We start from the raw sequence: 68,598 nt of genomic DNA, 5'->3' as shown, positions 1-68,598 counted from the left end.
GGCGCGTCTTGCTTGGGCTTCTCTCATGGAGGCCTCAGTCAGACCCATTGTTGATATGTGGCAAGACGCTCCTCGGGGCGAGTCTTGCTCGGGCCTCTCTCCTGGAGGTGCTCAGTCAGACCCAGTGTTGACATGGTGCAAGACGCTCCTCGGGGCGCGTCTTGCTTGGGCTTCTCTCTTGGAGGCCCTCAGTCAGACCCATTGTTGACATAAGGCAAGACGCTCCTCGGGGCGCGTCTTGCTGGGGCCTCTCTCCTGGAGGTGCTCAGTCAGACCCAGTGCTTACATGTGGCAAGACGCTCCTCGGGGCGCGTCTTGCTTGGGCTTCTCTCCTGGAGGCGTTCAGTCAGACCCATTGTTGATATGTGGCAAGACGCTCCTCGGGGCGCGTCTTGCTTGGGCCTCTCTCCTGGAGGCGCTCAGTCAGACCGAGTGCTGACATGTGGCAAGACGCTCCTCGGGGCGCGTCTTGCTTGGGCTTCTCTCATGGAGGCCCTCAGTCAGACCCATTGTTGATATGTGGCAAGACGCTCCTCGGGGCGAGTCTTGCTTGGGCCTCTCTCCTGGAGGTGCTCAGTCAGACCCAGTGTTGACATGGTGCAAGACGCTCCTCGGGGCGCGTCTTGCTTGGGCTTCTCTCTCGGAGGCCCTCAGTCAGACCCATTGTTGACATGTGGCAAGACGCTCCTCGGGGCGCATCTTGCTTGGGCCTCTCTCCTGGAGGCCCTCTGTCAGCCCCAGTGTTGACATGTGTCAAGATGCTCCTCGGGGTGCGTCTTGCTTGGGCCTCTCTCCTGGAGTCGCTCAGTCAGACCGAGTGCTGAAATGTGGCAAGATGCTCCTCGGGGCGCGTCTTGCTTGGGCTTCTCTCATGGAGGCCCTCAGTCAGACCCATTGTTGATATGTGGCAAGACGCTCCTCGGGGCGAGTCTTGCTTGGGCCTCTCTCCTGGAGGTGCTCAGTCAGACCCAGTGTTGACATGGTGCAAGACGCTCCTCGGGGCGCGTCTTGCTTGGGCTTCTCTCTTGGAGGCCCTCAGTCAGACCCATTGTTTTACATGTGGCAAGACGCTCCTCGGGGCGCATCTTGCTTGGGCCTCTCTCCTGGAGGCCCTCTGTCAGCCCCAGTGTTGACATGTGTCAAGACGCTCCCCGGGGTGCGTCTTGCTTGGGCCTCTCTCCTGGAGTCGCTCAGTCAGACCGAGTGCTGACATGTGGCAAGACGCTCCTCGGGGCGCGTCTTGCTTGGGCTTCTCTCCTGGAGGCCCTCAGTCAGACCCATTGTTGACATGTGGCAAGACGCTCCGCGGGGCGCGTCTTGCTTGGACCTCTCTCCTGGAGGCGCTCAGTCAGACCGAGTGCTGACATAAGGCAAGACGCTCCTCGGGGCGCGTCTTGCTGGGGCCTCTCTCCTGGAGGTGCTCAGTCAGACCCAGTGCTTACATGTGGCAAGACGCTCCTCGGGGCGTGTCTTGCTGGGGCTTCTCTCCTGGAGGCGTTCAGTCAGACCGAGTGCTGACATGTGGCAAGACGCTCCTCGGGGCGCGTCTTGCTTGGGCTTCTCTCCTGGAGGCGTTCAGTCAGACCGAGTGCTGACATGTGGTAAGACGCTCCTCGGGGCGCGTCTTGCTGGGGCTTCTCTCCTGGAGGCGCTCAGTCAGACCCAGTGCTTACATGTGGCAAGACGCTCCTCGGGGCGCGTCTTGCTTGGGCCTCTCTCCTGGAGGCGCTCAGTCAGACCCAGTGGTGACATGTGGCAAGACGCTCCTCGGGGCGCGTCTTGCTTGGGCCTCTCTCCTGGAGGCGCTCAGTCAGACCCATTGTTGACATGTGGCAAGACGCTCCTCAGGGCACGTCTTGCTTGAGGCTTCTCTCCTGGAGGCCCTCAGTCAGACCCATTGTTGACATGTGGCAAGACGCTCCTCGGGGCGCTTCTTGCTTGGGCCTCTCTCCTGGAGGCGCTCAGTCAGACCGAGTGCTGACATAAGGCAAGACGCTCCTCGGGGCGCGTCTTGGTGGGGCCTCTCTCCTGGAGGCGCTCAGTCAGACCCAGTGCTTACATGTGGCAAGACGCTCCTCGGGGCGCGTCTTGCTTGGGCCTCTCTCCTGGAGACGCTCAGTCAGACCCAGTGTTGACATGTGACAAGACGCTCCTCGGGGCGCGTCTTGCTTGGGCTTCTCTCATGGAGGCCCTCAGTCAGACCCATTGTTGATATGTGGCAAGACGCTCCTCGGGGCGCGTCTTGCTTGGGCTTCTCTCCTGGAGGCCCTCAGTCAGACCCATTGTTTACATGTGGCAAGACGCTCCTCGGGGCGCATCTTGCTTGGGCCTCTCTCCTGGAGTTCCTCTGTCAGCCCCAGTGTTGACATGTGTCAAGACGCTCCTCGGGGTGCGTCTTGCTTGGGCCTCTCTCCTGGAGGCGCTCAGTCAGACCGAGTGCTGACATGTGGCAAGACGCTCCTCGGGGCGCGTCTTGCTTGGGCTTCTCTCCTGGAGGCCCTCAGTCAGACTCATTGTTGACATGTGGCAAGACACTCCTCGGGACGCGTCTTGCTTGGGCCTCTCTCCTGGAGGCCCTCAGTCAGACCGAGTGCTGACATAAGGCAAGACGCTCCTCGGGGCGCGTCTTGCTGGGGCCTCTCTCCTGGAGGCGCTCAGTCAGACCCAGTGCTTACATGTGGCAAGACGCTCCTCGGGGCGCGTCTTGCTGGGGCTTCTCTCCTGGAGGCGTTCAGTCAGACCGAGTGCTGACATGTGGCAAGACACTCCTCGGGACGCGTCTTGCTTGGGCTTCTCTCCTGGAGGCGCTCAGTCAGACCCAGTGGTGACATGTGGCAAGACGCTCCTCGGGGCGCGTCTTGCTTGGGCCTCTCTCCTGGAGACGCTCAGTCAGACCCAGTGTTGACACGTGACAAGACGCTCCTCGGGGCGCGTCTTGCTTGGGCTTCTCTCATGGAGGCCCTCAGTCAGACCCATTGTTGATATGTGGCAAGACGCTCCTCGGGGCGCGTCTTGCTTGGGCCTCTCTCCTGGAGGCGGTCAGTCAGACCGAGTGCTGACATGTGGCAAGACGCTCCTCGGGGCGCGTCTTGCTTGGGCTTCTCTCATGGAGGCCCTCAGTCAGACCCATTGTTGATATGTGGCAAGACGCTCCTCGGGGCGAGTCTTGCTTGGGCCTCTCTCCTGGAGGTGCTCAGTCAGACCCAGTGTTGACATGGTGCAAGACGCTCCTCGGGGCGCGTCTTGCTTGGGCTTCTCTCTTGGAGGCCCTCAGTCAGACCCATTGTTGACATGTGGCAAGACGCTCCTCGGGGCGCATCTTGCTTGGGCCTCTCTCCTGGAGGCCCTCTGTCAGCCCCAGTGTTGACATGTGTCAAGACGCTCCTCGGGGTGCGTCTTGCTTGGGCCTCTCTCCTGGAGTCGCTCAGTCAGACCGAGTGCTGACATGTGGCAAGATGCTCCTCGGGGCGCGTCTTGCTTGGGCTTCTCTCATGGAGGCCCTCAGTCAGACCCATTGTTGATATGTGGCAAGACGCTCCTCGGGGCGAGTCTTGCTTGGGCCTCTCTCCTGGAGGTGCTCAGTCAGACCCAGTGTTGACATGGTGCAAGACGCTCCTCGGGGCGCGTCTTGCTTGGGCTTCTCTCTTGGAGGCCCTCAGTCAGACCCATTGTTTACATGTGGCAAGACGCTCCTCGGGGCGCATCTTGCTTGGGCCTCTCTCCTGGAGGCCCTCTGTCAGCCCCAGTGTTGACATGTGTCAAGACTCTCCCCGGGGTGCGTCTTGCTTGGGCCTCTCTCCTGGAGTCGCTCAGTCAGACCGAGTGCTGACATGTGGCAAGACGCTCCTCGGGGCGCGTCTTGCTTGGGCTTCTCTCCTGGAGGCCCTCAGTCAGACCCATTGTTGACATGTGGCAAGACGCTCCTCGGGGCGCGTCTTGCTTGGGCTTCTCTCCTGGAGGCCCTCAGTCAGACCCATTGTTGACATGTGGCAAGACGCTCCTCGGGGCGCGTCATGCTTGGGCCTCTCTCCTGGAGGCGCTCAGTCAGACCGAGTGCTGACATAAGGCATGACGCTCCTCGGGGCGCGTCTTGCTGGGGCCTCTCTCCTGGAGGTGCTCAGTCAGACCCAGTGCTTACATGTGGCAAGACGCTCCTCGGGGCGTGTCTTGCTGGGGCTTCTCTCCTGGAGGCGTTCAGTCAGACCGAGTGCTGACATGTGGCAAGACGCTCCTCGGGGCGCGTCTTGCTTGGGCTTCTCTCCTGGAGGCGTTCAGTCAGACCGAGTGCTGACATGTGGTAAGACGCTCCTCGGGACGTGTCTTGCTGGGGCTTCTCTCATGGAGGCGCTCAGTCAGACCCAGTGCTTACATGTGGCAAGACGCTCCTCGGGGCGCGTCTTGCTGGGGCCTCTCTCCTGGAGGCGCTCAGTCAGACCCAGTGCTTACATGTGGCAAGACGCTCCTCGGGGCGCGTCTTGCTGGGGCTTCTCTCCTGGAGGCGTTCAGTCAGACCGAGTGCTGACATGTGGCAAGACGCTCCTCGGGAGGCGTCTTGCTTGGGCTTCTCTCCTGGAGGCCCTCAGTCAGACCCATTGTTGACATGTGGCAAGACGCTCCTCGGGGCGCGTCTTGCTTGGGCCTCTCTCCTGGAGGCGCTCAGTCAGACCCAGTGGTGACATGTGGCAAGACGCTCCTCGGGGCGCGTCTTGCTTGGGCCTCTCTCCTGGAGGCGCTCAGTCAGACCCATTGTTGACATGTGGCAAGACGCTCCTCAGGGCACGTCTTGCTTGAGGCTTCTCTCCTGGAGGCCCTCAGTCAGACCCATTGTTGACATGTGGCAAGACGCTCCTCGGGGCGCGTCTTGCTTGGGCCTCTCTCCTGGAGGCGCTCAGTCAGACCGAGTGCTGACATAAGGCAAGACGCTCCTCGGGGCGCGTCTTGCTGGGGCCTCTCTCCTGGAGGCGCTCAGTCAGACCCAGTGCTTACATGTGGCAAGACGCTCCTCGGGGCGCGTCTTGCTTGGGCCTCTCTCCTGGAGACTCTCAGTCAGACCCAGTGTTGACACGTGACAAGACGCTCCTCGGGGCGCGTCTTGCTTGGGCTTCTCTCATGGAGGCCCTCAGTCAGACCCATTGTTGATATGTGGCAAGACGCACCTCGGGGCTCGTCTTGCTTGGGCTTCTCTCCTGGAGTTCCTCTGTCAGCCCCAGTGTTGACATGTGTCAAGACGCTCCTCGGGGTGCGTCTTGCTTGGGCCTCTCTCCTGGAGGCGCTCAGTCAGACCGAGTGCTGACATGTGGCAAGACGCTCCTCGGGGCGCGTCTTGCTTGGGCTTCTCTCCTGGAGGCCCTCAGTCAGACCCATTGTTGACATGTGGCAAGACACTCCTCGGGACGCGTCTTGCTTGGGCTTCTCTCCTGGAGGCCCTCAGTCAGACTCATTGTTGACATGTGGCAAGACACTCCTCGGGACGCGTCTTGCTTGGGCCTCTCTCCTGGAGGCGCTCAGTCAGACCGAGTGCTGACATAAGGCAAGACGCTCCTCGGGGCGCGTCTTGCTGGGGCCTCTCTCCTGGAGGCGCTCAGTCAGACCCATTGCTTACATGTGGCAAGACGCTCCTCGGGGCGCGTATTGCTGGGGCTTCTCTCCTGGAGGCGTTCAGTCAGACCGAGTGCTGACATGTGGCAAGACACTCCTCGGGACGCGTCTTGCTTGGGCTTCTCTCCTGGAGGCCCTCAGTCAGACTCATTGTTGACATGTGGCAAGACGCTCCTCGGGGCGCGTCTTGCTTGGGCCTCTCTCCTGGAGGCGCTCAGTCAGACCCAGTGGTGACATGTGGCAAGACGCTCCTCGGGGCGCGTCTTGCTTGGGCAGCTCTCCTGGAGACGCTCAGTCAGACCGAGTGCTGACATGTGGCAAGACGCTCCTCGGGGCGCGTCTTGCTTGGGCTTCTCTCATGGAGGCCCTCAGTCAGACCCATTGTTGATATGTGGCAAGACGCTCCTCGGGGCGAGTCTTGCTTGGGCCTCTCTCCTGGAGGTGCTCAGTCAGACCCAGTGTTGACATGGTGCAAGACGCTCCTCGGGGCGCGTCTTGCTTGGGCTTCTCTCTTGGAGGCCCTCAGTCAGACCCATTGTTGACATGTGGCAAGACGCTCCTCGGGGCGCATCTTGCTTGGGCCTCTCTCCAGGAGGCCCTCTGTCAGCCCCAGTGTTGACATGTGTCAAGACGCTCCTCGGGGTGCGTCTTGCTTGGGCCTCTCTCCTGGAGTCGCTCAGTCAGACCGAGTGCTGACATGTGGCAAGATGCTCCTCGGGGCGCGTCTTGCTTGGGCTTCTCTCATGGAGGCCCTCAGTCAGACCCATTGTTGATATGTGGCAAGACGCTCCTCGGGGCGAGTCTTGCTTGGGCCTCTCTCCTGGAGGCGCTCAGTCAGACCCAGTGGTGACATGTGGCAAGACGTTCCTCGGGGCGCATCTTGCTTGGGCTTCTCTCCTGGAGGCCCTCAGTCAGACCCATTGTTGACATGTGGCAAGACGCTCCGCGGGGCGCGTCTTGCTTGGGCCTCTCTCCTGGAGGCGCTCAGTCAGACCGATTGCTGACATAAGGCAAGACGCTCCTCGGGGCGCGTCTTGCTGGGGCCTCTCTCCTGGAGGCGCTCAGTCAGACCCAGTGCTTACCATGTGGCAAGATGCTCCTCGGGGCGTGTCTTGCTGGGGCTTCTCTCCTGGAGGCGTTCAGTCAGACCGAGTGCTGACATGTGGCAAGACGCTCCTCGGGGCGCGTCTTGCTTGGGCTTCTCTCCTGGAGGCGTTCAGTCAGACCGAGTGCTGACATGTGGCAAGACGCTCCTCGGGGCGCGTCTTGCTTGGGCTTCTCTCCTGGAGGCGTTCAGTCAGACCGAGTGCTGACATGTGGCAAGACGCTCCTCGGGACGCGTCTTGCTTGGGCTTCTCTCCTGGAGGCCCTCAGTCAGACCCATTGTTGACATGTGGCAAGACGCTCCTCGGGGCGCGTCTTGCTTGTGCCTCTCTCCTGGAGGCGCTCAGTCAGACCCAGTGGTGACATGTGGCAAGACGCTCCTCGGGGCGCATCTTGCTTGGGCTTCTCTCCTGGAGGCCCTCAGTCAGACCCATTGTTGACATGTGGCAAGACGCTCCGCGGGGCGCGTTCTTGCTTGGGCCTCTCTCCTGGAGGCGCTCAGTCAGACCGAGTGCTGACATAAGGCAAGACGCTCCTCGGGGCGCGTCTTGCTGGGGCCTCTCTCCTGGAGGCGCTCAGTCAGACCCAGTGCTTACATGTGGCAAGATGCTCCTCGGGGCGTGTCTTGCTGGGGCTTCTCTCCTGGAGGCGTTCAGTCAGACCGAGTGCTGACATGTGGCAAGACGCTCCTCGGGGCGCGTCTTGCTTGGGCTTCTCTCCTGGAGGCGTTCAGTCAGACCGAGTGTTGACATGGTGCAAGACGCTCCTCGGGGTGCGTCTTGCTTGGGCCTCTCTCCTGGAGTCGCTCAGTCAGACCGAGTGCTGACATGTGGCAAGATGCTCCTCGGGGCGCGTCTTGCTTGGGCTTCTCTCATGGAGGCCCTCAGTCAGACCCATTGTTGATATGTGGCAAGACGCTCCTCGGGGCGAGTCTTGCTTGGGCCTCTCTCCTGGAGGTGCTCAGTCAGACCCAGTGTTGACATGGTGCAAGACGCTCCTCGGGGCGCGTCTTGCTTGGGCTTCTCTCTTGGATGCCCTCAGTCAGACCCATTGTTGACATGTGGCAAGACGCTCCTCGGGGCGCATCTTGCTTGGGCCTCTCTCCTGGAGGCCCTCTGTCAGCCCCAGTGTTGACATGTGTCAAGACGCTCCTCGGGGTGCGTCTTGCTTGGGCCTCTCTCCTGGAGTCGCTCAGTCAGACCGAGTGCTGACATGTGGCAAGATGCTCCTCGGGGCGCGTCTTGCTTGGGCTTCTCTCATGGAGGCCCTCAGTCAGACCCATTGTTGATATGTGGCAAGACGCTCCTCGGGGCGAGTCTTGCTTGGAACTCTCTCCTGGAGGTGCTCAGTCAGACCCAGTGTTGACATGGTGCAAGACGCTCCTCGGGGCGCGTCTTGCTTGGGCTTCTCTCTTGGAGGCCCTCAGTCAGACCCATTGTTTACATGTGGCAAGACGCTCCTCGGGGCGCATCTTGCTTGGGCCTCTCTCCTGGAGGACCTCTGTCAGCCCCAGTGTTGACATGTGTCAAGACTCTCCCCGGGGTGCGTCTTGCTTGGGCCTCTCTCCTGGAGTCGCTCAGTCAGACCGAGTGCTGACATGTGGCAAGACGCTCCTCGGGGCGCGTCTTGCTTGGGCTTCTCTCCTGGAGGCCCTCAGTCAGACCCATTGTTGACATGTGGCAAGACGCTCCTCGGGGCGCGTCTTGCTTGGGCTTCTCTCCTGGAGGCCCTCAGTCAGACCCATTGTTGACATGTGGCAAGACGCTCCTCGGGGCGCGTCATGCTTGGGCCTCTCTCCTGGAGGCGCTCAGTCAGACCGAGTGCTGACATAAGGCATGACGCTCCTCGGGGCGCGTCTTGCTGGGGCCTCTCTCCTGGAGGTGCTCAGTCAGACCCAGTGCTTACATGTGGCAAGACGCTCCTCGGGGCGTGTCTTGCTGGGGCTTCTCTCCTGGAGGCGTTCAGTCAGACCGAGTGCTGACATGTGGCAAGACGCTCCTCGGGGCGCGTCTTGCTTGGGCTTCTCTCCTGGAGGCGTTCAGTCAGACCGAGTGCTGACATGTGGTAAGACGCTCCTCGGGGCGTGTCTTGCTGGGGCTTCTCTCATGGAGGCGCTCAGTCAGACCCAGTGCTTACATGTGGCAAGACGCTCCTCGGGGCGCGTCTTGCTGGGGCCTCTCTCCTGGAGGCGCTCAGTCAGACCCAGTGCTTACATGTGGCAAGACGCTCCTCGGGGCGCGTCTTGCTTGGGCTTCTCTCATGGAGGCCCTCAGTCAGACCCATTGTTGATATGTGGCAAGACGCTCCTCGGGGCGCGTCTTGCTTGGGCTTCTCTCCTGGAGTTCCTCTGTCAGCCCCAGTGTTGACATGTGTCAAGACGCTCCTCGGGGTGCGTCTTGCTTGGGCCTCTCTCCTGGAGGCGCTCAGTCAGACCGAGTGCTGACATGTGGCAAGACGCTCCTCGGGGCGCGTCTTGCTTGGGCTTCTCTCCTGGAGGCCCTCAGTCAGACCCATTGTTGACATGTGGCAAGACACTCCTCGGGACGCGTCTTGCTTGGGCTTCTCTCCTGGAGGCCCTCAGTCAGACTCATTGTTGACATGTGGCAAGACACTCCTCGGGACGCGTCTTGCTTGGGCCTCTCTCCTGGAGGCGCTCAGTCAGACCGAGTGCCGACATAAGGCAAGACGCTCCTCGGGGCGCGTCTTGCTGGGGCCTCTCTTCTGGAGGCGCTCAGTCAGACCCAGTGCTTACATGTGGCAAGACGCTCCTCGGGGCGCGTATTGCTGGGGCTTCTCTCCTGGAGGCGTTCAGTCAGACCGAGTGCTGACATGTGGGAAGACACTCCTCGGGACGCGTCTTGCTTGGGCTTCTCTCCTGGAGGCCCTCAGTCAGACTCATTGTTGACATGTGGCAAGACGCTCCTCGGGGCGTGTCTTGCTTGGGCCTCTCTCCTGGAGACGCTCAGTCAGACCGAGTGCTGACATGTGGCAAGACGCTCCTCGGGGCGCGTCTTGCTTGGGCTTCTCTCATGGAGGCCCTCAGTCAGACCCATTGTTGATATGTGGCAAGACGCTCCTCGGGGCGAGTCTTGCTTGGGCCTCTCTCCTGGAGGTGCTCAGTCAGACCCAGTGTTGACATGGTGCAAGACGCTCCTCGGGGCGCGTCTTGCTTGGGCTTCTCTCTTGGAGGCCCTCAGTCAGACCCATTGTTGACATGTGGCAAGACGCTCCTCGGGGCGCATCTTGCTTGGGCCTCTCTCCAGGAGGCCCTCTGTCAGCCCCAGTGTTGACATGTGTCAAGACGCTCCTCGGGGTGCGTCTTGCTTGGGCCTCTCTCCTGGAGTCGCTCAGTCAGACCGAGTGCTGACATGTGGCAAGATGCTCCTCGGGGCGCGTCTTGCTTGGGCTTCTCTCATGGAGGCCCTCAGTCAGACCCATTGTTGATATGTGGCAAGACGCTCCTCGGGGCGAGTCTTGCTTGGGCCTCTCTCCTGGAGGCGCTCAGTCAGACCCAGTGGTGACATGTGGCAAGACGCTCCTCGGGGCGCATCTTGCTTGGGCTTCTCTCCTGGAGGCCCTCAGTCAGACCCATTGTTGACATGTGGCAAGACGCTCCGCGGGGCGCGTCTTGCTTGGGCCTCTCTCCTGGAGGCGCTCAGTCAGACCGATTGCTGACATAAGGCAAGACGCTCCTCGGGGCGCGTCTTGCTGGGGCCTCTCTCCTGGAGGCGCTCAGTCAGACCCAGTGCTTACATGTGGCAAGATGCTCCTCGGGGCGTGTCTTGCTGGGGCTTCTCTCCTGGAGGCGTTCAGTCAGACCGAGTGCTGACATGTGGCAAGACGCTCCTCGGGGCGCGTCTTGCTTGGGCTTCTCTCCTGGAGGCGTTCAGTCAGACCGAGTGCTGACATGTGGCAAGACGCTCCTCGGGGCGCGTCTTGCTTGGGCTTCTCTCCTGGAGGCGTTCAGTCAGACCGAGTGCTGACATGTGGCAAGACGCTCCTCGGGACGCGTCTTGCTTGGGCTTCTCTCCTGGAGGCCCTCAGTCAGACCCATTGTTGACATGTGGCAAGACGCTCCTCGGGGCGCGTCTTGCTTGGGCGAGGAGCGTCTTGCCTGGGCCTCTCTCCTGGAGGCGCTCAGTCAGACCCAGTGGTGACATGTGGCAAGACGCTCCTCGGGGCGCATCTTGCTTGGGCTTCTCTCCTGGAGGCCCTCAGTCAGACCCATTGTTGACATGTGGCAAGACGCTCCGCGGGGCGCGTTCTTGCTTGGGCCTCTCTCCTGGAGGCGCTCAGTCAGACCGAGTGCTGACATAAGGCAAGACGCTCCTCGGGGCGCGTCTTGCTGGGGCCTCTCTCCTGGAGGCGCTCAGTCAGACCCAGTGCTTACATGTGGCAAGACGCTCCTCGGGGCGTGTCTTGCTGGGGCTTCTCTCCTGGAGGCGTTCAGTCAGACCGAGTGCTGACATGTGGAAAGACGCTCCTCGGGGCGCGTCTTGCTTGGGCTTCTCTCCTGGAGGCGTTCAGTCAGACCGAGTGCTGACATGTGGTAAGACGCTCCTCGGGGTGCGTCTTGCTGGGGCTTCTCTCCTGGAGGCGCTCAGTCAGACCCAGTGCTTACATGTGGCAAGACGCTCCTCCGGGCGCGTCTTGCTTGGGCCTCTCTCCTGGAGGCGCTCAGTCAGACCCAGTGCTTACGTGTGGCAAGACGCTCCTCGGGGCGCGTCTTGCTGGGGCTTCTCTCCTGGAGGCGCTCAGTCAGACCCAGTGCTTACATGTGGCAAGACGCTCCTCGGGGCGCGTCTTGCTGGGGCTTCTCTCCTGGAGGCGTTCAGTCAGACCGAGTGCTGACATGTGGCAAGACGCTCCTCGGGACGTGTCTTGCTTGGGCTTCTCTCCTGGAGGCCCTCAGTCAGACCCATTGTTGACATGTGTGCAAGACGCTCCTCGGGGCGCGTCTTGCTTGGGCCTCTCTCCTGGAGGCGCTCAGTCAGACCCAGTGGTGACATGTGGCAAGACGCTCCTCGGGGCGCGTCTTGCTTGGGCCTCTCTCCTGGAGGCGCTCAGTCAGACCGAGTGCTGACATAAGGCAAGACGCTCCTCGGGGCGCGTCTTGCTGGGGCCTCTCTCCTGGAGGCGCTCAGTCAGACCCAGTGCTTACATGTGGCAAGATGCTCCTCGGGGCGTGTCTTGCTGGGGCTTCTCTCCTGGAGGCGTTCAGTCAGACCGAGTGCTGACATGTGGTAAGACGCTCCTCGGGGTGCGTCTTGCTGGGGCTTCTCTCCTGGAGGCGCTCAGTCAGACCCAGTGCTTACATGTGGCAAGACGCTCCTCGGGGCGCGTCTTGCTTGGGCCTCTCTCCTGGATTCGCTCAGTCAGACCCAGTGCTTACATGTGGCAAGACGCTCCTCGGGGCGCGTCTTGCTGGGGCTTCTCTCCTGGATGCGCTCAGTCAGACCCAGTGCTTACATGTGGCAAGACGCTCCTCGGGGCGCGTCTTGCTGGGGCTTCTCTCCTGGAGGCGTTCAGTCAGACCGAGTGCTGACATGTGGCAAGACGCTCCTCGGGGCGCGTCTTGATTGGGCTTCTCTCCTGGAGGCCCTCAGTCAGACCCATTGTTGACATGTGGCAAGACGCTCCGCCGGGCGCGTCTTGCTTGGGCCTCTCTCCTGGAGGCGCTCAGTCAGACCGAGTGCTGACATAAGGCAAGACGCTCCTCGGGGCGCGTCTTGCTGGGGCCTCTCTCCTGGAGGCGCTCAGTCAGACCCAGTGCTTACATGTGGCAAGACGCTCCTCGGGGCGTGTCTTGCTGGGGCTTCTCTCCTGGAGGCGTTCAGTCAGACCGAGTGCTGACATGTGGCAAGACGCTCCTCGGGGCGCGTCTTGCTTGGGCTTCTCTCCTGGAGGCGTTCAGTCAGACCGAGTGCTGACATGTGGTAAGACGCTCCTCGGGGTGCGTCTTGCTGGGGCTTCTCTCCTGGAGGCGCTCAGTCAGACCCAGTGCTTACATGTGGCAAGACGCTCCTCGGGGCGCGTCTTGCTTGGGCCTCTCTCCTGGAGGCGCTCAGTCAGACCCAGTGCTTACGTGTGGCAAGACGCTCCTCGGGGCGCGTCTTGCTGGGGCTTCTCTCCTGGAGGCGCTCAGTCAGACCCAGTGCTTACATGTGGCAAGACGCTCCTCGGGGCGCGTCTTGCTGGGGCTTCTCTCCTGGAGGCGTTCAGTCAGACCGAGTGCTGACATGTGGCAAGACGCTCCTCGGGACATGTCTTGCTTGGGCTTCTCTCCTGGAGGCCCTCAGTCAGACCCATTGTTGACATGTGTGCAAGATGCTCCTCGGGGCGCGTCTTGCTTGGGCCTCTCTCCTGGAGGCGCTCAGTCAGACCCAGTGGTGACATGTGGCAAGACGCTCCTCGGGGCGCGTCTTGCTTGGGCCTCTCTCCTGGAGGCGCTCAGTCAGACCCATTGTTGACATGTGGCAAGACGCTCCTCGGGGCGCGTCTTGCTTGGGCTTCTCTCCTGGAGGCCCTCAGTCAGACCCATTGTTGACATGTGGCAAGACGCTCCTCGGGGCGCGTCTTGCTTGGGCCTCTCTCCTGGAGGTGCTCAGTCAGACCGAGTGCTGACATAAGGCAAGACGCTCCTCGGGGCGCGTCTTGCTGGGGCCTCTCTCCTGGAGGCGCTCAGTCAGACCCAGTGCTTACATGTGGCAAGACGCTCCTCGGGGCGCGTCTTGCTTGGGCCTCTCTCCTGGAGACGCTCAGTCAGACCCAGTGTTGACACGTGACAAGACGCTCCTCGGGGCGCGTCTTGCTTGGGCTTCTCTCATGGAGGCCCTCAGTCAGACCCATTGTTGATATGTGGCAAGACGCTCCTCGGGGCGCGTCTTGCTTGGGCCTCTCTCCTGGAGGCGCTCAGTCAGACCGAGTGCTGACATGTGGCAAGACGCTCCTCGGGGCGCGTCTTGCTTGGGCTTCTCTCCTGGAGGCCCTCAGTCAGACCCATTGTTTACATGTGGCAAGACGCTCCTCGGGGCGCATCTTGCTTGGGCCTCTCTCCTGGAGTTCCTCTGTCAGCCCCAGTGTTGACATGTGTCAAGACGCTCCTCGGGGTGCGTCTTGCTTGGGCCTCTCTCCTGGAGGCGCTCAGTCAGACCGAGTGCTGACATGTGGCAAGACGCTCCTCGGGGCGCGTCTTGCTTGGGCTTCTCTCCTGGAGGCCCTCAGTCAGACCCATTGTTGACATGTGGCAAGACACTCCTCGGGACGCGTCTTGCTTGGGCTTCTCTCCTGGAGGCCCTCAGTCAGACTCATTGTTGACATGTGGCAAGACACTCCTCGGGACGCGTCTTGCTTGGGCCTCTCTCCTGGAGGCGCTCAGTCAGACCGAGTGCTGACATAAGGCAAGACGCTCCTCGGGGCGCGTCTTGCTGGGGCCTCTCTCCTGGAGGTGCTCAGTCAGACCCAGTGCTTACATGTGGCAAGACGCTCCTCGGGGCGCGTCTTGCTGGGGCTTCTCTCCTGGAGGCGTTCAGTCAGACCGAGTGCTGACATGTGGCAAGACACTCCTCGGGACGCGTCTTGCTTGGGCTTCTCTCCTGGAGGCCCTCAGTCAGACTCATTGTTGACATGTGGCAAGACGCTCCTCGGGGCGCGTCTTGCTTGGGCCTCTCTCCTGGAGGCGCTCAGTCAGACCCAGTGGTGACATGTGGCAAGACGCTCCTCGGGGCGCGTCTTGCTTGGGCCTCTCTCCTGGAGGCGCTCAGTCAGACCGAGTGCTGACATGTGGCAAGACGCTCCTCGGGGCGCGTCTTGCTTGGGCTTCTCTCATGGAGGCCCTCAGTCAGACCCATTGTTGATATGTGGCAAGACGCTCCTCGGGGCGAGTCTTGCTTGGGCCTCTCTCCTGGAGGCGCTCAGTCAGACCCAGTGCTTACATGTGGCAAGACGCTCCTCGGGGCGCGTCTTGCTGGGGCTTCTCTCCTGGAGGCGTTCAGTCAGACCGAGTGCTGACATGTGGCAAGACGCTCCTCGGGACGTGTCTTGCTTGGGCTTCTCTCCTGGAGGCCCTCAGTCAGACCCATTGTTGACATGTGTGCAAGACGCTCCTCGGGGCGCGTCTTGCTTGGGCCTCTCTCCTGGAGGCGCTCAGTCAGACCCAGTGGTGACATGTGGCAAGACGCTCCTCGGGGCGCGTCTTGCTTGGGCCTCTCTCCTGGAGGCGCTCAGTCAGACCGAGTGCTGACATAAGGCAAGACGCTCCTCGGGGCGCGTCTTGCTGGGGCCTCTCTCCTGGAGGCGCTCAGTCAGACCCAGTGCTTACATGTGGCAAGATGCTCCTCGGGGCGTGTCTTGCTGGGGCTTCTCTCAAGGAGGCGTTCAGTCGGACCGAGTGCTGACATGTGGCAAGACGCTCCTCGGGGCGCGTCTTGCTGGGGCTTCTCTCCTGGAGGCGTTCAGTCAGACCGAGTGCTGACATGTGGCAAGACGCTCCTCGGGACGCGTCTTGCTTGGGCTTCTCTCCTGGAGGCCCTCAGTCAGACCCATTGTTGACATGTGGCAAGACGCTCCTCGGGGCGCGTCTTGCTTGGGCCTCTCTCCTGGAGGCGCTCAGTCAGACCCAGTGGTGACATGTGGCAAGACGCTCCTCGGGGCGCGTCTTGCTTGGGCTTCTCTCCTGGAGGCCCTCAGTCAGACCCATTGTTGACATGTGGCAAGACGCTCCGCCGGGCGCGTCTTGCTTGGGCCTCTCTCCTGGAGGCGCTCAGTCAGACCGAGTGCTGACATAAGGCAAGACGCTCCTCGGGGCGCGTCTTGCTGGGGCCTCTCTCCTGGAGGCGCTCAGTCAGACCCAGTGCTTACATGTGGCAAGACGCTCCTCGGGGCGTGTCTTGCTGGGGCTTCTCTCCTGGAGGCGTTCAGTCAGACCGAGTGCTGACATGTGGCAAGACGCTCCTCGGGGCGCGTCTTGCTTGGGCTTCTCTCCTGGAGGCGTTCAGTCAGACCGAGTGCTGACATGTGGTAAGACGCTCCTCGGGGTGCGTCTTGCTGGGGCTTCTCTCCTGGAGGCGCTCAGTCAGACCCAGTGCTTACATGTGGCAAGACGCTCCTCGGGGCGCGTCTTGCTTGGGCCTCTCTCCTGGAGGCGCTCAGTCAGACCCAGTGCTTACGTGTGGCAAGACGCTCCTCGGGGCGCGTCTTGCTGGGGCTTCTCTCCTGGAGGCGCTCAGTCAGACCCAGTGCTTACATGTGGCAAGACGCTCCTCGGGGCGCGTCTTGCTGGGGCTTCTCTCCTGGAGGCGTTCAGTCAGACCGAGTGCTGACATGTGGCAAGACGCTCCTCGGGACGTGTCTTGCTTAGGCTTCTCTCCTGGAGGCCCTCAGTCAGACCCATTGTTGACATGTGTGCAAGATGCTCCTCGGGGCGCGTCTTGCTTGGGCCTCTCTCCTGGAGGCGCTCAGTCAGACCCAGTGGTGACAAGTGGCAAGACGCTCCACGGGGCGCGTCTTGCTTGGGCCTCTCTCCTGGAGGCGCTCAGTCAGACCCATTGTTGACATGTGGCAAGACGCTCCTCGGGGCGCGTCTTGCTTGGGCTTCTCTCCTGGAGGCCCTCAGTCAGACCCTTTGTTGACATGTGGCAAGACGCTCCTCGGGGCGCGTCTTGCTTGGGCCTCTCTCCTGGAGGCGCTCAGTCAGACCGAGTGCTGACATAAGGCAAGACGCTCCTCGGGGCGCGTCTTGCTGGGGCCTCTCTACTGGAGGCGCTCAGTCAGACCCAGTGCTTACATGTGGCAAGACGCTCCTCGGGGCGCGTCTTGCTTGGGCCTCTCTCCTGGAGACGCTCAGTCAGACCCAGTGTTGACACGTGACAAGACGCTCCTCGGGGCGCGTCTTGCTTGGGCTTCTCTCATGGAGGCCCTCAGTCAGACCCATTGTTGATATGTGGCAAGACGCTCCTCGGGGCGCGTCTTGCTTGGGCCTCTCTCCTGGAGGCGCTCAGTCAGACCGAGTGCTGACATGTGTCAAGACGCTCCTCGGGGTGCGTCTTGCTTGGGCCTCTCTCCTGGAGGCGCTCAGTCAGACCGAGTGCTGACATGTGGCAAGACGCTCCTCGGGGCGCGTCTTGCTTGGGCTTCTCTCCTGGAGGCCCTCAGTCAGACCCATTGTTGACATGTGGCAAGACGCTCCTCGGGGCGCGTCTTGCTGGGGCTTCTCTCCTGGAGGCGCTCAGTCAGACCCAGTGCTTACATGTGGCAAGACGCTCCTCGGGGCGCGTCTTGCTGGGGCTTCTCTCCTGGAGGCGTTCAGTCAGACCGAGTGCTGACATGTGGCAAGACGCTCCTCGGGACGTGTCTTGCTTGGGCTTCTCTCCTGGAGGCCCTCAGTCAGACCCATTGTTGACATGTGTGCAAGACGCTCCTCGGGGCGCGTCTTGCTTGGGCCTCTCTCCTGGAGGCGCTCAGTCAGACCCAGTGGTGACATGTGGCAAGACGCTCCTCGGGGCGCGTCTTGCTTGGGCCTCTCTCCTGGAGGCGCTCAGTCAGACCGAGTGCTGACATAAGGCAAGACGCTCCTCGGGGCGCGTCTTGCTGGGGCCTCTCTCCTGGAGGCGCTCAGTCAGACCCAGTGCTTACATGTGGCAAGATGCTCCTCGGGGCGTGTCTTGCTGGGGCTTCTCTCCTGGAGGCGTTCAGTCAGACCGAGTGCTGACATGTGGTAAGACGCTCCTCGGGGTGCGTCTTGCTGGGGCTTCTCTCCTGGAGGCGCTCAGTCAGACCCAGTGCTTACATGTGGCAAGACGCTCCTCGGGGCGCGTCTTGCTTGGGCCTCTCTCCTGGATTCGCTCAGTCAGACCCAGTGCTTACATGTGGCAAGATGCTCCTCGGGGCGCGTCTTGCTGGGGCTTCTCTCCTGGATGCGCTCAGTCAGACCCAGTGCTTACATGTGGCAAGATGCTCCTCGGGGCGCGTCTTGCTGGGGCTTCTCTCCTGGAGGCGTTCAGTCAGACCGAGTGCTGACATGTGGCAAGACGCTCCTCGGGACGCGTCTTGCTTGGGCTTCTCTCCTGGAGGCCCTCAGTCAGACCCATTGTTGACATGTGGCAAGACGCTCCTCGGGGCGCGTCTTGCTTGGGCCTCTCTCCTGGAGGCGCTCAGTCAGACCCAGTGGTGACATGTGGCAAGACGCTCCTCGGGGCGCGTCTTGATTGGGCTTCTCTCCTGGAGGCCCTCAGTCAGACCCATTGTTGACATGTGGCAAGACGCTCCGCCGGGCGCGTCTTGCTTGGGCCTCTCTCCTGGAGGCGCTCAGTCAGACCGAGTGCTGACATAAGGCAAGACGCTCCTCGGGGCGCGTCTTGCTGGGGCCTCTCTCCTGGAGGCGCTCAGTCAGACCCAGTGCTTACATGTGGCAAGACGCTCCTCGGGGCGTGTCTTGCTGGGGCTTCTCTCCTGGAGGCGTTCAGTCAGACCGAGTGCTGACATGTGGCAAGACGCTCCTCGGGGCGCGTCTTGCTTGGGCTTCTCTCCTGGAGGCGTTCAGTCAGACCGAGTGCTGACATGTGGTAAGACGCTCCTCGGGGTGCGTCTTGCTGGGGCTTCTCTCCTGGAGGTGCTCAGTCAGACCCAGTGCTTACATGTGGCAAGACGCTCCTCGGGGCGCGTCTTGCTTGGGCCTCTCTCCTGGAGGCGCTCAGTCAGACCCAGTGCTTACGTGTGGCAAGACGCTCCTCGGGGCGCGTCTTGCTGGGGCTTCTCTCCTGGAGGCGCTCAGTCAGACCCAGTGCTTACATGTGGCAAGACGCTCCTCGGGGCGCGTCTTGCTGGGGCTTCTCTCCTGGAGGCGTTCAGTCAGACCGAGTGCTGACATGTGGCAAGACGCTCCTCGGGACATGTCTTGCTTGGGCTTCTCTCCTGGAGGCCCTCAGTCAGACCCATTGTTGACATGTGTGCAAGATGCTCCTCGGGGCGCGTCTTGCTTGGGCCTCTCTCCTGGAGGCGCTCAGTCAGACCCAGTGGTGACATGTGGCAAGACGCTCCTCGGGGCGCGTCTTGCTTGGGCCTCTCTCCTGGAGGCGCTCAGTCAGACCCATTGTTGACATGTGGCAAGACGCTCCTCGGGGCGCGTCTTGCTTGGGCTTCTCTCCTGGAGGCCCTCAGTCAGACCCATTGTTGACATGTGGCAAGACGCTCCTCGGGGCGCGTCTTGCTTGGGCCTCTCTCCTGGAGGTGCTCAGTCAGACCGAGTGCTGACATAAGGCAAGACGCTCCTCGGGGCGCGTCTTGCTGGGGCCTCTCTCCTGGAGGCGCTCAGTCAGACCCAGTGCTTACATGTGGCAAGACGCTCCTCGGGGCGCGTCTTGCTTGGGCCTCTCTCCTGGAGACGCTCAGTCAGACCCAGTGTTGACACGTGACAAGACGCTCCTCGGGGCGCGTCTTGCTTGGGCTTCTCTCATGGAGGCCCTCAGTCAGACCCATTGTTGATATGTGGCAAGACGCTCCTCGGGGCGCGTCTTGCTTGGGCCTCTCTCCTGGAGGCGCTCAGTCAGACCGAGTGCTGACATGTGGCAAGACGCTCCTCGGGGCGCGTCTTGCTTGGGCTTCTCTCCTGGAGGCCCTCAGTCAGACCCATTGTTTACATGTGGCAAGACGCTCCTCGGGGCGCGTCTTGCTGGGGCCTCTCTCCTGGAGGCGCTCAGTCAGACCCAGTGCTTACATGTGGCAAGATGCTCCTCGGGGCGTGTCTTGCTGGGGCTTCTCTCAAGGAGGCGTTCAGTCGGACCGAGTGCTGACATGTGGCAAGACGCTCCTCGGGGCGCGTCTTGCTGGGGCTTCTCTCCTGGAGGCGTTCAGTCAGACCGAGTGCTGACATGTGGCAAGACGCTCCTCGGGACGCGTCTTGCTTGGGCTTCTCTCCTGGAGGCCCTCAGTCAGACCCATTGTTGACATGTGGCAAGACGCTCCTCGGGGCGCGTCTTGCTTGGGCCTCTCTCCTGGAGGCGCTCAGTCAGACCGAGTGGTGACATGTGGAAAGACGCTCCTCGGGGCGCGTCTTGCTTGGGCTTCTCTCCTGGAGGCCCTCAGTCAGACCCATTGTTGACATGTGGCAAGACGCTCCGCCGGGCGCGTCTTGCTTGGGCCTCTCTCCTGGAGGCGCTCAGTCAGACCGAGTGCTGACATAAGGCAAGACGCTCCTCGGGGCGCGTCTTGCTGGGGCCTCTCTCCTGGAGGCGCTCAGTCAGACCCAGTGCTTACATGTGGCAAGACGCTCCTCGGGGCGTGTCTTGCTGGGGCTTCTCTCCTGGAGGCGTTCAGTCAGACCGAGTGCTGACATGTGGCAAGACGCTCCTCGGGGCGCGTCTTGCTTGGGCTTCTCTCCTGGAGGCGTTCAGTCAGACCGAGTGCTGACATGTGGTAAGACGCTCCTCGGGGTGCGTCTTGCTGGGGCTTCTCTCCTGGAGGCGCTCAGTCAGACCCAGTGCTTACATGTGGCAAGACGCTCCTCGGGGCGCGTCTTGCTTGGGCCTCTCTCCTGGAGGCGCTCAGTCAGACCCAGTGCTTACGTGTGGCAAGACGCTCCTCGGGGCGCGTCTTGCTGGGGCTTCTCTCCTGGAGGCGCTCAGTCAGACCCAGTGCTTACATGTGGCAAGACGCTCCTCGGGGCGCGTCTTGCTGGGGCTTCTCTCCTGGAGGCGTTCAGTCAGACCGAGTGCTGACATGTGGCAAGACGCTCCTCGGGACGTGTCTTGCTTAGGCTTCTCTCCTGGAGGCCCTCAGTCAGACCCATTGTTGACATGTGTGCAAGATGCTCCTCGGGGCGCGTCTTGCTTGGGCCTCTCTCCTGGAGGCGCTCAGTCAGACCCAGTGGTGACAAGTGGCAAGACGCTCCACGGGGCGCGTCTTGCTTGGGCCTCTCTCCTGGAGGCGCTCAGTCAGACCCATTGTTGACATGTGGCAAGACGCTCCTCGGGGCGCGTCTTGCTTGGGCTTCTCTCCTGGAGGCACTCAGTCAGACCCTTTGTTGACATGTGGCAAGACGCTCCTCGGGGCGCGTCTTGCTTGGGCCTCTCTCCTGGAGGCGCTCAGTCAGACCGAGTGCTGACATAAGGCAAGACGCTCCTCGGGGCGCGTCTTGCTGGGGCCTCTCTACTGGAGGCGCTCAGTCAGACCCAGTGCTTACATGTGGCAAGACGCTCCTCGGGGCGCGTCTTGCTTGGGCCTCTCTCCTGGAGACGCTCAGTCAGACCCAGTGTTGACACGTGACAAGACGCTCCTCGGGGCGCGTCTTGCTTGGGCTTCTCTCATGGAGGCCCTCAGTCAGACCCATTGTTGATATGTGGCAAGACGCTCCTCGGGGCGCGTCTTGCTTGGGCCTCTCTCCTGGAGGCGCTCAGTCAGACCGAGTGCTGACATGTGTCAAGACGCTCCTCGGGGTGCGTCTTGCTTGGGCCTCTCTCCTGGAGGCGCTCAGTCAGACCGAGTGCTGACATGTGGCAAGACGCTCCTCGGGGCGCGTCTTGCTTGGGCTTCTCTCCTGGAGGCCCTCAGTCAGACCCATTGTTGACATGTGGCAAGACGCTCCTCGGGGCGCGTCTTGCTGGGGCTTCTCTCCTGGAGGCGCTCAGTCAGACCCAGTGCTTACATGTGGCAAGACGCTCCTCGGGGCGCGTCTTGCTGGGGCTTCTCTCCTGGAGGCGTTCAGTCAGACCGAGTGCTGACATGTGGCAAGACGCTCCTCGGGACGTGTCTTGCTTGGGCTTCTCTCCTGGAGGCCCTCAGTCAGACCCATTGTTGACATGTGTGCAAGACGCTCCTCGGGGCGCGTCTTGCTTGGGCCTCTCTCCTGGAGGCGCTCAGTCAGACCCAGTGGTGACATGTGGCAAGACGCTCCTCGGGGCGCGTCTTGCTTGGGCCTCTCTCCTGGAGGCGCTCAGTCAGACCGAGTGCTGACATAAGGCAAGACGCTCCTCGGGGCGCGTCTTGCTGGGGCCTCTCTCCTGGAGGCGCTCAGTCAGACCCAGTGCTTACATGTGGCAAGATGCTCCTCGGGGCGTGTCTTGCTGGGGCTTCTCTCCTGGAGGCGTTCAGTCAGACCGAGTGCTGACATGTGGTAAGACGCTCCTCGGGGTGCGTCTTGCTGGGGCTTCTCTCCTGGAGGCGCTCAGTCAGACCCAGTGCTTACATGTGGCAAGACGCTCCTCGGGGCGCGTCTTGCTTGGGCCTCTCTCCTGGATTCGCTCAGTCAGACCCAGTGCTTACATGTGGCAAGACGCTCCTCGGGGCGCGTCTTGCTGGGGCTTCTCTCCTGGATGCGCTCAGTCAGACCCAGTGCTTACATGTGGCAAGACGCTCCTCGGGGCGCGTCTTGCTGGGGCTTCTCTCCTGGAGGCGTTCAGTCAGACCGAGTGCTGACATGTGGCAAGACGCTCCTCGGGACGCGTCTTGCTTGGGCTTCTCTCCTGGAGGCCCTCAGTCAGACCCATTGTTGACATGTGGCAAGACGCTCCTCGGGGCGCGTCTTGCTTGGGCCTCTCTCCTGGAGGCGCTCAGTCAGACCCAGTGGTGACATGTGGCAAGACGCTCCTCGGGGCGCGTCTTGATTGGGCTTCTCTCCTGGAGGCCCTCAGTCAGACCCATTGTTGACATGTGGCAAGACGCTCCGCCGGGCGCGTCTTGCTTGGGCCTCTCTCCTGGAGGCGCTCAGTCAGACCGAGTGCTGACATAAGGCAAGACGCTCCTCGGGGCGCGTCTTGCTGGGGCCTCTCTCCTGGAGGCGCTCAGTCAGACCCAGTGCTTACATGTGGCAAGACGCTCCTCGGGGCGTGTCTTGCTGGGGCTTCTCTCCTGGAGGCGTTCAGTCAGACCGAGTGCTGACATGTGGCAAGACGCTCCTCGGGGCGCGTCTTGCTTGGGCTTCTCTCCTGGAGGCGTTCAGTCAGACCGAGTGCTGACATGTGGTAAGACGCTCCTCGGGGTGCGTCTTGCTGGGGCTTCTCTCCTGGAGGTGCTCAGTCAGACCCAGTGCTTACATGTGGCAAGACGCTCCTCGGGGCGCGTCTTGCTTGGGCCTCTCTCCTGGAGGCGCTCAGTCAGACCCAGTGCTTACGTGTGGCAAGACGCTCCTCGGGGCGCGTCTTGCTGGGGCTTCTCTCCTGGAGGCGCTCAGTCAGACCCAGTGCTTACATGTGGCAAGACGCTCCTCGGGGCGCGTCTTGCTGGGGCTTCTCTCCTGGAGGCGTTCAGTCAGACCGAGTGCTGACATGTGGCAAGACGCTCCTCGGGACATGTCTTGCTTGGGCTTCTCTCCTGGAGGCCCTCAGTCAGACCCATTGTTGACATGTGTGCAAGATGCTCCTCGGGGCGCGTCTTGCTTGGGCCTCTCTCCTGGAGGCGCTCAGTCAGACCCAGTGGTGACATGTGGCAAGACGCTCCTCGGGGCGCGTCTTGCTTGGGCCTCTCTCCTGGAGGCGCTCAGTCAGACCCATTGTTGACATGTGGCAAGACGCTCCTCGGGGCGCGTCTTGCTTGGGCTTCTCTCCTGGAGGCCCTCAGTCAGACCCATTGTTGACATGTGGCAAGACGCTCCTCGGGGCGCGTCTTGCTTGGGCCTCTCTCCTGGAGGTGCTCAGTCAGACCGAGTGCTGACATAAGGCAAGACGCTCCTCGGGGCGCGTCTTGCTGGGGCCTCTCTCCTGGAGGCGCTCAGTCAGACCCAGTGCTTACATGTGGCAAGACGCTCCTCGGGGCGCGTCTTGCTTGGGCCTCTCTCCTGGAGACGCTCAGTCAGACCCAGTGTTGACACGTGACAAGACGCTCCTCGGGGCGCGTCTTGCTTGGGCTTCTCTCATGGAGGCCCTCAGTCAGACCCATTGTTGATATGTGGCAAGACGCTCCTCGGGGCGCGTCTTGCTTGGGCCTCTCTCCTGGAGGCGCTCAGTCAGACCGAGTGCTGACATGTGGCAAGACGCTCCTCGGGGCGCGTCTTGCTTGGGCTTCTCTCCTGGAGGCCCTCAGTCAGACCCATTGTTTACATGTGGCAAGACGCTCCTCGGGGCGCATCTTGCTTGGGCCTCTCTCCTGGAGTTCCTCTGTCAGCCCCAGTGTTGACATGTGACAAGACGCTCCTCGGGGTGCGTCTTGCTTGGGCCTCTCTCCTGGAGGCGCTCAGTCAGACCGAGTGCTGACATGTGGCAAGACGCTCCTCGGGGCGCGTCTTGCTTGGGCTTCTCTCCTGGAGGCCCTCAGTCAGACCCATTGTTGACATGTGGCAAGACACTCCTCGGGACGCGTCTTGCTTGGGCTTCTCTCCTGGAGGCCCTCAGTCAGACTCATTGTTGACATGTGGCAAGACACTCCTCGGGACGCGTCTTGCTTGGGCCTCTCTCCTGGAGGCGCTCAGTCAGACCGATTGCTGACATAAGGCAAGACGCTCCTCGGGGCGCGTCTTGCTGGGGCCTCTCTCCTGGAGGTGCTCAGTCAGACCCAGTGCTTACATGTGGCAAGACGCTCCTCGGGGCGCGTCTTGCTGGTGCTTCTCTCCTGGAGGCGTTCAGTCAGACCGAGTGCTGACATGTTGCAAGACACTCCTCGGGACGCGTCTTGCTTGGGCTTCTCTCCTGGAGGCCCTCAGTCAGACTCATTGTTGACATGTGGCAAGACGCTCCTCGGGGCGCGTCTTGCTTGGGCCTCTCTCCTGGAGGCGCTCAGTCAGACCCAGTGGTGACATGTGGCAAGACGCTCCTCGGGGCGCGTCTTGCTTGGGCCTCTCTTCTGGAGGCGCTCAGTCAGACCGAGTGCTGACATGTGGCAAGACGCTCCTCGGGGCGCGTCTTGCTTGGGCTTCTCTCATGGAGGCCCTCAGTCAGACCCATTGTTGATATGTGGCAAGACGCTCCTCGGGGCGAGTCTTGCTTGGGCCTCTCTCCTGGAGGCGCTCAGTCAGACCCAGTGCTTACATGTGGCAAGACGCTCCTCGGGGCGCGTCTTGCTGGGGCTTCTCTCCTGGAGGCGTTCAGTCAGACCGAGTGCTGACATGTGGCAAGACGCTCCTCGGGACGTGTCTTGCTTGGGCTTCTCTCCTGGAGGCCCTCAGTCAGACCCATTGTTGACATGTGTGCAAGACGCTCCTCGGGGCGCGTCTTGCTTGGGCCTCTCTCCTGGAGGCGCTCAGTCAGACCCAGTGGTGACATGTGGCAAGACGCTCCTCGGGGCGCGTCTTGCTTGGGCCTCTCTCCTGGAGGCGCTCAGTCAGACCGAGTGCTGACATAAGGCAAGACGCTCCTCGGGGCGCGTCTTGCTGGGGCCTCTCTCCTGGAGGCGCTCAGTCAGACCCAGTGCTTACATGTGGCAAGATGCTCCTCGGGGCGTGTCTTGCTGGGGCTTCTCTCAAGGAGGCGTTCAGTCGGACCGAGTGCTGACATGTGGCAAGACGCTCCTCGGGGCGCGTCTTGCTGGGGCTTCTCTCCTGGAGGCGTTCAGTCAGACCGAGTGCTGACATGTGGCAAGACGCTCCTCGGGACGCGTCTTGCTTGGGCTTCTCTCCTGGAGGCCCTCAGTCAGACCCATATTTGACATGTGGCAAGACGCTCCTCGGGGCGCGTCTTGCTTGGGCCTCTCTCCTGGATGCGCTCAGTCAGACCCAGTGGTGACATGTGGCAAGACGCTCCTCGGGGCGCGTCTTGCTTGGGCTTCTCTCCTGGAGGCCCTCAGTCAGACCCATTGTTGACATGTGGCAAGACGCTCCGCCGGGCGCGTCTTGCTTGGGCCTCTCTCCTGGAGGCGCTCAGTCAGACCGAGTGCTGACATAAGGCAAGACGCTCCTCGGGGCGCGTCTTGCTGGGGCCTCTCTCCTGGAGGCGCTCAGTCAGACCCAGTGCTTACATGTGGCAAGACGCTCCTCGGGGCGTGTCTTGCTGGGGCTTCTCTCCTGGAGGCGTTCAGTCAGACCGAGTGCTGACATGTGGCAAGACGCTCCTCGGGGCGCGTCTTGCTTGGGCTTCTCTCCTGGAGGCGTTCAGTCAGACCGAGTGCTGACATGTGGTAAGACGCTCCTCGGGGTGCGTCTTGCTGGGGCTTCTCTCCTGGAGGCGCTCAGTCAGACCCAGTGCTTACATGTGGCAAGACGCTCCTCGGGGCGCGTCTTGCTTGGGCCTCTCTCCTGGAGGCGCTCAGTCAGACCCAGTGCTTACGTGTGGCAAGACGCTCCTCGGGGCGCGTCTTGCTGGGGCTTCTCTCCTGGAGGCGCTCAGTCAGACCCAGTGCTTACATGTGGCAAGACGCTCCTCGGGGCGCGTCTTGCTGGGGCTTCTCTCCTGGAGGCGTTCAGTCAGACCGAGTGCTGACATGTGGCAAGACGCTCCTCGGGACGTGTCTTGCTTAGGCTTCTCTCCTGGAGGCCCTCAGTCAGACCCATTGTTGACATGTGTGCAAGATGCTCCTCGGGGCGCGTCTTGCTTGGGCCTCTCTCCTGGAGGCGCTCAGTCAGACCCAGTGGTGACAAGTGGCAAGACGCTCCACGGGGCGCGTCTTGCTTGGGCCTCTCTCCTGGAGGCGCTCAGTCAGACCCATTGTTGACATGTGGCAAGACGCTCCTCGGGGCGCGTCTTGCTTGGGCTTCTCTCCTGGAGGCCCTCAGTCAGACCCTTTGTTGACATGTGGCAAGACGCTCCTCGGGGCGCGTCTTGCTTGGGCCTCTCTCCTGGAGGCGCTCAGTCAGACCGAGTGCTGACATAAGGCAAGACGCTCCTCGGGGCGCGTCTTGCTGGGGCCTCTCTACTGGAGGCGCTCAGTCAGACCCAGTGCTTACATGTGGCAAGACGCTCCTCGGGGCGCGTCTTGCTTGGGCCTCTCTCCTGGAGACGCTCAGTCAGACCCAGTGTTGACACGTGACAAGACGCTCCTCGGGGCGCGTCTTGCTTGGGCTTCTCTCATGGAGGCCCTCAGTCAGACCCATTGTTGATATGTGGCAAGACGCTCCTCGGGGCGCGTCTTGCTTGGGCCTCTCTCCTGGAGGCGCTCAGTCAGACCGAGTGCTGACATGTGTCAAGACGCTCCTCGGGGTGCGTCTTGCTTGGGCCTCTCTCCTGGAGGCGCTCAGTCAGACCGAGTGCTGACATGTGGCAAGACGCTCCTCGGGGCGCGTCTTGCTTGGGCTTCTCTCCTGGAGGCCCTCAGTCAGACCCATTGTTGACATGTGGCAAGACACTCCTCGGGACGCGTCTTGCTTGGGCTTCTCTCCTGGAGGCCCTCAGTCAGACTCATTGTTGACATGTGGCAAGACACTCCTCGGGACGCGTCTTGCTTGGGCCTCTCTCCTGGAGGCGCTCAGTCAGACCGAGTGCTGACATAAGGCAAGACGCTCCTCGGGGCGCGTCTTGCTGGGGCCTCTCTCCTGGAGGCGCTCAGTCAGACCCAGTGCTTACATGTGGCAAGACGCTCCTCGGGGCGCGTCTTGCTGGGGCTTCTCTCCTGGAGGCGTTCAGTCAGACCGAGTGCTGACATGTGGCAAGACACTCCTCGGGACGCGTCTTGCTTGGGCTTCTCTCCTGGAGGCCCTCAGTCAGACTCATTGTTGACATGTGGCAAGACGCTCCTCGGGGCGCGTCTTGCTTGGGCCTCTCTCCTGGAGGCGCTCAGTCAGACCCAGTGGTGACATGTGGCAAGACGCTCCTCGGGGCGCGTCTTGCTTGGGCCTCTCTCCTGGAGGCGCTCAGTCAGACCGAGTGCTGACATGTGGCAAGACGCTCCTCGGGGCGCGTCTTGCTTGGGCTTCTCTCATGGAGGCCCTCAGTCAGACCCATTGTTGATATGTGGCAAGACGCTCCTCGGGGCGAGTCTTGCTTGGGCCTCTCTCCTGGAGGCGCTCAGTCAGACCCAGTGCTTACATGTGGCAAGACGCTCCTCGGGGCGCGTCTTGCTGGGGCTTCTCTCCTGGAGGCGTTCAGTCAGACCGAGTGCTGACATGTGGCAAGACGCTCCTCGGGACGTGTCTTGCTTGGGCTTCTCTCCTGGAGGCCCTCAGTCAGACCCATTGTTGACATGTGTGCAAGACGCTCCTCGGGGCGCGTCTTGCTTGGGCCTCTCTCCTGGAGGCGCTCAGTCAGACCCAGTGGTGACATGTGGCAAGACGCTCCTCGGGGCGCGTCTTGCTTGGGCCTCTCTCCTGGAGGCGCTCAGTCAGACCGAGTGCTGACATAAGGCAAGACGCTCCTCGGGGCGCGTCTTGCTGGGGCCTCTCTCCTGGAGGCGCTCAGTCAGACCCAGTGCTTACATGTGGCAAGATGCTCCTCGGGGCGTGTCTTGCTGGGGCTTCTCTCAAGGAGGCGTTCAGTCGGACCGAGTGCTGACATGTGGCAAGACGCTCCTCGGGGCGCGTCTTGCTTGGGCTTCTCTCCTGGAGGCGTTCAGTCAGACCGAGTGCTGACATGTGGTAAGACGCTCCTCGGGGTGTTCTTGCTGGGGCTTCTCTCCTGGAGGCGCTCAGTCAGACCCAGTGCTTACATGTGGCAAGACGCTCCTCGGGGCGCGTCTTGCTTGGGCCTCTCTCCTGGAGGCGCTCAGTCAGACCCAGTGCTTACATGTGGCAAGACGCTCCTCGGGGCGCGTCTTGCTGGGGCTTCTCTCCTGGAGGCGCTCAGTCAGACCCAGTGCTTACATGTGGCAAGACGCTCCTCGGGGCGCGTCTTGCTGGGGCTTCTCTCCTGGAGGCGTTCAGTCAGACCGAGTGCTGACATGTGGCAAGACGCTCCTCGGGACGCGTCTTGCTTGGGCTTCTCTCCTGGAGGCCCTCAGTCAGACCCATTGTTGACATGTGGCAAGACGCTCCTCGGGGCGCGTCTTGCTTGGGCCTCTCTCCTGGAGGCGCTCAGTCAGACCCAGTGGTGACATGTGGCAAGACGCTCCTCGGGGCGCGTCTTGCTTGGGCTTCTCTCCTGGAGGCCCTCAGTCAGACCCATTGTTGACATGTGGCAAGACGCTCCGCCGGGCGCGTCTTGCTTGTGCCTCTCTCCTGGAGGCGCTCAGTCAGACCGAGTGCTGACATAAGGCAAGACGCTCCTCGGGGCGCGTCTTGCTGGGGCCTCTCTCCTGGAGGCGCTCAGTCAGACCCAGTGCTTACATGTGGCAAGACGCTCCTCGGGGCGTGTCTTGCTGGGGCTTCTCTCCTGGAGGCGTTCAGTCAGACCGAGTGCTGACATGTGGCAAGACGCTCCTCGGGGCGCGTCTTGCTTGGGCTTCTCTCCTGGAGGCGTTCAGTCAGACCGAGTGCTGACATGTGGTAAGACGCTCCTCGGGGTGCGTCTTGCTGGGGCTTCTCTCCTGGAGGCGCTCAGTCAGACCCAGTGCTTACATGTGGCAAGACGCTCCTCGGGGCGCGTCTTGCTTGGGCCTCTCTCCTGGAGGCGCTCAGTCAGACCCAGTGCTTACGTGTGGCAAGACGCTCCTCGGGGCGCGTCTTGCTGGGGCTTCTCTCCTGGAGGCGCTCAGTCAGACCCAGTGCTTACATGTGGCTAGACGCTCCTCGGGGCGCGTCTTGCTGGGGCTTCTCTCCTGGAGGCGTTCAGTCAGACCGAGTGCTGACATGTGGCAAGACGCTCCTCGGGACGTGTCTTGCTTAGGCTTCTCTCCTGGAGGCCCTCAGTCAGACCCATTGTTGACATGTGTGCAAGATGCTCCTCGGGGCGCGTCTTGCTTGGGCCTCTCTCCTGGAGGCGCTCAGTCAGACCCAGTGGTGACAAGTGGCAAGACGCTCCACGGGGCGCGTCTTGCTTGGGCCTCTCTCCTGGAGGCGCTCAGTCAGACCCATTGTTGACATGTGGCAAGACGCTCCTCGGGGCGCGTCTTGCTTGGGCTTCTCTCCTGGAGGCCCTCAGTCAGACCCATTGTTGACATGTGGCAAGACGCTCCTCGGGGCGCGTCTTGCTTGGGCCTCTCTCCTGGAGGCGCTCAGTCAGACCGAGTGCTGACATAAGGCAAGACGCTCCTCGGGGCGCGTCTTGCTGGGGCCTCTCTCCTGGAGGCGCTCAGTCAGACCCAGTGCTTACATGTGGCAAGACGCTCCTCGGGGCGCGTCTTGCTTGGGCCTCTCTCCTGGAGACGCTCAGTCAGACCCAGTGTTGAAACGTGACAAGACGCTCCTCGGGGCGCGTCTTGCTTGGGCTTCTCTCATGGAGGCCCTCAGTCAGACCCATTGTTGATACGTGGCAAGACGCTCCTCGGGGCGCGTCTTGCTTGGGCCTCTCTCCTGGAGGCGCTCAGTCAGACCGAGTGCTGACATGTGGCAAGACGCTCCTCGGGGCGCGTCTTGCTTGGGCTTCTCTCCTGGAGGCCCTCAGTCAGACCCATTGTTTACATGTGGCAAGACGCTCCTCGGGGCGCATCTTGCTTGGGCCTCTCTCCTGGAGTTCCTCTGTCAGCCCCAGTGTTGACATGTGTCAAGACGCTCCTCGGGGTGCGTCTTGCTTGGGCCTCTCTCCTGGAGGCGCTCAGTCAGACCGAGTGCTGACATGTGGCAAGACGCTCCTCGGGGCGCGTCTTGCTTGGGCTTCTCTCCTGGAGGCCCTCAGTCAGACCCATTGTTGACATGTGGCAAGACACTCCTCGGGACGCGTCTTGCTTGGGCTTCTCTCCTGGAGGCCCTCAGTCAGACTCATTGTTGACATGTGGCAAGACACTCCTCGGGACGCGTCTTGCTTGGGCCTCTCTCCTGGAGGCGCTCAGTCAGACCGAGTGCTGACATAAGGCAAGACGCTCCTCGGGGCGCGTCTTGCTGGGGCCTCTCTCCTGGAGGCGCTCAGTCAGACCCAGTGCTTACATGTGGCAAGACGCTCCTCGGGGCGCGTCTTGCTGGGGCTTCTCTCCTGGAGGTGTTCAGTCAGACCGAGTGCTGACATGTGGCAAGACACTCCTCGGGACGCGTCTTGCTTGGGCTTCTCTCCTGGAGGCCCTCAGTCAGACTGATTGTTGACATGTGGCAAGACGCTCCTCGGGGCGCGTCTTGCTTGGGCCTCTCTCCTGGAGGCGCTCAGTCAGACCCAGTGGTGACATGTGGCAAGACGCTCCTCGGGGCGCGTCTTGCTTGGGCCTCTCTCCTGGAGGCGCTCAGTCAGACCGAGTGCTGACATGTGGCAAGACGCTCCTCGGGGCGCGTCTTGCTTGGGCTTCTCTCATGGAGGCCCTCAGTCAGACCCATTGTTGATATGTGGCAAGACGCTCCTCGGGGCGAGTCTTGCTTGGGCCTCTCTCCTGGAGGTGCTCAGTCAGACCCAGTGTTGACATGGTGCAAGACGCTCCTCGGGGCGCGTCTTGCTTGGTCTTCTCTCTTGGAGGCCCTCAGTCAGACCCATTGTTGACATGTGTCAAGACGCTCCTCGGGTTGCGTCTTGCTTGGGCCTCTCTCCTGGAGTCGCTCAGTCAGACCGAGTGCTGACATGTGGCAAGATGCTCCTCGGGGCGCGTCTTGCTTGGGCTTCTCTCATGGAGGCCCTCAGTCAGACCCATTGTTGATATGTGGCAAGACGCTCCTCGGGGCGAGTCTTGCTTGGGCCTCTCTCCTGGAGGTGCTCAGTCAGACCCAGTGTTGACATGGTGCAAGACGCTCCTCGGGGCGCGTCTTGCTTGGGCTTCTCTCTTGGAGGCCCTCAGTCAGACCCATTGTTTACATGTGGCAAGATTCTCCTCGGGGCGCATCTTAATTGGGCCTCTCTCCTGGAGGCCCTCTGTCAGCCCCAGTGTTGACATGTGTCAAGACGCTCCCCGGGGTGCGTCTTGCTTGGGCCTCTCTCCTGGAGTCGCTCAGTCAGACCGAGTGCTGACATGTGGCAAGACGCTCCTCGGGGCGCGTCTTGCTTGGGCTTCTCTCCTGGAGGCCCTCAGTCAGACTCATTGTTGACATGTGGCAAGACGCTCCGCGGGGCGCGTCTTGCTTGGGCCTCTCTCCTGGAGGCGCTCAGTCAGACCGAGTGCTGACATAAGGCAAGACGCTCCTCGGGGCGCGTCTTGCTGGGGCCTCTCTCCTGGAGGCGCTCAGTCAGACCCAGTGCTTACATGTGGCAAGACGCTCCTCGGGGCGTGTCTTGCTGGGGCTTCTCTCCTGGAGGCGTTCAGTCAGACCGAGTGCTGACATGTGGCAAGACGCTCCTCGGGGCGCGTCTTGCTTGGGCTTCTCTCCTGGAGGCGTTCAGTCAGACCGAGTGCTGACATGTGGTAAGACGCTCCTCGGGGCGCGTCTTGTTGGGGCTTCTCTCCTGGAGGCGCTCAGTCAGACCCAGTGCTTACATGTGGCAAGACGCTCCTCGGGGCGCGTCTTGCTTGGGCCTCTCTCCTGGAGGCGCTCAGTCAGACCCAGTGCTGACATGTGGCAAGACGCTCCTCGGGGCGCGTCTTGCTTGGGCCTCTCTCCTGGAGCCGCTCAGTCAGACCCAGTGTTGACACGTGGCAAGACGCTCCTTGGGGCGTGTCTTGCTTGGGCTTCTCTCATGGAGGCCCTCAGTCAGACCCATTGCTGATATGTGGCAAGACGCTCCTCGGGGCGCGTCTTGCTTGGGCCTCTCTCCTGGAGGCGCTCAGTCAGACCGTGTGCTGACATGTGGCAAGACGCTCCTCGGGGCGCGTCTTGCTTGGGCTTCTCTCCTGGAGGCCCTCAGTCAGACCCATTGTTTACATGTGGCAAGACGCTCCTTTGGGCGCATCTTGCTTGGGCTTCTCTCCTGGAGGCCCTCAGTCAGACCCATTGTTGACATGTGGCAAGACGCTCCTCGGGGCGCGTCTTGCTTGGGCCTCTCTCCTGGAGGCGCTCAGTAAGACCGAGTGCTGACATAAGGCAAGACGCTCCTCGGGGCGCGTCTTGCTGGGGCCTCTCTCCTGGAGGCGCTCAGTCAGACCCAGTGCTTACATGTGGCAAGACGCTCCTCGGGGCGCGTCTTGCTGGGGCTTCTCTCCTGGAGGCGTTCAGTCAGACCAAGTGCTGACATGTGGCAAGACGCTCCTCGGGACGCGTCTTGCTTGGGCTTCTCTCCTGGAGGCCCTCAGTCAGACTCATTGTTGACATGTGGCAAGACGCTCCTCGGGGCGCGTCTTGCTTGGGCCTCTCTCCTGGAGGCGCTCAGTCAGACCCAGTGGTGACATGTGGCAAGACGCTCCTCGGGGCGCGTCTTGCTTGGGCCTCTCTCCTGGAGGCGCTCAGTCAGACCCAGTGGTGACATGTGACAAGACGCTCCTCGGGGCGCGTCTTGCTTGGGCTTCTCTCATGGAGGCCCTCAGTCAGATCCATTGTTGATATGTGGCAAGACGCTCCTCGGGGCGCGTCTTGCTTGGGCCTCTCTCCTAGAGGCGTTCAGTCAGACCGAGTGCTGACATGTGGCAAGACGCTCCTCGGGGCGCGTCTTGCTTGGGCTTCTCTCCTGGAGGCCCTCAGTCAGACTCATTGTTGACATGTGGCAAGATGCTCCTCGGGGCGCGTCTTGCTTGGGGCCTCTCTCCTGGAGGCGCACAGTCAGACAGAGTGCTGACATGTGGCCAGACGCTCCTCGGGGCGCGTCTTGCTGGGGCCTCTCTCCTGGAGGCGCACAGTCAGACAGAGTGCTGACATGTGGCCAGACGCTCCTCGGGGCGCGTCTTGCTGGGGCCTCTCTCCTGGATGCGCTCTGTCAGACCGAGTGCTGACATGTGGCAAGACGCTCCTCGGGGCGCGTCTTGCTTGGGCTTCTCTCCTGGAGGCCCTCAGTCAGACCCATTGTTTACATGTGGCAAGACGCTCCTCGGGGCGCATCTTGCTTGGGCCTCTCTCCTGGAGGCCCTCTGTCAGCCCCAGTGTTGACATGTGTCAAGACGCTCCTCGGGGCGAGTCTTGCTTGGGCCTCTCTCCTGGAGGTGCTCAGTCAGACCCAGTGTTGACATGTTGCAAGACGCTCCTCGGGGCGCATCTTGCTTGGGCTTCTCTCTTGGAGGCCCTCAGTCAGACCCATTGTTGACATGTGGCAAGACGCTCCTCGGGGCGCGTCTTGCTTGGGCTTCTCTCCTGGAGGCCCTCAGTCAGACCCATTGTTGACATGTGGCAAGACGCTCCTCGGGGCGCGTCTTGCTTGGGCCTCTCTCCTGGAGGCGCTCAGTCAGACCGAGTGCTGACATTAGGCAAGACGCTCCACGGTGCGCGTCTTGCTGGGGCCTCTCTCCTGGAGGCGCTCAGTCAGACCCAGTGCTTACATGTGGCAAGACGCTCCTCGGGGTGTGTCTTGCTGGGACTTCTCTCCTGGAGGCGTTCAGTCAGACCGAGTGCTGACATGTGGCAAGGAGCTCCTCGGGGCGCGTCTTGCTTGGGCTTCTCTCCTGGAGGCGTTCAGTCAGACCGAGTGCTGACATGTGGTAAGACGCTCCTCAGGGCGCGTCTTGCTGGGGCTTCTCTCCTGGAGGCGCTCAGTCAGACCCAGTGGTGACATGTGACAAGACGCTCCTCGGGGCGCGTCTTGCTTGGGCTTCTCTCATGGAGGCCCTCAGTCAGATCCATTGTTGATATGTGGCAAGACGCTCCTCGGGACGCGTCTTGCTTGGGCCTCTCTCCTGGAGGAGCTCAGTCAGACCGAGTGCTGACATGTGGCAAGACGCTCCTCGGGGCACGTCTTGCTGGGGCTTCTCTCCTGGAGGCGTTCAGTCAGACCGAGTGCTGACATGTGGCAAGACGCTCCTCGGGGCGCGTCTTGCTTGGGCTTCTCTCCTGGAGGCGCTCAGTCAGACCCAGTGCTTACATGTGGCAAGACGCTCCTCGGGGCGCGTCTTGCTTGGGCCTCTCTCCTGGAGGCGCTCAGTCAGACCCAGTGCTTACATGTGGCAAGACGCTCCTCGGGGCGCGTCTTGCTGGTGCTTCTCTCCTGGAGGCGCTCAGTCAGACCCAGTGCTTACATGTGGCAAGACGCTCCTCGGGGCGCGTCTTGCTGGGGCTTCTCTCCTGGAGGCGTTCAGTCAGACCGAGTGCTGACATGTGGCAAGACGCTCCTCGGGACGCGTCTTGCTTGGGCTTCTCTCCTGGAGGCCCTCAGTCAGACCCATTGTTGACATGTGGCAAGACGCTCCTCGGGGCGCGTCTTGCTTGGGCCTCTCTCCTGGAGGCGCTCAGTCAGACCCAGTGGTGACATGTGGCAAGACGCTCCTCGGGGCGCGTCTTGCTTGGGCCTCTCTCCTGGAGGCGCTCAGTCAGACCCATTGTTGACATGTGGCAAGACGCTCCTCGGGGCGCGTCTTGCTTGGGCTTCTCTCCTGGAGGCCCTCAGTCAGACCCATTGTTGACATGTGGCAAGACGCTCCTCGGGGCGCGTCTTGCTTGGGCCTCTCTCCTGGAGGCGCTCAGTCAGACCGAGTGCTGACATAAGGCAAGACGCTCCTCGGGGCGCGTCTTGCTGGGGCCTCTCTCCTGGAAGCGCTCAGTCAGACCCAGTGCTTACATGTGGCAAGACGCTCCTTGGGGCGCGTCTTGCTTGGGCCTCTCTCCTGGAGACGCTCAGTCAGACCCAGTGTTGACACGTGACAAGACGCTCCTCGGGGCGCGTCTTGCTTGGGCTTCTCTCATGGAGGCCCTCAGTCAGACCCATTGTTGATATGTGGCAAGACGCTCCTCGGGGCGCGTCTTGCTTGGGCCTCTCTCCTGGAGGCGCTCAGTCAGACCGAGTGCTGACATGTGGCAAGACGCTCCTCGGGGCGCGTCTTGCTTGGGCTTCTCTCCTGGAGGCCCTCAGTCAGACCCATTGTTTACATGTGGCAAGACGCTCCTCGGGGCGCATCTTGCTTGGGCCTCTCTCCTGGAGTTCCTCTGTCAGCCCCAGTGTTGACATGTGTCAAGACGCTCCTCGGGGTGCGTCTTGCTTGGGCCTCTCTCCTGGAGGCGCTCAGTCAGACCGAGTGCTGACATGTGGCAAGACGCTCCTCGGGGCGCGTCTTGCTTGGGCTTCTCTCCTGGAGGCCCTCAGTCAGACCCATTGTTGACATGTGGCAAGACACTCCTCGGGACGCGTCTTGCTTGGGCTTCTCTCCTGGAGGCCCTCAGTCAGACTCATTGTTGACATGTGGCAAGACACTCCTCGGGACGCGTCTTGCTTTGGCCTCTCTCCTGGAGGCGCTCAGTCAGACCGAGTGCTGACATAAGGCAAGACGCTCCTCGGGGCGCGTCTTGCTGGGGCCTCTCTCCTGGAGGCGCTCAGTCAGACCCAGTGCTTACATGTGGCAAGACGCTCCTCGGGGCGCGTCTTGCTGGGGCTTCTCTCCTGGAGGCGTTCAGTCAGACCGAGTGCTGACATGTGGCAAGACACTCCTCGGGACGCGTCTTGCTTGGGCTTCTCTCCTGGAGGCGCTCAGTCAGACCCAGTGGTTACATGTGGCAAGACGCTCCTCGGGGCGCGTCTTGCTTGGGCCTCTCTCCTGGAGGCGCTCAGTCAGACCCAGTGGTGACATGTGGCAAGACGCTCCTCGGGGCGCGTCTTGCTTGGGCCTCTCTCCTGGAGGCGCTCAGTCAGACCCAGTGGTGACATGTGGCAAGACGCTCCTCGGGGCGCGTCTTGCTTGGGCCTCTCTCCTGGAGGCGCTCAGTCAGACCGAGTGCTGACATGTGGCAAGACGCTCCTCGGGGCGCGTCTTGCTTGGGCTTCTCTCATGGAGGCCCTCAGTCAGACCCATTGTTGATATGTGGCAAGACGCTCCTCGGGGCGAGTCTTGCTTGGGCCTCTCTCCTGGAGGTGCTCAGTCAGACCCAGTGTTGACATGGTGCAAGACGCTCCTCGGGGCGCGTCTTGCTTGGGCTTCTCTCTTGGAGGCCCTCAGTCAGACCCATTGTTGACATGTGGCAAGACGCTCCTCGGGGCGCATCTTGCTTGGGCCTCTCTCCTGGAGGCCCTCTGTCAGCCCCAGTGTTGACATGTGTCAAGACGCTCCTCGGGGTGCGTCTTGCTTGGGCCTCTCTCCTGAAGTCGCTCAGTCAGACCGAGTGCTGACATGTGGCAAGATGCTCCTCGGGGCGCGTCTTGCTTGGGCTTCTCTCATGGAGGCCCTCAGTCAGACCCATTGTTGATATGTGGCAAGACGCTCCTCGGGGCGAGTCTTGCTTGGGCCTCTCTCCTGGAGGTGCTCAGTCAGACCCAGTGTTGACATGGTGCAAGACGCTCCTCGGGGCGCGTCTTGAATGGGCTTCTCTCTTGGAGGCCCTCAGTCAGACCCATTGTTTACATGTGGCAAGATTCTCCTCGGGGCGCATCTTAATTGGGCCTCTCTCCTGGAGGCCCTCTGTCAGACCCAGTGCTTACATGTGGCAAGACGCTCCTCGGGGCGTGTCTTGCTGGGGCTTCTCTCCTGGAGGCGTTCAGTCAGACCGAGTGCTGACATGTGGCAAGACGCTCCTCGGGGTGCGTCTTGCTTGGGCTTCTCTCCTGGAGGCGTTCAGTCAGACCGAGTGCTGACATGTGGTAAGACACTCCTCGGGGCGCGTCTTGTTGGGGCTTCTCTCCTGGAGGCGCTCAGTCAGACCCAGTGCTTACATGTGGCAAGACGCTCCTCGGGGCGCGTCTTGCTTGGGCCTCTCTCCTGGAGGCGCTCAGTCAGACCCAGTGCTGACATGTGGCAAGACGCTCCTCGGGGCGCGTCTTGCTTGGGCCTCTCTCCTGGAGACGCTCAGTCAGACCCAGTGTTGACACGTGGCAAGACGCTCCTTGGGGCGTGTCTTGCTTGGGCTTCTCTCATGGAGGCCCTCAGTCAGACCCATTGCTGATATGTGGCAAGACGCTCCTCGGGGCGCGTCTTGCTTGGGCCTCTCTCCTGGAGGCGCTCAGTCAGATCGAGTGCTGACATGTGGCAAGACGCTCCTCGGGGCGCGTCTTGCTTGGGCTTCTCTCCTGGAGGCCCTCAGTCAGACCCATTGTTTACATGTGGCAAGACGCTCCTTTGGGCGCATCTTGCTTGGGCTTCTCTCCTGGAGGCCCTCAGTCAGACCCATTGTTGACATGTGGCAAGACGCTCCTCGGGGCGCGTCTTGCTTGGGCCTCTCTCCTGGAGGCGCTCAGTCAGACCGAGTGCTGACATAAGGCAAGACGCTCCTCGGGGCGCGTCTTGCTGGGGCCTCTCTCCTGGAGGCGCTCAGTCAGACCCAGTGCTTACATGTGGCAAGACGCTCCTCGGGGCGCGTCTTGCTGGGGCTTCTCTCCTGGAGGCGTTCAGTCAGACCGAGTGCTGACATGTGGCAAGACGCTCCTCGGGACGCGTCTTGCTTGGGCTTCTCTCCTGGAGGCCCTCAGTCAGACTCATTGTTGACATGTGGCAAGACGCTCCTCGGGGCGCGTCTTGCTTGGGCCTCTCTCCTGGAGGCGCTCAGTCAGACCCAGTGGTGACATGTGGCAAGACGCTCCTCGGGGCGCGTCTTGCTTGGGCCTCTCTCCTGGAGGCGCTCAGTCAGACCCAGTGGTGACATGTGACAAGACGCTCCTCGGGGCGCGTCTTGCTTGGGCTTCTCTCATGGAGGAGCTCAGTCAGACCGAGTGCTGACATGTGGCAAGACGCTCCTCGGGGCGCGTCTTGCTGGGGCTTCTCTCCTAGAGGCGTTCAGTCATACCGAGTGCTGACATGTGGCAAGACGCTCCTCGGGGCGCGTCTTGCTTGGGCTTCTCTCCTGGAGGCCCTCAGTCAGACTCATTGTTGACATGTGGCAAGATGCTCCTCGGGGCGCGTCTTGCTTGGGGCCTCTCTCCTGGAGGCGCACAGTCAGACAGAGTGCTGACATGTGGCCAGACGCTCCTCGGGGCGCGTCTTGCTGGGGCCTCTCTCCTGGATGCGCTCTGTCAGACCGAGTGCTGACATGTGGCAAGACGCTCCTCGGGGCGCGTTTTGCTTGGGCTTCTCTCCTGGAGGCCCTCAGTCAGACCCATTGTTTACATGTGGCAAGACGCTCCTCGGGGCGCATCTTGCTTGGGCCTCTCTCCTGGAGGCCCTCTGTCAGCCCCAGTGTTGACATGTGTCAAGACGCTCCTCGGGGCGAGTCTTGCTTGGGCGTCTCTCCTGGAGGTGCTCAGTCAGACCCAGTGTTGACATGTTGCAAGACGCTCCTCGGGGCGCATCTTGCTTGGGCTTCTCTCTTGGAGGCCCTCAGTCAGACCCATTGTTGACATGTGGCAAGACGCTCCTCGGGGCGCGTCTTGCTTGGGCTTCTCTCCTGGAGGCCCTCAGTCAGACCCATTGTTGACATGTGGCAAGACGCTCCTCGGGGCGCGTCTTGCTTGGGCCTCTCTCCTGGAGGCGCTCAGTCAGACCGAGTGCTGACATATGGCAAGACGCTCCACGGTGCGCGTCTTGCTGGGGCCTCTCTCCTGGAGGCGCTCAGTCAGACCCAGTGCTTACATGTGGCAAGACGCTCCTCGGGGTGTGTCTTGCTGGGGCTTCTCTCCTGGAGGCGTTCAGTCAGACCGAGTGCTGACATGTGGTAAGACGCTCCTCGGGGCGCGTCTTGCTGGGGCTTCTCTCCTGGAGGCGCTCAGTCAGACCCAGTGGTGACATGTGACAAGACGCTCCTCGGGGCGCGTCTTGCTTGGGCTTCTCTCATGGAGGCCCTCAGTCATATCCATTGTTGATATGTGGCAAGACGCTCCTCGGGACGCGTCTTGCTTTGGCCTCTCTCCTGGAGGAGCTCAGTCAGACCGAGTGCTGACATGTGGCAAGACGCTCCTCGGGGCGCGTCTTGCTGGGGCTTCTCTCCTGGAGGCGTTCAGTCAGACCGAGTGCTGACATGTGGCAAGACGCTCCTCGGGGCGCGTCTTGCTTGGGCTTCTCTCCTGGAGGCGTTCAGTCAGACCGAGTGCTGACATGTGGTAAGACGCTCCTCGGGGTGCGTCTTGCTGGGGCTTCTCTCCTGGAGGCGCTCAGTCAGACCCAGTGCTTACATGTGGCAAGACGCTCCTCGGGGCGCGTCTTGCTTGGGCCTCTCTCCTGGAGGCGCTCAGTTAGACCCAGTGCTTACATGTGGCAAGACGCTCCTCGGGGCGCGTCTTGCTGGGGCTTCTCTCCTGGAGGCGCTCAGTCAGACCCAGTGCTTACATGTGGCAAGACGCTCCTCAGGGCGCGTCTTGCTGGGGCTTCTCTCCTGGAGGTGTTCAGTCAGACCGAGTGCTGACATGTGGCAAGACGCTCCTCGGGACGCGTCTTGCTTGGGCTTGTCTCCTGGAGGCCCTCAGTCAGACCCATTGTTGACATGTGGCAAGACGCTCCTCGGGGCGCGTCTTGCTTGGGCCTCTCTCCTGGAGGCGCTCAGTCAGACCCAGTGGTGACATGTGGCAAGACGCTCCTCGGGGCGCGTCTTGCTTGGGCCTCTCTCCTGGAGGCGCTCAGTCAGACCCATTGTTGACATGTGGCAAGACGCTCCTCGGGGCGCGTCTTGCTTGGGCTTCTCTCCTGGAGGCCCTCAGTCAGACCCATTGTTGACATGTGGCAAGACGCTCCTCGGGGCGCGTCTTGCTTGGGCCTCTCTCCTGGAGGCGCTCAGTCAGACCGAGTGCTGACATAAGGCAAGACGCTCCTCGGGGCGCGTCTTGCTGGGGCCTCTCTCCTGGAGGCGCTCAGTCAGACCCAGTGCTTACATGTGGCAAGACGCTCCTCGGGGCGCGTCTTGCTTGGGCCTCTCTCCTGGAGACGCTCAGTCAGACCCAGTGTTGACACGTGACAAGACGCTCCTCGGGGCGCGTCTTGCTTGGGCTTCTCTCATGGAGGCCCTCAGTCAGACCCATTGTTGATATGTGGCAAGACGCTCCTCGGGGCGCGTCTTGCTTGGGCCTCTCTCCTGGAGGCGCTCAGTCAGACCCAGTGCTTACATGTGGCAAGACGCTCCTCGGGGCGCATCTTGCTTGGGCCTCTCTCCTGGAGACGCTCAGTCAGACCCAGTGTTGACACGTGACAAGACGCTCCTCGGGGCGCGTCTTGCTTGGGCTTCTCTCATGGAGGCCCTCAGTCAGACCCATGGTTGATATGTGGCAAGACGCTCCTCGGGGCGCGTCTTGCTTGGGCCTCTCTCCTGGAGGCGCTCAGTCAGACCGAGTGCTGACATGTGACAAGACGCTCCTCGGGGCGCGTCTTGCTTGGGCTTCTCTCCTGGAGGCCCTCAGTCAGACCCATTGTTTACATGTGGCAAGACGCTCCTCGGGGCGCATCTTGCTTGGGCCTCTCTCCTGGAGTTCCTCTGTCAGCCCCAGTGTTGACATGTGTCAAGACGCTCCTCGGGGTGCGTCTTGCTTGGGCCTCTCTCCTGGAGGCGCTCAGTCAGACCGAGTGCTGACATGTGGCAAGACGCTCCTCGGGGCGCGTCTTGCTTGGGCTTCTCTCCTGGAGGCCCTCAGTCAGACCCATTGTTGACATGTGGCAAGACACTCCTCGGGACGCGTCTTGCTTGGGCTTCTCTCCTGGAGGCCCTCAGTCAGACTCATTGTTGACATGTGGCAAGACACTCCTCGGGACGCGTCTTGCTTGGGCCTCTCTCCTGGAGGCGCTCAGTCAGACTGAGTGCTGACATAAGGCAAGACGCTCCTCGGGGCGCGTCTTGCTGGGGCCTCTCTCCTGGAGGCGCTCAGTCAGACCCAGTGCTTACATGTGGCAAGACACTCCTCGGGACGCGTCTTGCTTGGGCTTCTCTCCTGGAGGCCCTCAGTCAGACTCATTGTTGACATGTGGCAAGACGCTCCTCGGGGCGCGTCTTGCTTGGGCCTCTCTCCTGGAGGCGCTCAGTCAGACCCAGTGGTGACATGTGGCAAGACGCTCCTCGGGGCGCGTCTTGCTTGGGCCTCTCTCCTGGAGACGCTCAGTCAGACCCAGTGTTGACACGTGACAAGACGCTCCTCGGGGCGCGTCTTGCTTGGGCTTCTCTCATGGAGGCCCTCAGTCAGACCCATTGTTGATATGTGGCAAGACGCTCCTCGGGGCGAGTCTTGCTTGGGCCTCTCTCCTGGAGGTGCTCAGTCAGACCCAGTGTTGACATGGTGCAAGACGCTCCTCGGGGCGCGTCTTGCTTGGGCTTCTCTCTTGGAGGCCCTCAGTCAGACCCATTGTTGACATGTGGCAAGACGCTCCTCGGGGCGCATCTTGCTTGGGCCTCTCTCCTGGAGGCCCTCTGTCAGCCCCAGTGTTGACATGTGTCAAGACGCTCCTCGGGGTGCGTCTTGCTTGGGCCTCTCTCCTGGAGTCGCTCAGTCAGACCGAGTGCTGACATGTGGCAAGATGCTCCTCGGGGCGCGTCTTGCTTGGGCTTCTCTCATGGAGGCCCTCAGTCAGACCCATTGTTGATATGTGGCAAGACGCTCCTCGGGGCGAGTCTTGCTTGGGCCTCTCTCCTGGAGGTGCTCAGTCAGACCCAGTGTTGACATGGTGCAAGACGCTCCTCGGGGCGCGTCTTGCTTGGGCTTCTCTCTTGGAGGCCCTCAGTCAGACCCATTGTTTACATGTGGCAAGACGCTCCTCGGGGCGCATCTTAATTGGGCCTCTCTCCTGGAGGCCCTCTGTCAGCCCCAGTGTTGACATGTGTCAAGACGCTCCTCGGGGTGCGTCTTGCTTGGGCCTCTCTCCTGGAGGCCCTCAGTCAGACTCATTGTTGACATGTGGCAAGACGCTCCGCGGGGCGCGTCTTGCTTGGGCCTCTCTCCTGGAGGCGCTCAGTCAGACCGAGTGCTGACATAAGGCAAGACGCTCCTCGGGGCGCGTCTTGCTGGGGCCTCTCTCCTGGAGGCGCTCAGTCAGACCCAGTGCTTACATGTGGCAAGACGCTCCTCGGGGCGTGTCTTGCTGGGGATTCTCTCCTGGAGGCGTTCAGTCAGACCGAGTGCTGACATGTGGCAAGACGCTCCTCGGGGCGCGTCTTGCTTGGGCTTCTCTCCTGGAGGCGTTCAGTCAGACCGAGTGCTGACATGTGGTAAGATGCTCCTCGGGGCGCGTCTTGCTGGGGCTTCTCTCCTGGAGGCGCTCAGTCAGACCCAGTGCTTACATATGGCAAGACGCTCCTCGGGGCGCGTCTTGCTTGGGCCTCTCTCCTGGAGGCGCTCAGTCAGACCCAGTGCTGACATGTGGCAAGACGCTCCTCGGGGCGCGTCTTGCTTGGGCCTCTCTCCTGGAGACGCTCAGTCAGACCCAGTGTTGACACGTGGCAAGACGCTCCTCGGGGCGCGTCTTACTTGGGCCTCTCTCCTGGAGGCGCTCAGTCAGACCCAGTGGTGACATGTGGTAAGACGCTCCTTGGGGCGTGTCTTGCTTGGGCTTCTCTCATGGAGGCCCTCAGTCAGACCCATTGCTGATATGTGGCAAGACGCTCCTCGGGGCGCGTCTTGCTTGGGCCTCTCTCCTGGAGGCACTCAGTCAGACCGAGTGCTGACATGTGGCAAGACGCTCCTCGGGGCGCGTCTTGCTTGGGCTTCTCTCCTGGAGGCGTTCAGTCAGACCTAGTGCTGACATGTGGTAAGACGCTCCTCGGGGTGCGTCTTGCTGGGGCTTCTCTCCTGGAGGCGCTCAGTCAGACCCAGTGCTTACATGTGGCAAGACGCTCCTCGGGGCGCGTCTTGCTTGGGCCTCTCTCCTGGAGGCGCTCAGTTAGACCCAGTGCTTACATGTGGCAAGACGCTCCTCGGGGCGCGTCTTGCTGGGGCTTCTCTCCTGGAGGCGCTCAGTCAGACCCAGTGCTTACATGTGGCAAGACGCTCCTCGGGGCGCGTCTTGCTGGGGCTTCTCTCCTGGAGGCGTTCAGTCAGACCGAGTGCTGACATGTGGCAAGACGCTCCTCGGGACGCGTCTTGCTTGGGCTTGTCTCCTGGAGGCCCTCAGTCAGACCCATTGTTGACATGTGGCAAGACGCTCCTCGGGGCGCGTCTTGCTTGGGCCTCTCTCCTGGAGGCGCTCAGTCAGACCCAGTGGTGACATGTGGCAAGACGCTCCTCGGGGCGCGTCTTGCTTGGGCCTCTCTCCTGGAGGCGCTCAGTCAGACCCATTGTTGACATGTGGCAAGACGCTCCTCGGGGCGCGTCTTGCTTGGGCCTCTCTCCTGGAGGCGCTCAGTCAGACCCATTGTTGACATGTGGCAAGACGCTCCTCGGGGCGCGTCTTGCTTGGGCTTCTCTCCTGGAGGCCCTCAGTCAGACCCATTGTTTACATGTGGCAAGACGCTCCTTTGGGCGCATCTTGCTTGGGCTTCTCTCCTGGAGGCCCTCAGTCAGACCCATTGTTGACATGTGGCAAGACGCTCCTCGGGGCGCGTCTTGCTTGGGCCTCTCTCCTGGAGGCGCTCAGTCAGACCGAGTGCTGACATAAGGCAAGACGCTCCTCGGGGCGCGTCTTGCTGGGGCCTCTCTCCTGGAGGCGCTCAGTCAGACCCAGTGCTTACATGTGGCAAGACGCTCCTCGGGCCGCGTCTTGCTGGGGCTTCTCTCCTGGAGGCGTTCAGTCAGACCGAGTGCTGACATGTGGCAAGACGCTCCTCGGGACGCGTCTTGCTTGGGCTTCTCTCCTGGAGGCCCTCAGTCAGACCGAGTGCTGACATGTGGCAAGGAGCTCCTCGGGGCGCGTCTTGCTTGGGCCTCTCTCCTGGAGGCGTTCAGTCAGACCGAGTGCTGACATGTGGCAAGACGCTCCTCGGGGCGCGTCTTGCTTGGGCTTCTCTCCTGGAGGCGTTCAGTCAGACCGAGTGCTGACATGTGGTAAGACGCTCCTCGGTGCGCATCTTGCTGGGGCCTCTCTCCTGGAGGCGCTCAGTCAGACCCAGTGCTTAAATGTGGCAAGACGCTCCTCGGGGTGTGTCTTGCTGGGGCTTCTCTCCTGGAGGCGTTCAGTCAGACCGAGTGCTGACATGTGGCAAGACGCTCCTCGGGGCGCGTCTTGCTGGGGCTTCTCTCCTAGAGGCGTTCAGTCAGACCGAGTGCTGACATGTGGCAAGACGCTCCTCGGGGCGCGTCTTGCTTGGGCTTCTCTCCTGGAGGCCCTCAGTCAGACTCATTGTTGACATGTGGCAAGATGCTCCTCTGGGCGCGTCTTGCTTGGGGCCTCTCTCCTGGAGGCGCACAGTCAGACAGAGTGCTGACATGTGGCCAGACGCTCCTCGGGGCGCGTCTTGCTGGGGCCTCTCTCCTGGATGCGCTCTGTCAGACCGAGTGCTGACATGTGGCAAGACGCTCCTTGGGGCGCGTCTTGCTTGGGCTTCTTTCCTGGAGGCCCTCAGTCAGACCCATTGTTTACATGTGGCAAGACGCTCCTCGGGGCGCATCTTGCTTGGGCCTCTCTCCTGGAGGCCCTCTGTCAGCCCCAGTGTTGACACGTGTCAAGACGCTCCTCGGGGCGAGTCTTGCTTGGGCCTCTCTCCTGGAGGTGCTCAGTCAGACCCAGTGTTGACATGCGGCAAGACGCTCCTCGGGGCGCGTCTTGCTTGGGCTTCTCTCCTGGAGGCCCTCAGTCAGACCCATTGTTGACATGTGGCAAGACACTCCTCGGGGCGCGTCTTGCTTGGGCCTCTCTCCTGGAGGCGCTCAGTCAGACCGAGTGCTGACATAAGGCAAGACGCTCCTCGGTGCGCGTCTTGCTGGGGCCTCTCTCCTGGAGGCGCTCAGTCAGACCCAGTGCTTACATGTGGCAAGACGCTCCTCGGGGTGTGTCTTGCTGGGGCTTCTCTTCTGGAGGCCCTCAGTCAGACCGAGTGCTGACATGTGGCAAGGAGCTCCTCGGGGCGCGTCTTGCTTGGGCTTCTCTCCTGGAGGCGTTCAGTCAGACCGAGTGCTGACATGTGGTAAGACGCTCCTCGGGGCGCGTCTTGCTGGGGCTTCTCTCCTGGAGGCGCTCAGTCAGACCCAGTGGTGACATGTGACAAGACGCTCCTCGGGGCGCGTCTTGCTTGGGCTTCTCTCATGGAGGCCCTCAGTCAGATCCATTGTTGATATGTGGCAAGACGCTCCTCGGGGCGCGTCTTGATTGGGGCCTCTCTCCTGGAGGCGCACAGTCAGACAGAGTGCTGACATGTGGCCAGACGCTCCTCGGGGCGCGTCTTGCTGGGGCCTCTCTCCTGGAGGCGCTCAGTCAGACCGAGTGCTGACATGTGGCAAGACGCTCCTCGGGGCGCGTCTTGCTTGGGCTTCTCTCCTGGAGGCCCTCAGTCAGACCCATTGTTTACATGTGGCAAGACGCTCCTCGGGGCGCATCTTGCTTGGGCCTCTCTCCTGGAGGCCCTCTGTCAGCCCCAGTGTTGACATGAGTCAAGACGCTCCTCGGGGCGAGTCTTGCTTGGGCCTCTCTCCTGGAGGTGCTCAGTCAGACCCAGTGTTGACATGGTGCAAGAAGCTGCTCGGGGCGCGTCTTGCTTGGGCTTCTCTCTTGGAGGCCCTCAGTCAGATCCATTGTTGACATGTGGCAAGACGCTCCTCGGGGCGCGTCTTGCTTGTGCTTCTCTCCTGGAGGCCCTCAGTCAGACCCATTGTTGACATGTGGCAAGACGCTCCTCGGGGCGCGTCTTGCTTGGGCCTCTCTCCTGGAGGCGCTCAGTCAGACCGAGTGCTGACATAACGCAAGACGCTCCTCGGGGCGCGTCTTGCTTGGGCCTCTCTCCTGGAGGCGTTCAGTCAGACCGAGTGCTGACATGTGGCAAGACGCTCCTCGGGGCGCGTCTTGCTTGGGCTTCTCTCCTGGAGGCGTTCAGTCAGACCGAGTGCTGACATGTGGTAAGACGCTCCTCGGTGCGCATCTTGCTGGGGCCTCTCTCCTGGAGGCGCTCAGTCAGACCCAGTGCTTAAATGTGGCAAGACGCTCCTCGGGGTGTGTCTTGCTGGGGCTTCTCTCCTGGAGGCGTTCAGTCAGACCGAGTGCTGACATGTGGCAAGACGCTCCTCGGGGCGCGTCTTGCTGGGGCTTCTCTCCTAGAGGCGTTCAGTCAGACCGAGTGCTGACATGTGGCAAGACGCTCCTCGGGGCGCGTCTTGCTTGGGCTTCTCTCCTGGAGGCCCTCAGTCAGACTCATTGTTGACATGTGGCAAGATGCTCCTCTGGGCGCGTCTTGCTTGGGGCCTCTCTCCTGGAGGCGCACAGTCAGACAGAGTGCTGACATGTGGCCAGACGCTCCTCGGGGCGCGTCTTGCTGGGGCCTCTCTCCTGGATGCGCTCTGTCAGACCGAGTGCTGACATGTGGCAAGACGCTCCTTGGGGCGCGTCTTGCTTGGGCTTCTTTCCTGGAGGCCCTCAGTCAGACCCATTGTTTACATGTGGCAAGACGCTCCTCGGGGCGCATCTTGCTTGGGCCTCTCTCCTGGAGGCCCTCTGTCAGCCCCAGTGTTGACACGTGTCAAGACGCTCCTCGGGGCGAGTCTTGCTTGGGCCTCTCTCCTGGAGGTGCTCAGTCAGACCCAGTGTTGACATGCGGCAAGACGCTCCTCGGGGCGCGTCTTGCTTGGGCTTCTCTCCTGGAGGCCCTCAGTCAGACCCATTGTTGACATGTGGCAAGACACTCCTCGGGGCGCGTCTTGCTTGGGCCTCTCTCCTGGAGGCGCTCAGTCAGACCGAGTGCTGACATAAGGCAAGACGCTCCTCGGTGCGCGTCTTGCTGGGGCCTCTCTCCTGGAGGCGCTCAGTCAGACCCAGTGCTTACATGTGGCAAGACGCTCCTCGGGGTGTGTCTTGCTGGGGCTTCTCTTCTGGAGGCCCTCAGTCAGACCGAGTGCTGACATGTGGCAAGGAGCTCCTCGGGGCGCGTCTTGCTTGGGCTTCTCTCCTGGAGGCGTTCAGTCAGACCGAGTGCTGACATGTGGTAAGACGCTCCTCGGGGCGCGTCTTGCTGGGGCTTCTCTCCTGGAGGCGCTCAGTCAGACCCAGTGGTGACATGTGACAAGACGCTCCTCGGGGCGCGTCTTGCTTGGGCTTCTCTCATGGAGGCCCTCAGTCAGATCCATTGTTGATATGTGGCAAGACGCTCCTCGGGGCGCGTCTTGATTGGGGCCTCTCTCCTGGAGGCGCACAGTCAGACAGAGTGCTGACATGTGGCCAGACGCTCCTCGGGGCGCGTCTTGCTGGGGCCTCTCTCCTGGAGGCGCTCAGTCAGACCGAGTGCTGACATGTGGCAAGACGCTCCTCGGGGCGCGTCTTGCTTGGGCTTCTCTCCTGGAGGCCCTCAGTCAGACCCATTGTTTACATGTGGCAAGACGCTCCTCGGGGCGCATCTTGCTTGGGCCTCTCTCCTGGAGGCCCTCTGTCAGCCCCAGTGTTGACATGAGTCAAGACGCTCCTCGGGGCGAGTCTTGCTTGGGCCTCTCTCCTGGAGGTGCTCAGTCAGACCCAGTGTTGACATGGTGCAAGAAGCTGCTCGGGGCGCGTCTTGCTTGGGCTTCTCTCTTGGAGGCCCTCAGTCAGATCCATTGTTGACATGTGGCAAGACGCTCCTCGGGGCGCGTCTTGCTTGTGCTTCTCTCCTGGAGGCCCTCAGTCAGACCCATTGTTGACATGTGGCAAGACGCTCCTCGGGGCGCGTCTTGCTTGGGCCTCTCTCCTGGAGGCGCTCAGTCAGACCGAGTGCTGACATAACGCAAGACGCTCCTCGGGGCGCGTCTTGCTGGGGCCTCTCTCCTGGAGGCGCTCAGTCAGACCCAGTGCTTACATGTGGCAAGACGCTCCTCGGGGTGTGTCTTGCTGGGGCTTCTCTCCTGGAGGCGTTCAGTCAGACCGAGTGCTGACATGTGGTAAGACGCTCCTCGGGGCGCGTCTTGCTGGGGTTTCTCTCCTGGAGGCGCTCAGTCAGACCCAGTGCTTACATGTGGCAAGACGCTCCTCGGGGCGCGTCTTGCTTGGGCCTCTCTCCTGGAGGCGCTCAGTCAGACCCATTGTTTACATGTGGCAAGACGCTCCTCGGGGCGCATCTTGCTTGGGCCTCTCTCCTGGAGGCCCTCTGTCAGCCCCAGTGTTGACATGAGTCAAGACGCTCCTCGGGGCGAGTCTTGCTTGGGCCTCTCTCCTGGAGGTGCTCAGTCAGACCCAGTGTTGACATGGTGCAAGAAGCTCCTCGGGGCGCGTCTTGCTTGGGCTTCTCTCTTGGAGGCCCTCAGTCAGACCCATTGTTGACATGTGGCAAGACGCTCCTCGGGGCGCGTCTTGCTTGGGCTTCTCTCCTGGAGGCCCTCAGTCAGACCCATTGTTGACATGTGGCAAGATGCTCCTCGGGGCGCGTCTTGCTTGGGCCTCTCTCCTGGAGGCGCTCAGTCAGACCGAGTGCTGACATAACGCAAGACGCTCCTCGGGGCGCGTCTTGCTGGGGCCTCTCTCCTGGAGGCGCTCAGTCAGACCCAGTGCTTACATGTGGCAAGACGCTCCTCGGGTTGTGTCTTGCTGGGGCTTCTCTCCTGGAGGTGTTCAGTCAGACCGAGTGCTGACATGTGGCAAGGAGCTCCTCGGGGCGCGTCTTGCTTGGGCTTCTCTCCTGGAGGCGTTCAGTCAGACCGAGTGCTGACATGTGGTAAGACGCTCCTCGGGGCGCGTCTTGCTGGGGTTTCTCTCCTGGAGGCGCTCAGTCAGACCGAGTGCTTACATGTGGCAAGACGCTCCTCTGGGCGCGTCTTGCTTGGGCCTCTCTTCTGGAGGCGATCAGTCAGACCCAGTGGTGACATGTGGCAAGACGCTCCTCGGGGCGCGTCTTGCTTGGGCCTCTCTCCTGGAGACGCTCAGTCAGACCCAGTGTTGAAACGTGGCAAGACGCTCCTCGGGGCGCGTCTTGCTTGGGGCCTCTCTCCTGGAGGCGCACAGTCAGACAGAGTGCTGACACGTGGCCAGACGCTCCTCGGGGCGCGTCTTGCTGGGGCTTCTCTCCTGGAGGCGTTCAGTCAGACCCAGTGTTGACATGTGACAAGACGCTCCTCGGGGCGCGTCTTGCTGGGGCTTCTCTCCCTGAGGCGTTCAGTCAGACTGAGTGCTGACATGTGGCAAGACGCTCCTCGGGGCGCGTCTTGCTTGGGCTTCTCTCCTGGAGGCCCTCAGTCAGACTCATTGTTGACATGTGGCAAGACGCTCCTCGGGGCGCGTCTTGCTTGGGCCTTTCTCCTGGAGGCGCACAGACAGACAGAGTGCTGACATGTGGCAAGACGCTCCTCGGGGCGCGTCTTGCTTGGGCTTCTCTCCTGGAGGCCCTAAGTTCAGACCCATTGTTGACATGTGGCAAGATGCTCCTCGGGGCGCGTCTTGCTTGGGCCTCTCTCCTGGAGGCGCTCAGTCAGACCAAGTGCTGACATGCAGCAAGACGCTCCTCAGGGCGCGTCTTGCTTGGGCTTCTCTCCTGGAGGCTCTCAGTCAGACCCATTGTTGACATGTGGCAAGATGCTCCTCGGGGCGCGTCTTGCTTGGGCTTCTCTCATGGAGGCCCTCAGTCAGACCCATTGTTGATATGTGGCAAGACGCTCCTCGGGGCGAGTCTTGCTTGGGCCTCTCTCCCGGAGGTGCTCAGTCAGACCCAGTGTTGACATGGTGCAAGACACTCCTCGGGGCGCGTCTTGCTTGGGCTTCTCTCTTGGAGGCCCTCAGTCAGACCCATTGTTTACATGTGGCAAGACGCTCCTCGGGGCGCATCTTGCTTGGGCCTCTCTCCTGGAGGCCCTCTGTCAGCCCCAGTGTTGACATGTGTCAAGACGCTCCCCGGGGTGCGTCTTGCTTGGACCTCTCTCCTGGAGTCGCTCAGTCAGACCGAGTGCTGACATGTGGCAAGACGCTCCTCGGGGCGCGTCTTGCTTGGGCTTCTCTCCTGGAGGCCCTCAGTCAGACCCATTGTTGACATGTGGCAAGACGCTCCGCGGGGCGCGTCTTGCTTGGGCCTCTCTCCTGGAGGCGCTCAGTCAGACCGAGTGCTGACATAAGGCAAGACGCTCCTCGGGGCGCGTCTTGCTGGGGCCTCTATCCTGGAGGCGCTCAGTCAGACCCAGTGCTTACATGTGGCAAGACGCTCCTCGGGGCGTGTCTTGCTGGGGCTTCTCTCCTGGAGGCGTTCAGTCAGACCGAGTGCTGACATGTGGCAAGACGCTCCTCGGGGCGCGTCTTGCTTGGGCTTCTCTCCTGGAGGCGTTCAGTCAGACCGAGTGCTGACATGTGGTAAGACGCTCCTCGGGGCGCGTCTTGCTGGGGCTTCTCTCCTGGAGGCGCTCAGTCAGACCCAGTGCTTACATGTGGCAAGACGCTCCTCGGGGCGCGTCTTGCTTGGGCTTCTCTCCTGGAGGCCCTCAGTCAGACCCATTGTTGACATGTGGCAAGACGCTCCTCGGGGCGCGTCTTGCTTTGGCCTCTCTCCTGGAGGCGCTCAGTCAGACCGAGTGCTGACATAAGGCAAGACGCTCCTCGGGGCGCGTCTTGCTGGGGCCTCTCTCCTGGAGGCGCTCAGTCAGACCCAGTGTTTACATGTGGCAAGACGCTCCTCGGGGCGCGTCTTGCTGGGGCTTCTCTTCTGGAGGCGTTCAGTCAGACCGAGTGCTGACATGTGGCAAGACGCTCCTCGGGACGCGTCTTGCTTGGGGTTCTCTCCTGGAGGCCCTCAGTCAGACTCATTGTTGACATGTGGCAAGACGCTCCTCGGGGCGCATCTTGCTTGGGCCTCTCTCCTGGAGGCGCTCAGTCAGACCCAGTGGTGACATGTGGCAAGACGCTCCTCGGGGCGCGTCTTGCTTGGGCCTCTCTCCTGGAGGCGCTCAGTCAGACCCAGTGGTGACATGTGACAAGACGCTCCTCGGGGTGCGTCTTGCTTGGGCTTCTCTCATGGAGGCCCTCAGTCAGATCCATTGTTGATATGTGGCAAGACGCTCCTCGGGGCGCGTCTTGCTTGGGCCTCTCTCCTGGAGGAGCTCAGTCAGACCGAGTGCTGACATGTGGCAAGACGCTCCTCGGGGCGCGTCTTGCTTGGTCCTCTCTCCTGAAGGCCCTCTGTCAGACCCATTGTTGACATGTGGCAAGATGCTCCTCGGGGCGCGTCTTGCTTGGGCCTCTCTCCTGGAGGCCCTCAATCAGACCCAGTGTTGACACGTGGTAAGACGCTCCTCGGGGCGCGTCTTGCTTGGGCCTCTCTCCTGGAGGCGCTCAGTCAGACTGAGTAGTGACATGTGGCATGACGCTCCTCGGGGCGCGTCTTGCTTGGGCCTCTCTCCTGGAGGCGCTCAGTCAGACCCAGTGGTGACATTTGGCAAGACACTCCTCGGGGAGCGTCTTGCTTGGGCCTCTCTCCTGGAGGCCCTCTGTCAGCCCCATTGTTGATATGTGGCAAGACGCTCCTCGGGGCGCGTCTTGCTGGGGCTTCTCTCCTAGAGGCGTTCAGTCAGACCGAGTGCCGACATGTGGCAAGACGCTTCTCGGGACGCGTCTTGCTTGGGCTTCTCTCCTCGAGGCCCTCAGTCAGACTCATTGTTGACATGTGGCAAGACGCTCCTCGGGGCGCGTTTTGCTTGGGCCTCTCTCCTGGTGGCGCTCAGTCAGACCCAGTGGTGACATGTGGCAAGACGCTCCTCGGGGCGCATCTTGCTTGGGCCTCTCTCCTGGAGGCGCTCAGTCAGACCCAGTGGTGACATGTGACAAGACGCTCCTCGGGGCGCGTCTTGCTTGGGCTTCTCTCATGGAGGCCCTCAGTCAGACCCATTGTTGATATGTGGCAAGACGCTCCTCGGGGCGCGTCTTGCTTGGGCCTCTCTCCTGGAGGCGCTCAGTCAGACCGAGTGCTGACATGTGGCAAGACGCTCCTCGGTTCGCGTCTTGCTTGGGCTTCTCTCATGGAGGCCCTCAGTCAGACCCATTGTTGATATGTGGCAAGACGCTCCTCGGGGCGAGTCTTGCTTGGGCCTCTCTCCTGGAGGTGCTCAGTCAGACCCAGTGTTGACATGGTGCAAGACGCTCCTCGGGGCGCGTCTTGCTTGGGCTTCTCTCTTGGAGGCCCTCAGTCAGACCCATTGTTGACATGTGGCAAGACGCTCCCCGGGGCGCGTCTTGCTTGGGCTTCTCTCCTGGAGGCCCTCAGTCAGACCCATTGTTGACATGTGGCAAGACGCTCCTCGGGGCGCGTCTTGCTTGGGCCTCTCTCCTGGAGGCGCTCAGTCAGACCGAGTGCTGACATAAGGCAAGACGCTCCTCGGGGCGTGTCTTGCTGGGGCCTCTCTCCTGGCGGCGCTCAGTCAGACCCAGTGCTTACATGTGGCAAGACGCTCCTCGGGGCGCGTCTTGCTTGGGCCTCTCTCCTGGAGGCGCTCAGTCAGACCCAGTGGTGACATGTGGCAAGACGCTCCTCGGGGCGCGTCTTGCTTGGGCCTCTCTCCTGGAGACGCTCAGTCAGAACCAGTGTTGACACGTGACAAGACGCTCCTCGGGGCGCGTCTTGCTTGGGCTTCTCTCATGGAGGCCCTCAGTCAGACCCATTGTTGATATGTGGCAAGACGCTCCTCGGGGCGCGTCTTGCTTGGGCCTCTCTCCTGGAGGCGCTCAGTCAGACCGAGTGCTGACATGTGGCAAGACGCTCCTCGGGGCGCGTCTTGTTTGGGCTTCTCTCATGGATGCCCTCAGTCAGAGCCATTGTTGATATGTGGCAAGACGCTCCTCGGGGCCAGTCTTGCTTGGGCCTCTCTCCTGGAGGTGCTCAGTCAGACCCAGTGTTGACATGGTGCAAGACGCTCCTCGGGGCGCATCTTGCTTGGGCTTCTCTCTTGGAGGATCTCAGTCAGACCCATTGTTGACATGTGGCAAGACGCTCCTCGGGGCGCGTCTTGCTTAGGCTTCTCTCCTGGAGGCCCTCACTCAGACCCATTGTTGACACGTGGCAAGACGCTCCTTGGGGCGCGTCTTGCTTGGGCCTCTCTCCTGGAGGCGCTCAGTCAGACCGAGTGCTGACATAAGGCAAGACGCTCCTCGGGGCGCGTCTTGCTGGGGCCACTCTCCTGGAGGCGCTCAGTCAGACCCAGTGCTTACATGTGGCAAGACACTCCTCGGGGCGCGTCTTGCTTGGGCCTCTCTCCTGGAGACGCTCAGTCAGACCCAGTGTTGACACGTGACAAGACGCTCCTCTGGGCGCGTCTTGCTTGGGCTTCTCTCATGGAGGCCCTCAGTCAGACCCATTGTTGATATGTGGCAAGACGCTCCTCGGGGCGCGTCTTGCTTGGGCCTCTCTCCTGGAGGCGCTCAGTCAGACCCAGTGCTGACATGTGGCAAGACGCTCCTCGGGGCGCGTCTTGCTTGGGCCTCTCTCCTGGAGACGCTCAGTCAGACCCAGTGTTGACACGTGGCAAGACGCTCCTCGGGGCGCGTCTTGCTTGGGCCTCTCTCCTGGAGGCGCTCAGTCAGACCCAGTGGTGACATGTGGCAAGACGCTCCTCGGGGCGCGTCTTGCTTGGGCTTCTCTCATGGAGGCCCTCAGTCAGACCCATTGCTGATATGTGGCAAGACGCTCCTCGGGGCGCGTCTTGCTTGGGCCTCTCTCCTGGAGGCGCTCAGTCAGACCGAGTGCTGACATGTGGCAAGACGCTCCTCGGGGCGCGTCTTGCTTGGGCTTCTCTCCTGGAGGCCCTCAGTCAGACCCATTGTTTACATGTGGCAAGACGCTCCTTTGGGCGCATCTTGCTTGGGCTTCTCTCCTGGAGGCCCTCAGTCAGACCCATTGTTGACATGTGGCAAGACGCTCCTCGGGGCGCGTCTTGCTTGGGCCTCTCTCCTGGAGGCGCTCAGTCAGACCGAGTGCTGACATAAGGCAAGACACTCCTCGGGGCGCGTCTTGCTGGGGCCTCTCTCCTGGAGGCGCTCAGTCAGACCCAGTGTTGACACGTGGCAAGACGCTCCTCGGGGCGCGTCTTGCTTGGGCCTCTCTCCTGGAGGCGCTCAGTCAGACCCAGTGGTGACATGTGGCAAGACGCTCCTCGGGGCGCGTCTTGCTTGGGCTTCTCTCATGGAGGCCCTCAGTCAGACCCATTGCTGATATGTGGCAAGACGCTCCTCGGGGCGCGTCTTGCTTGGGCCTCTCTCCTGGAGGCGCTCAGTCAGACCGAGTGCTGACATGTGGCAAGACGCTCCTCGGGGCGCGTCTTGCTTGGGCTTCTCTCCTGGAGGCCCTCAGTCAGACCCATTGTTTACATGTGGCAAGACGCTCCTTTGGGCGCATCTTGCTTGGGCTTCTCTCCTGGAGGCCCTCAGTCAGACCCATTGTTGACATGTGGCAAGACGCTCCTCGGGGCGCGTCTTGCTTGGGCCTCTCTCCTGGAGGCGCTCAGTCAGACCGAGTGCTGACATAAGGCAAGACGCTCCTCGGGGCGCGTCTTGCTGGGGCCTCTCTCCTGGAGGCGCTCAGTCAGACCCAGTGCTTACATGTGGCAAGACGCTCCTCGGGGCGCGTCTTGCTGGGGCTTCTCTTCTGGAGGCGTTCAGTCAGACCGAGTGCTGACATGTGGCAAGACGCTCCTCGGGACGCGTCTTGCTTGGGCTTCTCTCCTGGAGGCCCTCAGTCAGACTCATTGTTGACATGTGGCAAGACGCTCCTCGGGGCGCGTCTTGCTTGGGCCTCTCTCCTGGAGGCGCTCAGTCAGACCCAGTGGTGACATGTGGCAAGACGCTCCTCGGGGCGTGTCTTGCTTGGGCCTCTCTCCTGGAGGCGCTCAGTCAGACCCAGTGGTGACATGTGACAAGACGCTCCTCGGGGCGCGTCTTGCTTGGGCTTCTCTCATGGAGGCCCTCAGTCAGATCCATTGTTGATATGTGGCAAGACGCTCCTCGGGGCGCGTCTTGCTTGGGCCTCTCTCCTGGAGGAGCTCAGTCAGACCGAGTGCTGACATGTGGCAAGACGCTCCTCGGGGCGCGTCTTGCTTGGTCCTCTCTCCTGAAGGCCCTCTGTCAGACCCATTGTTGACATGTGGCAAGACGCTCCTCGGGGCGCGTCTTGCTTAGGCCTCTCTCCTGGAGGCGCTCAGTCAGACCCAGTGGTGACATGTGGCAAGACACTCCTCGGGGAGCGTCTTGCTTGGGCCTCTCTCCTGGAGGCCCTCTGTCAGCCCCATTGTTGATATGTGGCAAGACGCTCCTCGGGGCGAGTCTTGCTGGGGCTTCTCTCCTAGAGGCGTTCAGTCAGACCGAGTGCCGACATGTGGCAAGACGCTTCTCGGGACGCGTCTTCCTTGGGCTTCTCTCCTGGTGGCGCTCAGTCAGACCCAGTGGTGACATGTGGCAAGACGCTCCTCGGGGCGCATCTTGCTTGGGCCTCTCTCCTGGAGGTGCTCAGTCAGACCCAGTGGTGACATGTGACAAGACGCTCCTCGGGGCGCGTCTTGCTTGGGCTTCTCTCATGGAGGCCCTCAGTCAGACCCATTGTTGATATGTGGCAAGACGCTCCTCGGGGCGCGTCTTGCTTGGGCCTCTCTCCTGGAGGCGCTCAGTCAGACCGAGTGCTGACATGTGGCAAGACGCTCCTCGGGGCGCGTCTTGCTTGGGCTTCTCTCATGGAGGCCCTCAGTCAGACCCATTGTTGATATGTGGCAAGACGCTCCTCGGGGCGAGTCTTGCTTGGGCCTCTCTCCTGGAGGTGCTCAGTCAGACCCAGTGTTGACATGGTGCAAGACGCTCCTCGGGGCGCATCTTGCTTGGGCTTCTCTCTTGGAGGCCCTCAGTCAGACCCATTGTTGACATGTGGCAAGACGCTCCCCGGGGCGCGTCTTGCTTCGGCTTCTCTCCTGGAGGCCCTCAGTCAGACCCATTGTTGACATGTGGCAAGACGCTCCTCGGGGCGCGTCTTGCTTGGGCCTCTCTCCTGGAGGCGCTCAGTTAGACCGAGTGCTGACATAAGGCAAGACGCTCCTCGGGGCGTGTCTTGCTGGGGCCTCTCTCCTGGAGGCGCTCAGTCAGACCCAGTGCTTACATGTGGCAAGATGCTCCTCGGGGAGCATCTTGCTTGGGCCTCTCTCCTGGAGGCGCTCAGTCAGACCCAGTGGTGACATGTGGCAAGACGCTCCTCGAGGCGCGTCTTGCTTGGGCTTCTCTCATGGATGCCCTCAGTCAGAGCCATTGTTGATATGTGGCAAGACGCTCCTCGGGGCGAGTCTTGCTTGGGCCTCTCTCCTGGAGGTGCTCAGTCAGACCCAGTGTTGACATGGTGCAAGACGCTCCTCGGGGCGCATCTTGCTTGGGCTTCTATCTTGGAGGATCTCAGTCAGACCCATTGTTGACATGTGGCAAGACGCTCCTCGGGGCGCGTCTTGCTTAGGCTTCTCTCCTGGAGGCCCTCACTCAGACCCATTGTTGACACGTGGCAAGACGCTCCTTGGGGCGCGTCTTGCTTGGGCCTCTCTCCTGGAGGCGCTCAGTCAGACCGAGTGCTGACATAAGGCAAGACGCTCCTCGGGGCGCGTCTTGCTGGGGCCACTCTCCTGGAGGCGCTCAGTCAGACCCAGTGCTTACATGTGGCAAGACACTCCTCGGGGCGCGTCTTGCTTGGGCCTCTCTCCTGGAGACGCTCAGTCAGACCCAGTGTTGACACGTGACAAGACGCTCCTCTGGGCGCGTCTTGCTTGGGCTTCTCTCATGGAGGCCCTCAGTCAGACCCATTGTTGATACGTGGCAAGACGCTCCTCGGGGCGCTTCTTGCTTGGGCCTCTCTCCTGGAGGCGCTCAGTCAGACCGAGTGCTGACATGTGGCAAGACGCTCCTCGGGGCGCGTCTTGCTTGGGCTTCTCTCCTGGAGGCCCTCAGTCAGACCCATTGTTCACATGTGGCAAGACGCTCCTCGGGGCGCATCTTGCTTGGGCCTCTCTCCTGGAGGCCCTCTGTCAGCCCCAGTGTTGACATGTGTCAAGACGCTCCTCGGGGTGCGTCTTGCTTGGGTCTCTCTCCTGGAGGCGCTCAGTCAGACCGAGTGCTGACATGTGGCAAGACGCTCCTCGGGGCGCGTCTTGCTTGGGCTTCTCTCCTGGAGGCCCTCAGTCAGACCCATTGTTGTCATGTGGCAAGACGCTCCTCGGGGCGCGTCTTGATTGGAACTCTCTCCTGGAGTCGCTCAGTCAGACCGAGTGCTGACATAAGGCAAGACGCTCCTCGGGGCGCCTCTTGCTGGGGCCTCTCTCCTGGAGGCGCTCAGTCAGACCCAGTGCTTACATGTGGCAAGACGCTCCTCGGGGCGCGTCTTGCTGGGGCTTCTCTCCTGGAGGCGTTCAGTCAGACCGAGTGCTGACATGTGGCAAGACACTCCTCGGGACGCGTCTTGCTTGGGCTTCTCTCCGGGAGGCCCTCAGTCAGACTCATTGTTGACATGTGGCAAGACGCTCCTCGGGGCGCGTCTTGCTTGGGCTTCTCTCCTGGAGGCGCTCAGTCAGACCCAGTGGTGACATGTGGCAAGACGCTCCTCGGGGTGCGTCTTGCTTGGGCCTCTCTCCTGGAGACGCTCAGTCAGACCCAGTGTTGACACGTGACAAGACGCTCCTCGGGGCGCGTCTTGCTTGGGCTTCTCTCATGGAGGCCCTCAGTCAGACCAATTGTTGATATGTGGCAATACGCTCCTCGGGGCGCGTCTTGCTTGGGCCTCTCTCCTGGAGGCACTCAGTCAGGCCGAGTGCTGACATGTGGCAAGACACTCCTCGGGAGGCGTCTTGCTTGGGCTTCTCTCCTGGAGGCCCTCAGTCAGACTCATTGTTGACATGTGGCAAGACGCTCCTCGGGGCGCGTCTTGCTTGGGCCTCTCTCCTGGAGGCGCTCAGTCAGACCCAGTGGTGACATGTGGCAAGAAGCTCCTCAGGGCGCGTCTTGCTTGGGCCTCTCTCCTGGAGACGCTCAGTCAGACCCAGTGTTGACACGTGACCAGACGCTCCTCGGGGCGCGTCTTGCTTGGGCTTCTCTCATGGAGGCCCTCAGTCAGACCCATTGTTGATAAGTGGCAAGACGCTCCTCGGGGCGCGTCTTGCTTGGGCCTCTCTCCTGGAGGCGCTCATTCAGACCGAGTGCTGACATGTGGCAAGACACTCCTCGGGACGCGTCTTGCTTGGGCTTCTCTCCTGGAGGCCCTCAGTCAGACTAATTGTTGACATGTGGCAAGACGCTCCTCGGGGCGCGTCTTGCTTGGGCCTCTCTCCTGGAGGCACTCAGTCAGACCGAGTGGTGACATGTGGCAAGACGCTCCTCGGGGCGCGTCTTGCTTGGGCCTCTCTCCTGGAGACGCTCAGTCAGACCCAGTGTTGACACGTGACAAGACGCTCCTCGGGGCGCGTCTTGCTTGGGCTTCTCTCATGGAGGCCCTCAGTCAGACCCATTGTTGATATGTGGCAAGACGCTCCTCGGGGCGCGTCTTGCTTGGGCCTCTCTCCTGGAGGCGCTCAGTCAGACCGAGTGCTGACATGTGGCAAGACGCTCCTCGGGGCGCGTCTTGCTTGGGCTTCTCTCATGGAGGCCCTCAGTCAGACCCATTGTTGATATGTGGCAAGACGCTCCTCGGGGCGAGTCTTGCTTGGGCCTCTCTCCTGGAGGTGCTCAGTCAGACCCAGTGTTGACATGGTGCAAGACGCTCCTCGGGGCGCGTCTTGCTTAGGCTTCTCTCTTGGAGGCCCTCAGTCAGACCCATTGTTGACATGTGGCAAGACGCTCCTCGGGGCGCGTCTTGCTTGGGCTTCTCTCCTGGAGGCCCTCAGTCAGACCCATTGTTGACATGTGGCAAGACGCTCCTCGGGGCGCGTCTTGCTTGGGCCTCTCTCCTGGAGGCGCTCAGTCAGACCAAGTGCTGACATAAGGCAAGACGCTCCTCGGGGCGCGTCTTGCTGGGGCCTCTCTCCTGGAGGCGCTCAGTCAGACCCAGTGCTTACATGTGGCAAGACGCTCCTCGGGGCGCGTCTTGCTTGGGCCTCTCTCCTGGAGGCGCTCAGTCAGACCCAGTGGTGACATGTGGCAAGACGCTCTTCGGGGCGCGTCTTGCTTGAGCCTCTCTCCTGGAGATGCTCAGTCAGACCCAGTGTTGAAACGTGACAAGACGCTCCTCGGGGCGCGTCTTGCTTGGGCTTCTCTCCTGGAGGCACTCAGTCAGACCCATTGTTTACATGTGGCAAGACGCTCCTTGGGGCGCATCTTGCTTGGGCCTCTCTCCTGGAGGCTCTCTGTCAGCCCTAGTGTTGACATGTGTCAAGACGCTCCTCGGGGTGCGTCTTGCTTGGGCCTCTCTCCTGGAGGCGCTCAGTCAGACCGAGTGCTGACATGTGGCAAGACGCTCCTCGGGGCGCGTCTTGCTTGGGCTTCTCTCCTGGAGGCCCTCAGTCAGACCCATTGTTGACATGTGGCAAGACGCTCCTCGGGGCGCGTCTTGCTTGGGCTTCTCTCCTGGAGGCCCTCAGTCAGACCCATTGTTCACATGTGGCACGACGCTCCTCGGGGCGCATCTTGCTTGGGCCTCTCTCCTGGAGGCCCTCTGTCAGCCCCAGTGTTGACATGTGTCAAGACGCTCCTCGGGGTGCGTCTTGCTTGGGCCTCTCTCCTGGAGGCGCTCAGTCAGACCGAGTGCTGACATGTGGCAAGACGCTCCTCGGGGCGCGTCTTGCTTGGGCTTCTCTCCTGGAGGCCCTCAGTCAGACCCATTGTTGTCATGTGGCAAGACGCTCCTCGGGGCGCGTCTTGCTTGGAACTCTCTCCTCGAGGCGCTCAGTCAGACCGAGTGCTGACATAAGGCAAGACGCTCCTCGGGGCGCGTCTTGCTGGGGCCTCTCTCCTGGAGGCGCTCAGTCAGACCCAGTGCTTACATGTGGCAAGACGCTCCTCGGGGCGCGTCTTGCTGGGGCTTCTCTCCTGGAGGCGTTCAGTCAGACCGAGTGCTGACATGTGGTAAGACACTCCTCGGGACGCGTCTTGCTTGGGCTTCTCTCATGGAGGCCCTCAGTCAGACCCATTGTTGATATGTGGCAAGACGCTCCTCGGGGCGCGTCTTGCTTGGGCCTCTCTCCTGGAGGCGCTCAGGCAGGCCGAGTGCTGACATGTGGCAAGACACTCCTCGGGACGCGTCTTGCTTGGGCTTCTCTCCTGGAGGCCCTCAGTCAGACTCATTGTTGACATGTGGCAAGACGCTCCTCGGGGCGCGTCTTGCTTGGGCCTCTCTCCTGGAGGCGCTCAGTCAGACCCAGTGGTGACATGTGGCAAGAAGCTCCTCAGGGCGCGTCTTGCTTGGGCCTCTCTCCTGGAGACGCTCAGTCAGACCCAGTGTTGACACGTGACAAGACGCTCCTCGGGGCGCGTCTTGCTTGGGCTTCTCTCATGGAGGCCCTCAGTCAGACCCATTGTTGATATGTGGCAAGACGCTCCTCGGGGCGCGTCTTGCTTGGGCCTCTCTCCTGGAGGCGCTCATTCAGACCGAGTGCTGACATGTGGCAAGACACTCCTCGGGACGCGTCTTGCTTGGGCTTCTCTCCTGGAGGCCCTCAGTCAGACTCATTGTTGACATGTGGCAAGACGCTCCTCGGGGCGCGTCTTGCTTGGGCCTCTCTCCTGGAGGCGCTCAGTCAGACCGAGTGCTGACATGTGGCAAGACGCTCCTCGGGGCGCGTCTTGCTTGGGCTTCTCTCATGGAGGCCCTCAGTCAGACCCATTGTTGATATGTGGCAAGACGCTCCTCGGGGCGAGTCTTGCTTGGGCCTCTCTCCTGGAGGTGCTCAGTCAGACCCAGTATTGACATGGTGCAAGACGCTCCTCGGGGCGCGTCTTGCTTAGGCTTCTCTCTTGGAGGCCCTCAGTCAGACACATTGTTGACATGTGGCAAGACGCTCCTCGGGCCGCGTCTTGCTTGGGCTTCTCTCCTGGAGGCCCTCAGTCAGACCCATTGTTGACATGTGGCAAGACGCTCCTCGGGGCGCGTCTTGCTTGGGCCTCTGTCCTGGAGGCGCTCAGTCAGACCGAGTGCTGACATAAGGCAAGACGCTCCTCGGGGCGCGTCTTGCTGGGGCCTCTCTCCTGGAGGCGCTCAGTCAGACCCAGTGCTTACATGTGGCATGACGCTCCTCGGGGCGCGTCTTGCTTGGGCCTCTCTCCTGGAGGCGCTCAGTCAGACCCAGTGGTGACATGTGGCAAGACGCTCTTCGGGGCGCGTCTTGCTTGAGCCTCTCTCCTGGAGATGCTCAGTCAGACACAGTGTTGACACGTGACAAGACGCTCCTCGGGGCGCGTCTTGCTTGGGCTTCTCTCATGGAGGCCCTCAGTCAGACCCATTGTTGATATGGGGCAAGACGCTCCTCGGGGCGCGTCTTGCTTGGGCCTCTCTCCTGGAGGCGCTCAGTCAGACCGAGTGCTGACATGTGGCAAGAGGCTCCTCGGGGCGCGTCTTGCTTGGGCTTCTCTCCTGGAGGCCCTCAGTCAGACCCATTGTTTACATGTGGCAAGACGCTCCTCGGGGCGCGTCTTGCTTGGGCCTCTCTCCTGGAGGCGCTCAGTCAGACCGAGTGCTGACATGTGGCAAGACGCTCCTCGGGGCGCGTCTTGCTTGGGCTTCTCTCCTGGAGGCCCTCAGTCAGACCCATTGTTGACATGTGGCAAGACGCTCCTCGGGGCGCGTCTTGCTTGTGCTTCTCTCCTGGAGGCCCTCAGTCAGACCCATTGTTTACATGTGGCAAGACGCTCCTCTGGGTGCATCTTGCTTGGGCCTCTCTCCTGGAGGCCCTCTGTCAGCCCCAGTGTTGACATGTGTCAAGACGCTCCTCGGGGCGCGTCTTGCTGGGGCCTCTCTCCTGGAGGCGCTCAGTCAGACCCAGTGCTGACATGTGGTAAGACGCTCCTCGGGGCGCGTCTTGCTGGGGCTTCTCTCCTGGAGGCGCTCAGTCAGACCCAGTGCTTACATGTGGCAAGACGCTCCTCGGGGCGCGTCTTGCTTGGGCCTCTCTCCTGGAGGCGCTCAGTCAGACCCAGTGGTGACATGTGGCAAGACGCTCCTCGGGGCGCGTCTTGCTTGGGCCTCTCTCCTCAAGACGCTCAGTCAGACCCAGTGTTGACACGTGGCAAGACGCTCCTCGGGGCGCGTCTTGCTTGGGCCTCTCTCCTGGAGGCGCTCAGTCAGACCCAATGGTGACATGTGGCAAGACGCTCCTCGGGGCGCGTCTTGCTTGGGCTTCTCTCATGGAGGCCCTCAGTCAGACCCATTGTTGATATGTGGCAAGACGCTCCTCGGGGCGCGTCTTAATGGGGCCTCTCTCCTGGAGGTGCTCAGTCAGACCGAGTGCTGACATGTGGCAAGACGCTGCTCGGGGCGCGTCTTGCTTGGGCTTCTCTCCTTGAGGCCCTGAGTCAGACCCATTGTTTACATGTGGCAAGACGCTCCTTTGGGCGCATCTTGCTTGGGCTTCTCTCCTGGAGGCCCTCAGTCAGACCCATTGTTGACATGTGGCAAGACGCTCCTCGGGGCGCGTCCTGCTTGGGCCTCTCTCCTGGAGGCGCTCAGTCAGACCCAGTGCTTACATGTGGCAAGACGCTCCTCGGGGCGCGTATTGCTTGGGCCTCTCTCCTGGAGGCGCTCAGTCAGACCCAGTGGTGACATGTGGCAAGACGCTCTTCGGGGCGCGTCTTGCTTGAGCCTCTCTCCTGGAGATGCTCAGTCAGACCCAGTGTTGACACGTGACAAGACGCTCCTCGGGGCGCGTCTTGCTTGGGCTTCTCTCATGGAGGCCCTCAGTCAGACCCATTGTTGATATGTGGCAAGAATCTCCTCGGGGCGCGTCTTGCTTGGGCCTCTCTCCTGGAGGCGCTCAGTCAGACCGAGTTCTGATATGTGGCAAGACGCTCGTCGGGGCGCGTCTTGCTTGGGCTTCTCTCCTGGAGGCCCTCAGTCAGACCCATTGTTTACATGTGGCAAGACGCTCCTTGGGGTGCATCTTGCTTGGGCCTCTCTCCTGGAGGCCCTCTGTCAGCCCCAGTGTTGACATGTGTCAAGACGCTCCTCGGGGTGCGTCTTGCTTGGGCCTCTCTCCTGGAGGCGCTCAGTCAGACCGAGTGCTGACATGTGGCAAGACGCTCCTCGGGGCGCGTCTTGCTTGGGCTTCTCTCCTGGAGGCCCTCAGTCAGACCCATTATTCACATGTGGCAAGACGCTCCTCGGGGCGCGTCTTGATTGTGCTTCTCTCCTGGAGGCCCTCAGTCAGACCCATTGTTTACATGTGGCAAGACGCTCCTCGGGGCGCATCTTGCTTGGGCCTATCTCCTGGAGGCCCTATGTCAGCCCCAGTGTTGACTTGTGTCAAGACGCTCCTCGGGGCGCGTCTTGCTGGGGCCTCTCTCCTGGAGGCGCTCAGTCAGACCCAGTGCTTACATGTGGCAAGACGCTCCTCGGGGCGCGTCTTGCTGGGGCTTCTCTCCTGGAGGCGTTCAGTCAGACCGAGTGCTGACAAGTGGCAAGACGCTCCTCGGGGCGCGTCTTGCTTGGGCTTCTCTCCTGGAGGCGTTCAGTCAGACCGAGTGCTGACATGTGGTAAGACGCTCCTCGGGGCGCTTCTTGATTGGGCCTCTCTCCTGGAGGCGCTCAGTCAGACCCAGTGGTGACATGTGGCAAGACGCTCCTCGGGGCGCGTCTTGCTTGGGCCTCTCTCCTGGAGACGCTCAGTCAGACCCAGTGTTGACACGTGGCAAGACGCTCCTCGGGGCGTGTCTTGCTTGGGCCTCTCTCCTGGAGGCCCTCAGTCAGACCCATTGTTTACATGTTGCAAGACGCTCCTTTGGGCGCATCTTGCTTGGGCTTCTCTCCTGGAGGCCCTCAGTCAGACCCATTGTTTACATGTGGCAAGACGCTCCTCGGGGTGCATCTTGCTTGGGCCTCTCTCCTGGAGGCCCTCTGTCAGCCCCAGTGTTGACATGTGTCAAGACGCTCCTCGGGGCGCGTCTTGCTGGGGCCTCTCTCCTGGAGGCGCTCAGTCAGACCCAGTGCTGACATGTGGTAAGACGCTCCTCGGGGCGCGTCTTGCTGGGGCTTCTCTCCTGGAGGCGCTCAGTCAGACCCAGTGCTTACATGTGGCAAGACGCTCCTCGGGGCGCGTCTTGCTTGGGCCTCTCTCCTGGAGGCGCTCAGTCAGACCCAGTGGTGACATGTGGCAAGACGCTCCTCGGGGCGCGTCTTGCTTGGGCCTCTCTCCTCAAGACGCTCAGTCAGACCCAGTGTTGACACGTGGCAAGACGCTCCTCGGGGCGCGTCTTGCTTGGGCCTCTCTCCTGGAGGCGCTCAGTCAGACCCAATGGTGACATGTGGCAAGACGCTCCTCGGGGCGCGTCTTGCTTGGGCTTCTCTCATGGAGGCCCTCAGTCAGACCCATTGTTGATATGTGGCAAGACGCTCCTCGGGGCGCGTCTTAATGGGGCCTCTCTCCTGGAGGTGCTCAGTCAGACCGAGTGCTGACATGTGGCAAGACGCTGCTCGGGGCGCGTCTTGCTTGGGCTTCTCTCCTTGAGGCCCTGAGTCAGACCCATTGTTTACATGTGGCAAGACGCTCCTTTGGGCGCATCTTGCTTGGGCTTCTCTCCTGGAGGCCCTCAGTCAGACCCATTGTTGACATGTGGCAAGACGCTCCTCGGGGCGCGTCCTGCTTGGGCCTCTCTCCTGGAGGCGCTCAGTCAGACCCAGTGCTTACATGTGGCAAGACGCTCCTCGGGGCGCGTCTTGCTTGGGCCTCTCTCCTGGAGGCGCTCAGTCAGACCCAGTGGTGACATGTGGCAAGACGCTCTTCGGGGCGCGTCTTGCTTGAGACTCTCTCCTGGAGATGCTCAGTCAGACCCAGTATTGACACGTGACAAGACGCTCCTCGGGGCGCGTCTTGCTTGGGCTTCTCTCATGGAGGCCCTCAGTCAGACCCATTGTTGATATGTGGCAAGAATCTCCTCGGGGCGCGTCTTGCTTGGGCCTCTCTCCTGGAGGCGCTCAGTCAGACCGAGTGCTGATATGTGGCAAGACGCTCGTCGGGGCGCGTCTTGCTTGGGCTTCTCTCCTGGAGGCCCTCAGTCAGACCCATTGTTTACATGTGGCAAGACGCTCCTTGGGGTGCATCTTGCTTGGGCCTCTCTCCTGGAGGCCCTCTGTCAGCCCCAGTGTTGACATGTGTCAAGACGCTCCTCGGGGTGCGTCTTGCTTGGGCCTCTCTCCTGGAGGCGCTCAGTCAGACCGAGTGCTGACATGTGGCAAGACGCTCCTCGGGGCGCGTCTTGCTTGGGCTTCTCTCCTGGAGGCCCTCAGTCAGACCCATTATTCACATGTGGCAAGACGCTCCTCGGGGCGCGTCTTGATTGTGCTTCTCTCCTGGAGGCCCTCAGTCAGACCCATTGTTTACATGTGGCAAGACGCTCCTCGGGGCGCATCTTGCTTGGGCCTATCTCCTGGAGGCCCTATGTCAGCCCCAGTGTTGACTTGTGTCAAGACGCTCCTCGGGGCGCGTCTTGCTGGGGCCTCTCTCCTGGAGGCGCTCAGTCAGACCCAGTGCTTACATGTGGCAAGACGCTCCTCGGGGCGCGTCTTGCTGGGGCTTCTCTCCTGGAGGCGTTCAGTCAGACCGAGTGCTGACAAGTGGCAAGACGCTCCTCGGGGCGCGTCTTGCTTGGGCTTCTCTCCTGGAGGCGTTCAGTCAGACCGAGTGCTGACATGTGGTAAGACGCTCCTCGGGGCGCTTCTTGATTGGGCCTCTCTCCTGGAGGCGCTCAGTCAGACCCAGTGGTGACATGTGGCAAGACGCTCCTCGGGGCGCGTCTTGCTTGGGCCTCTCTCCTGGAGACGCTCAGTCAGACCCAGTGTTGACACGTGGCAAGACGCTCCTCGGGGCGTGTCTTGCTTGGGCCTCTCTCCTGGAGGCCCTCAGTCAGACCCATTGTTTACATGTGGCAAGACGCTCCTTTGGGCGCATCTTGCTTGGGCTTCTCTCCTGGAGGCCCTCAGTCAGACCCATTGTTGACATGTGGCAAGACGCTCCTCGGGGCGCGTCTTGCTTGGGCCTCTCTCCTGGAGGCGCTCAGTCAGACCCAGTGCTTACATGTGGCAAGACGCTCCTCGGGGCGCGTCTTGCTGGGGCTTCTCTCCTGGAGGCGTTCAGTCAGACCGAGTGCTGACATGTGGCAAGACGCTCCTCGGGACGCGTCTTGCTTGGGCTTCTCTCCTGGAGGCCCTCAGTCAGACCCATTGTTGACATGTGGCAAGACGCTCCTCGGGGCGCGTCTTGCTTGGGCCTCTCTCCTGGAGACGCTCAGTCAGACCCAGTGTTGACACGTGACAAGACGCTCCTCGGGGCGCGTCTTGCTTGGGCTTCTCTCATGGAGGCCCTCAGTCAGACCCATTGTTGATATGTGGCAAGACGCTCCTCGGGGCGCGTCTTGCTTGGGCCTCTCTCCTGGAGGCGCTCAGTCAGGCCGAGTGCTGACATGTGGCAAGACACTCCTCGGGACGCGTCTTGCTTGGGCTTCTCTCCTGGAGGCCCTCAGTCAGACTCATTGTTGACATGTGGCAAGACGCTCCTCGGGGCGCGTCTTGCTTGGGCCTCTCTCCTGGAGGCGCTCAGTCAGACCCAGTGGTGACATGTGGCAAGAAGCTCCTCAGGGCGCGTCTTGCTTGGGCCTCTCTCCTGGAGACGCTCAGTCAGACCCAGTGTTGACACGTGACAAGACGCTCCTCGGGGCGCGTTTTGCTTGGGCTTCTCTCATGGAGGCCCTCAGTCAGACCCATTGTTGATATGTGGCAAGACGCTCCTCGGGGCGCTTCTTGCTTGGGCCTCTCTCCTGGAGGCGCTCATTCAGACCGAGTGCTGACATGTGGCAAGACACTCCTCGGGACGCGTCTTGCTTGGGCTTCTCTCCTGGAGGCCCTCAGTCAGACTCATTGTTGACATGTGGCAAGACGCTCCTCGGGGCGCGTCTTGCTTGGGCCTCTCTCCTGGAGGCACTCAGTCAGACCGAGTTGTGACATGTGGCAAGACGCTCCTCGGGGCGCGTCTTGCTTGGGCCTCTCTCCTGGAGACGCTCAGTCAGACCCAGTGTTGACACGTGACAAGACGCTCCTCGGGGCGCGTCTTGCTTGGGCTTCTCTCATGGAGGCCCTCAGGCAGACCCATTGTTGATAAGTGGCAAGACGCTCCTCGGGGCGCGTCTTGCTTGGGCCTCTCTCCTGGAGGCGCTCAGTCAGACCGAGTGCTGACATGTGGCAAGACGCTCCTAGGGGCGCGTCTTGCTTGGGCTTCTCTCATGGAGGCCCTCAGTCAGACCCATTGTTGATATGTGGCAAGACGCTCCTCGGGGCGAGTCTTGCTTTGGCCTCTCTCCTGGAGGTGCTCAGTCAGACCCAGTGTTGACATGGTGCAAGACGCTCCTCGGGGCGCGTCTTGCTTAGGCTTCTCTCTTGGAGGCCCTCAGTCAGACCCATTGTTGACATGTGGCAAGACGCTCCTCGGGGCGCGTCTTGCTTGGGCTTCTCTCCTGGAGGCCCTCAGTCAGACCCATTGTTTACATGTGGCAAGACGCTCCTCGGGGCGCATCTTGCTTGGGCCTCTCTCCTGGAGGCCCTCTGTCAGCCCCAGTGTTGACATGTGTCAAGACGCTCCTCGGGGCGCGTCTTGCTGGGGCCTCTCTCCTGGAGGCGCTCAGTCAGGCCGAGTGCTGACATGTGGCAAGACACTCCTCGGGACGCGTCTTGCTTGGGCTTCTCTCCTGGAGGCCCTCAGTCAGACTCATTGTTGACATGTGGCAAGACGCTCCTCGGGGCGCGTCTTGCTTGGGCCTCTCTCCTGGAGGCGCTCAGTCAGACCCAGTGGTGACATGTGGCAAGAAGCTCCTCAGGGCGCGTCTTGCTTGGGCCTCTCTCCTGGAGACGCTCAGTCAGACCCAGTGTTGACACGTGACAAGACGCTCCTCGGGGCGCGTCTTGCTTGGGCTTCTCTCATGGAGGCCCTCAGTCAGACCCATTGTTGATATGTGGCATAACGCTCCTCGGGGCGCGTCTTGCTTGGGCCTCTC

This window comes from Nothobranchius furzeri, chromosome 13 (genome assembly GCF_043380555.1).
Source record: "Nothobranchius furzeri strain GRZ-AD chromosome 13, NfurGRZ-RIMD1, whole genome shotgun sequence".
Lineage (NCBI taxonomy): Eukaryota > Metazoa > Chordata > Actinopteri > Cyprinodontiformes > Nothobranchiidae > Nothobranchius > Nothobranchius furzeri.
This window is presented reverse-complemented; position numbering follows the sequence as displayed.